Genomic DNA, 72089 nt, shown 5'->3' with positions numbered 1-72089 from the left:
GCTGTTACTTGTTTAGTAACGGGATCTCCCAAAGACGTTATAGCAGCAGTGTTCGCCTTTTTACCAAACTCAGTGTGACTTAATTTGGACTTATTAGCAATTGTTGTTTACCGTCTCCTTTTAGATGGTGGGGGCCCATGCATTTTATCTGGCAATGACCTCAAGCTTTTGCCTCTTACAACCTTGCCAGGTCTGATTGTAGGTGAAATCAAAATCTTGGAAGTGCTATCACGGGCATTTGTCACAGTTGGTGAATCTTGTTGGATTTGAGTGGGTGACATAGCTGGGGCTAAACATTCTTGAAGGAGCAGGGGTACACTGGCAGTTAGTGATGTATTATCTGCTGATGCGGTGATCAGGTCATCGTCCAAAATAACAGACATTATAGGTTCGGAGAATGTTCTGTTTTTGATACGTTCTATTGAGCGACGGCGATCTGCCCTCCTCTCTGCTAACAGCAGCTCCTTGTTACCCTCAGGAGCTGGTTTAAGAAAATAATCGTCCAGGGTTCGATTTAACGTGCCCCCATTTTTATCTAATCCCGCAATAGCAGGGCTGGTAGCTGCTGTAGCCATCATGCAATAAAAAGTAGAGGCGGACTGGGAAAAATAAGAATCTCAACTTACAGACGTCAGGGACCAGGATCTCTGGCCCAGCCCAGCCTCCTCTGGCCGATGAGGGCCGTAGAGGGCCCGCCCTTTGCCCGGGCTTCGCCCGGCGTCCCGCTCGCGTCCCGCGGGGCGGGGCAGACGCTGGTTTTAAGCGCCTCCTGGCGCAGCTTGATGCGTTGCAGCCCGCATGGGCTGATGGGTCTTGTGGTCTCCTGCCCCGCTCTCCACTCGGCCGCTACGCTTTACCAGCGAGCGGCGGGAGGTGGGCAGGGTGTACTGAGGCTGATTATTTCTTTTTCCCAAAAGGCGTCTATCAGGCAGCAAGGCTCTCCGTGGCTATGGCGATAATGTGAGATTTGATTTGTAAATTATTTTTAACAGTTTCCCAGTATGCCAAATGTGAGGGGCCCACTTCTACACACATGTTGCAACAGTTGCATCCGCTATTCACTTGTGACAGTGGTGCAGGTTGGAACACATTCTTGTCAATATGGGTTTGATCTGATTTATGTGTCTGTACACTGCATCGTGCACCCCTAATCATTCAAATTAAAAAAAAATTATTATCTAGTTTTAGAGGTGTAGAATGCATGCCACCCCACCTTGCTGTTGGCAATGCCACATAATTTTTATTGTGGCATGAGTAGGGCAATCATAGAGTTGAAATCAAGGTTGATGTGATATGACTATTTTAGGTGTCAAAATCATATTAACAAATTACATTCTCATTGATGTATGTTGATATGCAGGAATGGTTCAGCTTCTGGTTTATTGCCCCTTATTCATTTCACCCAGTCACCCGTGCACTTTTGTGCTTTTTCAATGGTGATATGTTGCAAGCTGGAGGACATATGGCTCTTAGTCAGGTTTATTAAACTTGTGCATTGTTGGACTGCAGATGTTTTTCTTGCATCATGAGGGGCATAGATACCATGAAGTGACAGAGTGAGACCTTTTCCTTTCCTGGATTGACTCCACACTCCTCCACTTCTGTGACATAGGCCTGCACCATAGTTACAAGTTTATGGGGCAACCATGCGTTTCATCCTGCACTGGCACTTAACTTCCCAGTGTGGTGCAAAGACAGGCACCGTAGTAAGATAGTGAAAGTGTGTCTGTGTTCAGGGTAAGAATGTTTATGTGCTGGGAGGGACTCCATCAGGCACATTATCAATGATTGACAATATGCTGTTTCTATGTGTGCTGCACAATACAGTACACATGGAAACTGCAAAAGCGTTGGCAAATGAAGATTTTCTATATATTTGCATGTTGGAAATCATGTTGTTTCTTGCCTAAATGTAATACTAGCCTCCTATTGACTTCACCCTTGTGAGTATAGAGCAGAGTGTTGTTCTATGGCTGTTGCAGAGGGGGCAGCAAACACAACACCCATTACCCTCACCTTTCATGCCATGTGAAGTGTGTAAGTGGGCCTTGAATAAATGGCAGCATTTAACACTGGCTTGTAAGTGGGGCTCACCTTCTGTCACCACCCCAACATCATATCAAGTGACATTGGAGTGGTGATGGGCACTTGTAAATATGCCACCACCAATGTCAGCACACATGCACCATTGTGTATGTGCAGTAAACCCCCCTTTCATGCACATGTACAATCTTCCACACATTTCAGACACCCTTGCACAATGGTGCATGTGTCCCGGCATTGATGGTGGCCTGCTCACTTTTGCCCCAGAGTGGGTGATTCACATGGCTGCATCATATGTTGTCAATGAGAAGCAGCCCTTTGTTGACAATTTGGCCGAGCGTGGTGTTGAGCCAAGGAGGTCAATGCAACAGTTTGCTACCTCTCCAGTCAATATGCTCCTGTGCTTGCTCATGTTGCCCTTATTTTGTAGACTAAGATATATTAACTTTACTCTATATGTGAATATTTATATGTGCTGAATTCAGTCAGTGACACCACTATTATGTGTCTTAATATGTATTTAACAGCTAAAGTGACGTGTCTATACCCACAGGTACCTTTTTTATCTGAAAATAGATCTTCAGACAGCGTGGGTATGCACTGAGGTATATTTACTTGCATATCAGAATCATTAGTCCCCAACCTCCAGTCCCTGGTTTTTTCTTAGCCTGTTGCTGATGTAGCTGGTCATTTTCAGCACTATCCCTGGACTCCAACCACTGACTCTTCACAGATGACCATAGACATCTGTACCTCCAAGGTATCTAGCTCCTCCTGTAGCGCTGGACTCACTCCTCCAGTCTGCAGTGCTGCCTGAAGATTGTTGGACAGTTTCTGCTAGGTCGTGAATTTATCATCATGCCAGCACATCTTGTAGTCGGTCACTGTCCTCTTGACCTCTGCTATAGCATTCACCTTGGCTACGATGGCCTGCCATATGGCATTTTTGGTTCCCAATGACACCGTGGAGCTGACAAAGAGCTGGTGTTGTTTCTCTGTCACCTCTGCAATCAGGATCTCATTTTCCTGCTGACTGAACCTGGTTTTCCGGTTGCTCTTCCCCTTGTTTTCTGGCTGGTCCTCCTGGCTGTTTGAGGGTTTAGGAGGTTGTACTCTCCTGCATTACTAGTTCCAGCTTGCTCCATGTTTCTTAAGGGCATTTTTATTAACTTTACAGGTTTTTTCTAGTTTATTTTTTCATGCAAAATGTGAAAAAAAGTGGTGTCACACTGATTTACATGCATTTTATGCCCGTTGGCCGTCCGTCATGTTTTTCATGTTAGCGGCACACTGGTCTTAATGATGACAATTTCCGTTGTGGTAAGAAACTATTGGCATGTAGCGATGTATTGTAAATACGTTGGTAACATGGTGATTGTATTCAGGGGTATGGTGCAGTAGGAAAATTACCGCTAACTAACATTACCGTTAGTTAGCAGCAATTCTTATAGTTATACCCCAATGTTTTTGTCCGCCCGGCCCAGGGGACACCAGGAGAAGTGCGAGAAATAATGACGCCAAATGAAGAGGTGAACCCTGGGGGGCGAGAGGAGCTGGCTATTGGGATCGCAGGCGTGTGGCAGAGTAACCTGTGAATGGAAGCTGGGGCAGGCAGGGAGGTCGATGGTCAGAGCCATGATGGAACATGACCAGAGTGTAGGTGCCAATAGATAATAATGGTCTTGGCGAGACATCGGGGAGGCAGAGTCTCCCCGGTGCACTCAGAGTACCAGAAAATTCATCCTAGGTATGGACCCGGAAAGGGGTTCAATGGTTAATTTTGCTCCATGGAATGTCCTTGTTTAGTTCACTAATATGGGTAGACAGGCGGAAGATCCAATTTTGTTCCTTTCTGAAAAAGGCACCTTTGCTCACACTTGAGTGTGCCTTTAAAACAGTCCACAGTATGTCATCAGCAGAATGTGTAAATGCAGTTTCTGGTATTGCAGTTTGTAAGTGTCTTTTATATCAAGGTAAAAGTGCTTGTCAATTTTACCTCTTTGGTTGTTGTAGTGAAGGCACAGACAGCGCATAACCCACACAGGAGGTGACCTCTCACAGGGGATGGATCCAACAGGGTTCATTTGTCTGCCCTGGAGGGCACATGTGGTCCTTTGTGTAACAGCATATCTTTTATGTTGGTGGTACATTTGAAGGCAAACCGAGGTTATGGATACCTGTTTGTAGGATTTCCTAATGCTTTTTGATGATTTGGCATGCTCTATTTGAGTCAGGTGTGTATGTAGTTGCACAAGTCAGAATGTCTGCTTGTTGCCTTGTGCTGTGTTCCAGAAGAGCATCCCTATTGTTTTTAGCATGTGGTTCTGACAGTGTGGAGGGTAGTCTCGTGCCATTAGATAATTGGATAGCCTTTGTGTTATAGGCATGTAAAGTACAGCAATTACAATGCAAGCATGAAAAATATCAATTACAGTGATTTGGATGATTGCTACTATAAAAAAGGCTTTTGCAGTCAGTTGGCTTTCTGTATGTAGTGATTGTTAATCTCCCCCCCACCCCATTAGATGGACCATAGGGTTTAAGTAGGGGAGCTTATCTTCAGAAAATGTGCAGGAGAAGTGTAGCTAAGGGTTCAGAGTGTTAATCCAGTGCAAAATGTACTGCATGTGGCCCTATCCCCTCTCTAACAAACGAGAATATCTTTGATATATCTACACCAGAGGGATATGTTGGTGTTGTAGGGACTGGATTCTTGAAAAATCATGTCTTTCTCAAAGGCTGCCATATAGAGGCAAGCTAGTTTCGAGGCAAACACACTGCCCATTGAAGTGCCCTGGGTCTGGTGGTGCAATTGCTTCCCAAATTGGATTATTTTTTTCCTCAGGGCCAGAGTGGCGCACTCCATAATGAATCTTACTGGGGTCGATGACGTCCATTCTTAGTAGGTCACACTCTAGCACTTCTAGTGTGGCTGCTGTGGGAATGCTAGTGTAGAGTGCCTCTATGTTGAATGTGACCAGTAAGTCAATATGGTGTGTGTTGTTGTGTCCTCAATCATATTGAGGACATCTCTAGTGTCCTGTGAGAATGAAGGTGTACTTTTTACCTAATTTGATCTGTTGAAACATTCAGATTTGTGATAACAGAAGTAACAGTACAAATCCAAATTTATCCGGCCACTCATAATTAGCACTGGGAGACATTTTAATTACGCCAGAATAATCAAATCCCGTGATTCCAAATTATCAAAAGTATGTGAATATGGCAGATTGAATCATTAAGAGTAATTTGGGGCACAAATCGTACTGCAGGAGCAGAGGAACAACAAACAAAGAGAGAGTGGCTGCTGGCTACTACTGATCATGTCCTGCTAAATGTATTCCTTCTTTCTTAGTACAAAATGTATTATCTGGCCCACTTTGGATGCCAGGGTGCATTTTCCACTAAGAAAACAGTGCTAAAAGCTGGATCACTGTTCTCACACAATTATACATAATTACAAGTAATTTTCAGGTAATAACTAGTATTTATGATAGAGAGAATTACATCAGTTACAGCCACCCCTACTCCTAATGAGTGTCTAAACTTGGTACACACATTAGTATTATTAACATTGTCAAATTTTGAAGAATGAAAGCCCGTTTTAAACAATGTGAATGGAACTACATATTCCAGGGATATAACTATATCAAATGGCTTATAAAAGAAAAACTGGAACTGGGCCGTCAGAAGTTAAACATAATTGGTGGTATGATATTTGTGATGCAAAATAGTATCAACATTATAGACCTGTCTGAAAACTCTAAAATCTGACCTGTGAATATTCACAATTGTGCCCTTGAAGATTGGGCTGGCTAGAGTAATGTTACTGGAGAATTTCCTCATGTTTGCCCCTATAACAAGCTGTCTGAGTCAAGTTCTCTAAATTACTTGCTTTTTTCTAAAATGATAAAGTGTTGTAGGAGAGGATAGCCATCCACAGGGCAATGAAGCATAGTCATAACCATGCACTTCTTGAAATAAATATCAGAGTGTGGCATTTTGTTTCAAACTATTATTGCCTTGCTGGGAAGGGCAACTCCTGAAGGACAGTGCAGTTTTGTATTTAAGTTTTTTTAAAAGTCTGTCAGGGGAGGGAGTCCCGAAGTAGATGTTGGAGTTGCGGATTCTTTTTCAAAATTCCTCTAGTAAAGGCATAGGATCCTGTATGACTTGCCTATCTCTTGTGCTGTGGTACTGTGTTGTTGCTGTAGTCCACAGTGGCGGATAAAGTCTCGCTCACGCATTCCCACAGACTTAATTATTCTACTAAGCATGCATTTTAACCAGGTAGAGTAAGCTATTAACAGAGTCTTTTTGCTAACTCTGAGGTGAAAGGCTGAGCTTGCACCCTGACTGGCCTTGCTATTTACCTGTAAACATCGAAGAAGGATTATTTTTAAATGCATAAGTGAGTTTGCAGGCATACCTGCAGATATGCTCTAGCATAATTAATAATTTGTATACAGTGTGAATCATAGTAAAATTGTTAATCTATGTTTGGAAATAACACCAAAGATGCCAGGTCTAGCAGGGTTATTGTTAGACCTGGAGTCTTTGGCGTGATTTCCCCTGTCTTTTTGCTTTTGACCTCCTATTTTGGACTGTGTGCTGCATTTTATTTTTTTTGGGTTTAGGACTCTGAACACTTTAATACTGCTGACTAGTGCTAAAGTGCAAGTGCCCCCTGTCTAAATTGTATTATTGATTGGTTTATCCATAGTTAGCATATTTAATTTGCTAGTAAGTACCTGGTAAAGTGCACCAGGTATGCCCAGGGCCTGTAAATCAAATGTTACTAGTGTACTGCCATTTCGACTTTGCAAGTGCGCCCACTGCCAGGCCCAACCCTTCCCTTTTATTACATGCGAGTCCCCCCTAAGGTGTGCTCAAACCAGACCCATGGACATAGTGTAGTGTATTTAGTAAAGGGAGGACATGCACTGGTGTGTTTTACATGTTCTAATAGGGAAATACTGATAATTTCGTTGTTCACTATTGCAAGGTCTATCTCTCCCATTGGGTAACATAGGAATTGCCTTGAGATATCTTTTAAGTGTAATTTACAATTGATAGTAATCGATCTTCAGTACGGCAGCATCTCCAGAGGAAATCAAAAAAGCGACCCCTTCTAAGCAAAATCAGGGGTTTTTGTACACTAGGGGCCAGATGTAGGTAGGCCAATACCAGTCGGTAACGGCCGAAATTCGGTATTTTCGGCCGTTACCGACCGATATTGAGCCTTTGGGATGTAGGAGTCCGAAAACCCTCAGAATCGGTAAATTTACCGAATCGGTAAAGTTACCGAATCGGTAAAATACCGAATCGGTATATTTACCGAATACGAATCGGTAAAGTTACCGAATCGGTAAAATACCGAATCGGAAAATAAGAAGTGGTAAAAATGAATATTGAGATGCAGGTAAGCACTGAAATGCCGAATTTGGCTCAAATTCGGTATTTAAGAGTCGGTATTTACCATGGATTGGAATCAGGTGGTAACCAGCTGCAACCCATAAAAATGGACCCAAAATGCAATTCTACTTGCACAATGGTGGCATTCTATGTCATTGCAAGACGGCTACGGCTACAGCAAGAAGGAGAGAGGGAATGGCAGAGAGAGGAGCATGTCTACAGAGAGAGGATCACCCTGTTCATGCTCACAGAGGCAGAGATCCTCCAGAGGTACAGGTTGGACTCAGACACCATCTTGGACCTCATCAGGGACCTCCAACCACTGTTGGAGCACACTACCCCAAGGGCACACACTATCCCACCACACGTGCAGGTGCTATGCAGCCTACACCTGCTTGCGTCTGGTAGCTACCAGAGTGTGGTTGCTTCGGTAGGTGGGGTGACCCAGAGCAGCCTGTCAAGGTTTTTCCACAAATTCCTTGACGCCATGTTACAGAGGATGGACCATTACATTTCTTTTCCTGCAACCCATGCATAACTGGTCCAAACAAAATCAGACTTCTACCAGATGGCACGATTCCCCAATATCATTGGCTGCATTGAGGGCACGCACATTCCCATTCGTCCCCCTGCTGCCGCCGAATACATATACCGGAATAGGAAGTCAACGCACACCATCAATGTGCAGGTGATTTGCAATGCAAAGTGCGCCATCACTGACCTTGTGGCAAAATTCCCTGGGAGTACCCATGACTCCTATATATTTCAAAACAGCGGCATCTATGCACGGCTGACTGCAGGGGAATTTGGTGAAGGATACCTCCTAGGTAAGACACGGGGTCTGACCCCCATAATACCTATTGCAGTAAGAAGTACATGTAAACATGTGAGTAATGTATTCAATTTTCCTTTAAGGAGACAGTGCATATGCCCTACGCTCATTTATACTCACCCCTACCTCAACCCCTCAACACCCATCCAAAGGAGGTATAAACGGGCCCACAAAAGCACACGAAATGTGGTCGAATGGACCTTTGGCATCTGGAAAAGCAGATTCAGATTCTTGCACAAGAGTGGAGGTGCAAGGCAGTATACCCCCATCACCTGCTGTAAGATTATTACTGCCTGTGCCATGTTGCACAACCTTGCGGTGAAGAAGGGTACTGAGGTGGAGTTGTCAGACTACGAGGATCATGACGACGACATTGCTGTGCCTGAAACACAACCTGCTGGAGTGTCAACACCAAGTGATGGCAGATACAGACGTGAGGAGATTACACACAACTATTTCTGAGTGAGTAATGAGATACAGACAGGTTGTGAATGAGAAGAACGTAATTTAATGTTGCCAAAACGTTCATGCACTGATGTGCAACAAAACAAACATAATAAACGTGGGGACTGTATGTCCCGGGTTTCCTCACCCACACTGGCAATGTCATTTGCGCCCGCGTTTCTCAGAGCCACTGGGATGTTGGTCGCTGCTTTCTGCATGGCCTGCAGGCTCAGCTGAGCGCCTGGTACTCCTACGTGGCTCAACTACAGCGCTTGCCAAGTTGCTGCGGCTACTGCTGTCGTCTGCCTCTGCCACATCCAGAGCAGGATTTATTGCAGTGTGTGATATTATCATAGCCTCTAGGGCACTAATGATCCTGGCCATGCCCCTGGTGACCTCTGCCGTGTTCTGTGTAAGGCTCTCCTGCATATTAATGCCTCTAAGGCATAGCTGGGATGTGGCAGTGGCCAGACGATTCATGGCCCTATTGTGAACCCGGGCATCCCTGCGCCTTGTGTGTTCAAGGCTGTCCAGTTTTGAGCAGAGCTGGGTGATGGAGTTGCTCATTTGCTGCATTCCTGCTGCAATGTCTGCATTTGTTTTTGCTACCTCCCTATTACTTTCTACAATGTCTCTGATGCCCGTCCACATGTCTCCGATTTGTTCATTTAGGACTTTAAATTGGCGGTGGTAGGCCTGTATGGATTTTCCCTGCATCCGCTGTATGCACACCATGCTCCCCTCCAGGCCACGGAACACAGTGCCATCTCCAGGTGCACCTGCACTGCTGGGTCTGCGTTGGCGTCTGCGCGAGGTGATTGAATCATTGGTGGACTGCTGTGCAGCAGGAGTCACATGTACAGTGGCTGGAGCCTCACCCTCTGCTGCCTCCATTACTGGCAGTGGGGCCACGATTCTCCTTCTGGCTGGGGAGGTTGCAGGTGCAGACAAGGACAGTGATGGGTAGTTCTCTGGTGGAAAAACCAATGGAGGGGATTGTGAAAGGTGTGGGGAGTGTGGAAACTCGAGGGACTGTACTGTATCATCCTCATTGGAGATGGCAGTCGTGACTTCTTCCTCCTGCGAGGCTTGTACATGGCTTGGCCCTGCCTCCTCTCTCTCCTCCCTCGCTGGTGCAGTCCCTTCAGTTGCTGTGGCTCGACTGCCTGATGTTGCCCCTAGGTATAAATAAGCGTATGTCAACTGAGTGCTACAGTGTCACAGTCACTACAATAAATGCTTTGCACATTTAACTTTCATTTATCTGATTTACTTTCATTGCCTTGCTGATGTCTGTGCACCTACACATGGTCCTACATTGGCTGACTACATTTCCCATAATGCATTGCTCCTGTATAGTGCTAGCAGTACTGGACTGGGGTTGGCCTGTACACAAAGGCTAAAGGAAAGCAGGTTGCTATGGGGTGTCATGCTGCGCATGCGTCTTACCTTTTCTTGTAGCTCTGGCTGAGCTGTCCACATCTCCAAGTCCCACAACACTGTCTGGCTCGATGGTTGAGGCCACCAACTCCTCCAGGTCAGTCAGGGGGGGGCGCTGGGTTCCTGCCTCCACCGGTGACACCAGCCTGTTTATGTATTTCTGCCATCTTCTTTTTTGTGAGGCTCCTGATATCATAAAAGCGTTTCTTCAGGTCTTCAATGTTCCTGCTTGTGACTCCCACTGCATTGACCTTTTCTCCTATTGCAAGCCACATTTTCCTTTTAGCAGTCTCAGGTACAGTGAAGGACTGCCTGCCAAATAGTTGCTTGTGGACTCTCACAACTTCCACCACCAGTACCTGCAGCTCCTTGCTGCTGAACTTTATTTTTCTTTTCCTCTCTGCCTTCTGGCTCTCAGTGCTGCTTGCTATTTTTCTTCTTGTAAACTCACAAAATACTCTCCCTGCTGCTCTGTGTCTCTGCTCAGCTCTGACTGCCTCTCCAGAACCTTGTAATGAGTTGCAGCTGCCTGGGTAGCCACTTCCTGGTAGGGAGGGGGAGGGTGGTAGCACCTGATTGGCTGTTTTCATTAGTTTCACTTTTGCTTGCTTTCCGATACGGAATTTACTGATTCGGTATTTACCGATTCGGTATTTCCAGTGCATTCCTATGGGCCTTTGGGCCCATAGGGATGAATGGGATTTACCGAATCGGTAATTACTGATTCGGTAAATACCGATTCAGTAAATTCCGAAAGTCCGATACCGAATTTTACCGATTCGGTAATTAATACCGATTTTTTCACTACATATCATTTACCGATTCTTGAATACCGAATCGGTAAAATTCGGTATTTAAGAATCGGTAAATGACTTTTACCTACATCTGGCCCTAAATCCCTAACTTAATCTATCTAAAAAGTAACTAACATCACCAATTTGAAACCTGATTGGACAAATTTGGGGTAGATGAGCGCTTCCTCATCATTACAGCATTGTTTTTCCCAATGAATCAGCAGAAAAATAAAGGTTCTTTGTTTGAGAAAGTTCGTGGCCTAGGCGCATTCTTCATTCGTAACATACATCAGCTTTCCCAGGCTTTGGGCATTACATTGTTCATGCTTGGCACCCATCCTAGGTTCCGGGGCAAGGTGGCCTTGAACTCCCCGTCAAGCACAGTCAGCTCACTCGCGCTAGCAGGCATCTTTAAGGCGCATGCGTAGACCAGTACTCGCTTGCAGTGGCTCAGAACAGCCATTTTCTTACTAGGCCGCACGGGCCACATTTGGAACTATCATAGAAACAAACACAAATTCATGTTAATTATAATAATGAAACCCTTCTGTTTACCTCCCACCATTCTAATATTTCCCTATTAGTTGTTACCTAGCAAATAAGCCACATAAATGCGGTTTATACTTACATAACCATCAACCTTTTAGCACAAAACGTTTACAATAAGCACATTTAAATTGCATTTTGTTTATAATTAAGCTGAGCATTAATTCATATCACAATGACAACATATATTGATTTTTTATTTCACTCCATGCAAGCAAGATTAGTACTTCCCATGTGTTTATGAATGCATATTACTCTAAGGTTGGTTATTTAAACACGTCACACCATTAGTAAATGTTAACATTATGGAACATTAACTTGACGAGGGGTACACAAACATTTGCGTTTACCACCTCGCTCCATCACTAACAAAATCAACACTGCATTATTCCCTGTATCTAAAGTCAGTTTTAGCGTATTCAAATATTACTAATAGTGCAGATTAGGTGGAGTGTTTTGGGCAAAAGCCTGACTGTAGAGGATGGAGTCTATTTCGTTTTCCATAAACATAATATTTGCACAATGACATATTTTTCAATCATCTTGCTCATTGCAGGCAGTAAACAGCAGTGCTTAGTCTCTGTTACCAAAATCTTTCAAATAAAAATTGAAATCCCTCAAGATTGTAAAGTTAGGGCAATGGATTCTAGTCTCTACAAAATTACTTAGCGCATCTAACAACTTACCTTGGGCCCAGGTGTCTATAGATTAATAAGCTATAAAATATATCCTGGTCCATTATTTGATATTTAAAGGAGAGAGACTCACAATCTGAAAGATTTGATTCTGAAATCACTTCAAGCAACTCAATTGCAATACTGCCACCGCGTTTGCCTTTTCGATCAATCTTACTGGTAGTATAGCCAACTGGAAGCGCTGTGGTGAAATCTGGATCAGAGGTTTCATCTGCCCATGTTTCTGTCAGATATACGATCTGAGGGGTGTGAGTCTCTGGAAAATCGTAAAATGCATACTTGTGTTTACTGAGGGAATGAAAGTTAATAAAAAAGCAGCTCATTGAGCTAGTTTTTAAATCAGAGCTACGTCATGGCCCTTCCTTCCACTGATAGAAAATCCATGCAAGGCAGCAGCAATAATGACATGGGGAGAGTAGAGATTACTGGACAAAAATGCCCCACCCACCTCTCCCAATTCGACCAATGTCCGCCCTCTAGTGAGAATTGTCCAACATAATTCAATCAATCAATCAGAACAATTTGTAAAGCGCGCTACTCACCCGGAAGGGTCTCAAGGCGCTGAGGGGGAAGGGTCTGTTACTGCTCGAGGTCTTGAGTTGCTTCCTGAAGGAGAGATGGTCCTGGGTCAGCCGCAGGTGGATGGGGAGGGAGTTCCATGTCTTGTTCGCCAGGTAGGAGAAGGATCTTCCTCCGGCGGTGGCTCTGCGGATGCCTGGTACGGTGGCGAGGGCGAGGCTGGTCGATCGCAGCTGGCGGGTGGGCGTGTAGAAAGTGAGGCGGTTGTTGAGGTACTTGTGGCTCAGGTCGTGGAGAGCTTTGTGTGCGTGGGTGAGGAGTCTGAACGTGATCCTCTTGCTGATGGGGAGCCAGTGCAGGTCTCTCAGGAGGGCGGAGATGTGGTTGTGGTGGGGGATGTCCAGGACGAGTCGTGCGGAGGCGTTCTGTATGCGTTGAAGTCTTTTCTGTAGTTTGGCAGTGGTTCCCGTGTAGAGGGTGTTCCCGTAGTCCATTCGGCTGGTGACGAGTGCCTGGGTGACCGTCTTCCTGGTTTCGGTGGGGATCCATCGGAAGATCTTTCGGAGCATGCACAGGGTGTTGAAACAGGATGACGAGACAGCGTTGACTTGTCTGGTCATTGAGAGGGTGGAGTCCAGGATGAAGCCCAGGTTTCATGCGTGGTCTGTTGGCTAGGGGTGGTGCCCAGGAAAGGGGGCCACCAGGAGTCATCCCAGGCAGAGGGAGATGATCCCAGGATGAGGACTTCCTTTTTGTCTGAGTTCAGCTTCAGGCGGCTGTTCTTCATCCATTTGGCGACGTCCTTCATTCCCTCGTGTAGGCTGGTTCTGGCGTTGGCCGGGTCATTGGTGAGGGAAAGGATCAGCCCGGTGTCGTCGGCGTATGAGATGATGTTAAGGTTGTGTTGACGTGCGATGGCTGCGAGGGGGCTCATGTAGACGTTGAAGAGGGTGGGGCTGAGCGAGGATCCTTGAGGTACGCCGCAGATGACTTCGGTGGCCGTGGATCGGAATGGGGGGAGGAGGACTCTCTGGGTTCTTCCGGCGAGGAACAAGGTGATCCACTCCAGTGCTTTCCCTTGGATTCCGATGTTGCTGAGGTGCTGTATTAGAGTGCGGTGGCAGACTGTGTCGAATGCTGCAGAGAGGTCCAGGAGGCTGAGGACAGCTGTTTCCCCGTTGTCAAGCAGGGATCTGATGTCGTCGGTGGCTGTGATGAGGGCGGTCTCGGTGCTGTGGTTGGCTCGGAAACCGGACTGTGAGGGGTCGAGGGATCCGTTCGTCTCGAGGAAGGCGGTGAGCTGTATATTGATGGTCTTCTCGATGACTTTGGCTGGAAAAGGGAGGAGCGAGATGGGGCGGAAGTTCTTGAGGTCGGTGGAGTCCGCTGTCGGTTTCTTCAGGAGGGCGCTGAGCTCGGCATGCTTCCAGCTCTCCGGGAAGGTGGCGGTGTTGAAGGAGATATTGATGATGTTCTGGAGTTGGAGTGCGATGATGGAGCCGGCCTTGTTGAAGACGCGGTGGGGGCAGGAGTCGGTATAACTTTGGCATGTATATGTCATTGGTGCTGTGTTAGGTGTATGAGGGGGTGCAACACTGTTATTAAGACCCTGATTAAAAATGAACTGCTGAATTTTGATTCCTGTGCCAACTAAAGTTAACACAAGGATCAGAATTTCGAGTTGTGTGATGATCATCACACTCTTGCTGTTTTCCCCTGATTTAAGCCTGTCTTTTGTCATATACAGTGTTCTGCTGCTTTTTGGATAGGTTTGCACTACACCAATACCATTATATGCATATGCAGGTCAAACGTGTTGAAATTTGTCGAGCGAAAAGGCCAAATGTGGAAGTTGGTCGGACAAATACTGATCCTGCATGTTGTGCCTCACTTTCCTTTTAAAGGTGAAACCACAGAATAGAAGGTATTTACCATATTTAGAAAATACCTCAGCTCGGAGTAAGGATGTCATGTGCGGTAAAAACCTCACCTCATTCTGCCCAGCATTTTATGCTGGCCTACCCATTGTTGGGTTAGTGTGAGGTGGATTCATGTGGTATTTGTTGTTGGTTAAGTGTGTGGAGTGCACTATACTAATTGGGAGTATTCAATTGTCAGCATGTTAGTTTTGGTGCTGCATTGAATGAGTAAAGGTGCTTCTATAGTGTACCTTTTGGGCTACGAGTCGTCTACCTGTTTGTAGCAAGGAAATGGATGAAGTCCAATAGGTAACTGCATTACTTTTGGAAGAGATTTGTTTATGAGAGTACTATGTCTTATGCTATATTTGTTTCACTACTGCATCATATGAGGTTCATTATATTGTTAAATGGCATTTACATTTATTAAATATGTTTATTTTCTTAAACTGCAGTAATTTACTGAGTTTAAGAGCTGCGTATATGAGGGTGCCAGAAGTTTAATTTTTTTGTCATGGTGTTGTAACTTATTATCGTATGAATAGTAGACTGTTCTTGTGGGGGAAATCACATTAGTAACTATAAGCCTCTCTTCTAATGTAAGTAACATTAAAGAGTGTCTAAGGAAAAAATCTGTAGGGTTGTGAGCCTTGTGTAGTTTTTTGACTGAGCACACAGGGGCATATTTATGAGCCACTTTGTGTAGCTCTTTCACCATGCAATGTGGTGCAGGAAAGACGCAACACAAAAATTAGATTTATTGAGTCATGCAAGGCAACCTTGCGTGGCCCTGAGTGGCTTCAGAAATCGTGAGTAATGCCACGCACCGTACATCGCTGTGTTTCATTATTCTGTGACAGAGAGGTATTTTCATGGGTGTTGCATGGGTGTCCCCATGCAACATCCATATTTTGATGCATTAAAATATTTACCAGAAGTGGTAGACCTGGGAAGGTGCCAAAAACCTACAGCTCCCTGGTGAGGCGCAATGAGGAGAAATTTGTTAATTTCTCCTTGTTTTTTCCTCTTTCAATGTGTTCTGCATTATACAGCACATATGGAAAGATGAAAGAGCCTCACAGCGTTGTTTTTTTATGCAGGAAGGTGCCCCTTCCTGCACAAAAACAATCCTCCATACAACACAAGCACTCTAGCACAATGGTGCAAAGGTGCCTGTGTTGGTGCTAGGCATCCAAAAGTGCTCGACTTAAATACAACACATTCCTGCCCTTTCCCTGCTGTCAGACAGTGCGGTGCAGCAAGGTGACTTGCTGCCCTGCACTGTGTGACTTGGCCATAAATATGGCCGATAGTGTTTATCTTACTAATAAATCTTATATGTTGTGCTGCAGTTAAGTTTTCTAGTGAAATTACCAAACATCTTAACCCCTTAACTGCTGCCGTCGGCCAACGGTCGTCACGTGCACTACCTCCCCAGTGCTGCGCACGACCGTTGGCCGACGGGTCAGCATTCGTTCTCCAAACGTTCAGCACTGGGCGCTGAACGTTCGGAGCTCTGATGAGGTTAAACCGATGGATTACATTGATATTTATTATTATTATTATTATTTATTATTTCAATTGCATGTTGGGGGAGTAGTTGATTTGGGTTTGAAATGTTGTTAGTCTCTTCTTTCCACTCTCTTGTGGTTGTATAGGACGCTAACAGCCCGATTCATGAAACAAAATTGCGCTCGCAAAGGGCCAGATTCTGAGAATCTGGCCCTTTGCGAGTGCGATTTTTGCATTTGGGATTCATCATCCCAAATGCAAAAATCGCTATTTGCGAAATCACATATTTGCGAAGAATTGGATTTAAGGAATCTCTAATAGAGATTCCTTAAATGCAATTCATCAACCAATTAGAAATTGCGAATTCGCAATATTTGGTCGCTATTTACCACGAAGTCTGACTTCGTGGTAAATTGCGAAAAAATAGAAAAAAGCACTTTAGTGCATTTTTCTCTTTTGCATGTTACACACACACATGTGTGTGCGCAACACCTGTGGAAATTTGCATTTCAGGGATGCTACAGGGTGTCCTTTGGACACCCCTGGCAACTTTCAAATCGCTATCTTATTTGCGATTAGCTAATTGCTAATCGCAAATAAGGAATACTCCCCATTCATTCCTATGGGCTATTAGGCCCATAGGAATGAATAGGGACCAATTTGCTAATCGCAAATAAGGAATGTGTAGGAATCGCATTTTATTTTGCGATTCCAACATGAATCCCGTTTTGCGAGTCTGTAATAGCGATTCCTTATGAATCGCTATTAAAGACTCGCAAAACGGGTCTTTGATGAATCTGGCTGTATGTCTTATTATTATTATTATTATTATATTTCTTATATAACGCCAGAATCCACCCCCTGAAGGGGTATCTCCGCGCTTGCCTTGGGAACCCGTCCTGGTTTTTCCCTGTGAGATAGCCCCTACAGGGCATCCCCAAGGTGAAAGCCAGGCATCCCGCCGCAGGGGGCCGTTGTGGAGATTAAGCAAGCTTAATGCCCAGAGTTGCAGAGTGTGAACCCATGATTACGTCAGGCACCGAAGCGAGAATTATCGAGTCCGTGGACATTTGAGCTCAACACCCTGCCGCGTCGGGAATCGAACCCTGGTCCCGGGTCTGACCTCTGCTTCAGGGTCTGCCTGCTCTAACCAGTGAGCCACACTTCTCCACTTCTTCTTAGGGCCTTATTGTAAGTATTGTAAGTACCACTAATGTGGGAAGCTTAAAGTACTGTATCATTCATAGCTTTCCAGGTTCTATGAGGCATAAAGTGCACAATCAGTGTTTACACTCCTATAAAAAGCATATCTTGCTTCTTTTGAGCAGTTCATCTCTTTCACACTGCACAATCTGTAAGAGAAATATTTCAGATATGCGGTAATTACCGCATAACTGGGAATACCAACTTGGACACAAACCGTTGTTTTTGCGCGAATAGGGATTTTGGGTCAGGCTTAACGAGTGTCTGAATCCATTTGAATATGGTTCCGTACTTTCAATTGATTTACTTCTTAATGAATTCTTTTTGAAAAGCTTCTACCCAACTAATTTTATTCTGTAGTTCCCTCCTTTGCAATGTCCTATAGTAAACATTGGTTGATTGTAGAGATACTCATTTGTAACGTATTTAAATCCAGATTTCAATAAATATTTAATTCATGTTTTACATTTGAAATGTCAAACTTGATCTGCTCACGATTCAAATAATACAGGGTTCGACAAATCGCGAGTGCAAATTGCGCACCTTCTATAACTGATACCCACGGTGCATTAATTGCGATTATGCATTTTTCACCTAATTTTGATTTCGAATTACGAGCAAATTCCTCATGAATTCATTCATTTTAGAGTACACAAAATTGCATTTTGCAGAATGTCCTCCGCGAGGGGCTCACAGCCGCAGTAATGTGCCCATTTTGTAAGCAAACTGGAGTTTTTGCCTGAAAAACAATTAACGTCATCACCTTGGGGCATATTACCAACAACTAGCGATAATTTTTGTCTCTAACTTGTTTAGAGACAAAAATTATCGCCGCACATCGGCGATTTTTATCGCAGATAAACCTTGCTATTAACAAGGTTTATCGCAAATGCGATAAAAAACGGCCGAAATGCATGAATATCGCTGGAAAGTCAGCGATATTCATGCATTATCGAGCAAATGCTCTTAGCCATGTTATCCACCTCCCATTGGATAACATGGCTAAGAACTGCTCAGGGCAGGTGTTAGCTTTTGGAGATATTCCCGCTTAGCGCGAATATCTCCAAAAGTTGGTAATAGGAGATAGCGATGTTAGCGACTGTTTTCAGTCTCTAACATCTTGGCACGCCCACTTTGCATCTTATTAGTGATAAATATCACTGGCATGCAAAGTGGGGCCCAAGATGGTCGCTATCTCCTACTAGCTGTCGCTAACTGGTGTTAGCGACAGCTTGGTAATAGGGAGATAATTTTATCTCCGCTTTCTTGGCTTTTAAAGCCAAAGAAGCGGAGATAAACCCCCTTGATAATATGCCCCGTGGTTCCTTAATTTAGAAAAGAAAGATGCGGACTGCGATGCCGTAATTACTAACTTGCTAGACGCAAAGGAGGTTATACTCAAGAGGTAGAATATGGTAGCTAAACCAAAATATTTTACTGGACTGCACTCTTCGGATTTATTCGGTTTTCAGAATCTGATTAAATGTTGGTGAAACCACTTACTCTGGCAGCGACGAACAAAGATTCCATCACTCCGTAATAGCTCGGCATCCTATGCATGGAAATCACACCAATAGAAACGGCATGGCAAAGGCCGTGTCTTCGATTATTTCCTGAAAACCCATGAATATTTGAGCAGAGAAGCCTGTGAACATAAAACAAACCTACACAGAAAAATTAATGACTTTTCAGAGAGCCACTGAGCTTAGGTCCCAAAACCTAAAAACTGCCTTACCACCGAAAAAGATTTTGTTTGATATTATCTATAGTTTGAAACGCCCTGTAGCGAAGAAATTTGAAATAAAATAAATATTTATACAGTGAAGGTTCTCAAATAAAGAATTAGTTTCGCTGACAGTGGCCAGTCAGAGAGAGTAATTTCCAAGAAATCCGGTGCAGTTCTTTACCATAGGGAAGCAAGATATCCATTTGCACGTTTGCTACATCCCCTACAGGTATGAATGTTGTACTCTCTTTTTGGACCAAAGCTGAGGCTTTGAAGGCAAATGTTTGCTAAAACCTTAGGGGCAGATTTATGATAACTGGCGCATCCCCAGGAATGCGTCAGTTATCTTGCGCCGCTGCTCCGCCACCCATGGTGCGCCGCATTTACAATGCGGCGCACCATGGGGCAAAAACGGCACAGATGCGTGACGCATCTGTGCCATAAAGGTGCCCCATTGCTGGAGTTGCGTCGCAAGCGCGACGCAGCTCCAGCAAGGCTCGGGGTGCCCCATCTTTACAATGCTGCATCAAGACCTACGCCTGCTTCAAGCAGGCGCAGGGTTTTGACGCAGCATTGGCCTGAAAGTGACTGAGTGAAATCTTATAGATTTCACTCAGTCACTTTTGCGAGGCGCACCTGCCCCGGAACGCCCACCCTGCGCCAGAACGCCCACAAGTGGGGCAGGGCTTTACAACGTGACGCATCTGCCTAGATGCGTCACGTTGTAAATGGGTCGTAGGGATGCGCCACGTTTACGCCGCAGTTGCGTGACGCAAACGTGGCGCATTCCCAACCTAAATCTGCCCCTTAAGGTTCACGAAAATGTATGTAAAAAATATGGACAGAGACTTTCTCCACACCATGATAATATTCGTATGTTTGTTTGCAAATCATTAACATTCTCGCTAGACGATCAGAAAACTCCACAAGCAACAGATTTTCCGGCATATTACAGGAAATGTCAGGTGACGTGCCTAACATAGTGCTAGTCATATTGCGCAGAGTTCTCCATAGCCAAGAAGTCTGCACTGAAGAAATGGAGCCCCATGTGGAAATGCAAAAAAAAATCTCCGCTGGGAAGACATTATTGCCAATAGAGAAAGTCCATCCTCTACACTGACCAGCTGGTTAGTTTTTCTTTCCATAAACAGGAGATACTTCAGCCCTAGGGTAGACTACATTTCTGACCATTTCCAGGGTCCAAGTAGGAACCACAATCCTAGTCAGGGTAAGTCACATACACATCCTAAATTAGCCTGTGCTTATCCCCTGGTAGCTTAGCACAGTGCAGTCAGACTTAACATAAGAGGCAATGTGTAAAGTATTTGTGCAAGGAGCGTGGCCAAGCCGCTGACCATGATGGCTGTGTAGGCTTGGTGCTCTTCCGACATCCCAGAGATCCTACCGTCCGGGCGCAAGCCCTGACAGCAGAGACGACAGCAGAGATGCGGGAACAGTGGCGGAATTTTACGGTGCCGTTTCCCCCGAAAATCCGCCGTTGGGGATTGATTCACGATCCAAAGGCAAAGTTGCAGTGGGGCCTTCTGGCTTGCACAAAGCCACAACCACAATGGGGTTAAAAACAGGGCACGGGACCCATACAGAAAGACTACAATGAGATTACAAACATGACATAACACACATTAAAGACATCTGACAGTATTTAGCCATACCGGTTGAAGTTTAAAAATACATTATATACAAATGCAATAAAAACGAGAAGGAAGAGCATGCAGTACAGCTCCTACAATGATGCCAAAGTGACATCCAATAGTGTTCCTACTCAATACAGGTGTTGACATCGGTAAAACATACAAGCCACAAATATTATTGGAGGGGCATATGAGGCATGCATCTGCTGTAAATTGTTCAGAGGACATGTACCCCTGGCTTACTAACCAAATCGTATTGCCTCAACACCAGGCAGCCTATAATGTAAATATGCTAATTGGATTGATCAGAGGGTTCTAAGTAATTACAAGTGCTTGGCAGGAAAGGTGTGGTGAGTAGTGCACATTTATAAGTCAGGACGTGAGAATGTGAAGGTATTGCAAGGGGCTACTAGATGCCACTAAGACTCCTAATCAAGATGTAGGCGGTGTGAAGCATCAGACCACCCTAGGGTAGTCCTGTAAATCTAGCTAGTGCATACCTTGAATGTTTATTCTGATAGTTTTCAATTGCTGAATTAGTCGTGCAGGAAGTTCTTTTCCAGTGTATTGCGCTGTTTCGTTTGAAATCTTTATTTCGACCAATAAGATCATAAAAGATATACATACATTGCAATCACAAAAAATTTATACAATAGATCAAAAGTCTAACTTTTAAAATTGATCTTTACGGTCTAAATTCGATTATCTAAAATCAGTTTTGCGCTGTAAGAACTCTGATTTTTACAGGCATAGCAAGGCCTGCATTTAGAGACCTAATAGGTGTAAAGAAACAGTGGGAAGTGTGAGTAATAACAAAGCAATGTAGCCACATTCCATAATTCAAACAGTTTCCCATGCTCACCTTCCCAATCATTACAGAGATGTCATGAGTGATGTCACTGGCCATGTCATGAGTGATGTAATATGTGACATCATCAGCAGTGCATTGCAGGCGCGCAAGTTATAGTGAGTCCAACTAACTATAACGTGGGAATTTCAATGGTTTATGTCAGTAAAATTTCTAGGTAACTATAACTTGTGTGAAACCTATGGTTTTTTCAGTGAATTTAATAGGTTTTTTAAATGCTAATTCCTAACTATAACTGGTGTGAAACCTATGTTTTTTCAGTGAATTGCATAGGTTTTTTAAATGCTAATTCCTAACTACATATAGGGCCTCAAACCTATGTCAGAAAGGATGTTTGACCTCTCAATACACCAGCTTATCCAGGGCATTATTGCTTTTATTGACTTTTTCTTAATCATTCAAATTGCTTCTTTCACACAACACAACCATACACCCTAACTTTCAGTTTTCAACTATCTGAATCCACCAATAATTGCTTGTGATTCAAGAGCAGGGAAACTCCACAATTATTTTTTTGTAAACTCCTACTGTTCCAACTGCCATTTCATTCCCACACTTCATCTGACTGCACCAGAACCTTCTCTCATCATGTATTCTGTGTGATTATTGGACATAGCTACATCCACTGGGCTCAAAGGTATGCAGCTAGCAGAAATTTTCACAATCTTGATTTATCAAATGTGGAAATCAAGTGGATTGGCCAGAGAGGATTGAGATGTCACCAATTGATACCATTGGTGAAAACCTTTTTGCATCTGCCAAACCCTGACCTCTTAATAGTGCACTGTGGTGGAAATGACTTGGGCACTATGACTGGGGTTGGTCTGGAAATGCTTTTAAAAGACACCTTTGATCAATTGATGACACTTTTTCCACAAACTGCCTTGGTATATTCCAATATATGCCAAAGACAGAAATGGAACTGGTCCAACCAATTTTGTCCACAATTTGAGAAAGCACGGAAACATGTGAATAAATCTGTGTCTGCTTACATGAGAGACTATAGAATGGGTTTAATATACAACAATAACTTGCGTTACAACATGCAAGACATCTACAGAGGAGATGGTGTGCACTTCTCAGATGAGGGGTGTTAGACCTGTCTGGCTTTTTGGCGTAGTCCCTCCTTTTTATTATTTATTTTGTCCCCTTTTTGCCCCTCATACCCTTGATAATTTTTGTCCACTGACTTTTGCTAGATGTTGGCCTAGGGGATAGGTGTTCTTTTCCCCCCTCATAATTTTTCACCTCAGGCCCAGAGGCCTGTTCTGACAGGAAAAGTTGGAACCACACAAAATGGTGGCTACCAACTGCCCTAACTGTCACACTCAGAACTTGGCCATAGCCTAGCATAGGGCGTTCTAGAACCTTCTGGTCCATTCTGGACCACTGAGGGTCAGCCTATATAAGACGGAATGCGGGGCAGCCATTTTGTCTACCTGAGAGAGTCAGCTGGAGGATAGGCTAACCTGGCAGGTGGGGGGAGACTAGTGTAAGGGTTGAACTCCTGGACTTGGAAGCAGCCTAATTATTCCACTTCTCTACCTCTCCTGTGGGTTTCTTGACTTGTTTCCGCTGTGGAAGATTAAGGGAGACCCTGGGCGCCTGACTAACCCCTAGCTTAGGAATAGCGGGGTGTCAAAGGAGAAGGAGACTGCAGTGCTGCAGTGCGCAGTCCTCTGCCCAGCAGAAAGAGACTCAGGAAGAATAGCCCTCATCCCTAGACCCCAACCTCCATCCAAACTTGAGTAGTAAAAGGACTTTGCAGAGTGGGAGAGTGGGAGCTGAGGTAAAGAATCGAACCAGCACTGTTTCCTACCTTCCTGGGTGCTGGGGAAGGCTTGTGCCCGGGTTTCCTGAGAGGCCCTGGTTGGTCGTGCAGTTGGCCGGTCCCTGGAGTTCTTGGTGAAGGGAGCCGGTTTCTTTGAGCCAGCGCCGTCCCTACTGTGAGCGGGACCCCTGGGGTACTGATTGCGTTCTGTGACAGCGCCTTCCCCGGGATCCACTGAGCCTGAGAAGCTTTGCGAGGCTTCTCTCTGTGAGCGGGACCCTGGGGGCGCCTTCCGCGCTTCTGGCGCATTGCCTGCAACGCTCTGTTTCACTTGAAAAGGGGAGGGCGAGACTCTGCTTGAAAGCGCCTTCGCGCATGCCCCAGTCGTGATCGCAATCCCCACAGGAGGGGCCTAGGACCGAGCAGGCCCGGACGAGTAGTGTCCTTCCTGAGAGCGGCCGCCGGGAGAGGCGGAACCAGAGCGAGCGCTTCTGCGCATGCCCGCCAAGTGAGTGTCTTCGCCGAGGAGAGGCGCCGGTGGGGCTTCTTCTGTTCGCCGAGTGATCCTGCCTTCTCCTCCTGCTCGAGCGCCACACTGAGGAGCTGGCCCGAGCAGGGAGGGGGAGTTAAGAGGCCCGGTAGGGGCCTGGGGGGCATCGTGGTTTCTGCCTCTATCGCCTAACGAGTGAGAGCCTCCCTAAAGAGTCGGCCTGAGCTGGGGAGCGCTGAGGAGTCTGCTGAGGCGAGGGAGCCTCTTCAGCCTCGGTTCCTTGGCCCCCTCCTCTTCCGTTTTACCCCTCCTTTTGGCGCAGGACGACTACAGCATCAGCTGAATTCAAGTAAGGAGGTGAACTGCAGGGGGAGAGTGGCGCTAGAGGTTATCAGGGAATAACCCATACCCTAGTAATTTCCACAGCTGAGTGACACACAGGAGGGAGTAACTTGAGGAAATCCTCAGTAACTGTGAACTAGGAAGTGAGGGTGGTTGGTGCTGTGGGAGACCAGTATTGTGCACCGTATAGTAACCATTTAAAGTTGATTCTGGAGTCTGAAGAAATGCACAATTGATGTTGGTCATTGATTTAAGATAGCAAATCTGAAGTGTTATTATTGATTTATTGACAAATGTAATGTATTATTGAAATAGGTTAACATCTCTGGAAGTGGATCTACTGTTTTGAAGACAACTAAATGTAATGTATTGAAGAAGCTAATTGATAATTTGCTTAGTAGTTTAAAAGGTATAATTGCTGATTCTAAAGTAACCTGAAATGTTCTAAGCGGTATATTTTGAAAACAAAGAGAATATTATTTTTATAAAGCAGTACCTATTTTTCCACATTTTGGTGTAGCGTTATCTTTTTGTGTGATATTGCGTGGTTTTACTGTTGGGTGGTCTGCAACCTTTACACTGTGCCTCTGAAATGTATGTCTTGCCCTAGGCCAGGTTACCCCAGGTTCTAACAGATTGGTGCCTAGCGGTGGGATACTGACTTGGTTGCAGCTACTCAATAGTAATTCAACGTAATACACTAAACCTACACCAGGAGTTTTCTCCTTGCGGCCCTCCTAATTTGTCTTTTTGATTTTTCCAAATTTGTTCCTGGTGGTGGGTGGAGGTAGCTTTAGGTTGCCCTTGCAACTCTACAATTTCTGGTGTGTTATCTAGGTTTGCCTGACTCAAAATGGAGTTCGCCTTGGAAAACCTAGAGGTCTATTCTGTGTCACAGCTGAAAGTGTTCTGCCAGCAAATGGGGGTATTTTTCAAGCATGGTGCCAGGAAGGGGGAGCTCCAGACTAGTCTTAGGGCTTGGGTGGAGGCACACCAAGAAAGGAAGGAGGAGGATGAAGGGGTAGACCAGGACACGGTGGGAGAGATAGACTGGTTATTCCACTCTGAGGGGGAAAACTTACTCCCAGGACCAGTGTCCTACTCCAGAAGGGGCAGTAGCGCCTCTGGGGGAAGCTTAACTGAAGCTGAGTTCACGGATAGGAGGGAGAAAAGACAGTTGAGATGGGAGTTGGCTAAGTTGGAGCAGGAGAAGGAGGAGAGGAGGATGGCCCATGAGATCAGGCTGAAGGAATTAGAACTCAAGAGCCTGCAACGGGGGTCCTCTCCTGAAATGAATGGAGGCAGCGAGACAAAAGAGACAGCCAGGGAGACTAGACCCTACTTGCCGAAAGACCTTACAGCTAGCTTCAGTCAGGGAGATGACATAGCTAAGTGGCTGGCTGCTTATGAGTTCTCCCTAAGAGCTCATGGGGTGCAGGAAAAGCACTGGGGGGTGGTTTGTATAAATACATGCCTCCTGCTGGTCGGGACACCCTGCTGGCCCTGGAACCAGAGGAACAAACCAACTACCCCACCATGAAGCTGGCGTTGTTAAGGAAGTTCGGGCTTACCCCAGAAAGGTACCGTCAGAAGTTCAGGGGGAGCCACAAATTAAGCACCCAGAACTGGGTGGACTTCCTTGACTACGCCAGAAAGGCCTTAGAGGTTTGGGTCAAGGGCAGTGAGGTGAAAGATTATGAGGGGCTGTACTATCTATTTTTGAGAGAACACCTCCTCGAGAAATGTTTTCCCGAGCTGCGCCAACACCTGGTGAACAGCAAGCTGACCAATCCCCGGAAGCTTGCAGAGGAGGCGGACATCTGGGCAAGTACCATGAATATTTGAGCAGAGCAGCCTGTGAACATAAAACAAACCTACACAGAAAAATTAATGACTTTTCAGAGAGCCACTGAGCTTAGGTCCCAAAACCTAAAAACTGCCTTACCACCGAAAAAGATTTTGTTTGATATTATCTATAGTTTGAAACGCCCTGTAGCGAAGACATTTGAAATAAAATAAATATTTATACAGTGAAGGTTCTCAAATAAAGAATTAGTTTTGCTGACAGTGGCCAGTCAGAGAGAGTAATTTCCAAGAAATCCGGTGCAGTTCTTTACCATAGGGAAGCAAGATATCCATTTGCACGTTTGCTTCATCCCCAACAGATATGAATGTTGTACTCTCTTTTTGGACCGAAGCTGAGGCTTTGAAGACAAATGTTTGCCAAAACCTTATGGTTCACGAAAATGTATGTAAAAAATATGGACAAAGACTTTCTCCACACCATGATAATATTCGTATATTTGTTTGCAAATCATTAACATTCTCGCTAGACGATCAGAAAACTCCACAAGCAACAGATTTTCCGGCGTATTACAGGAAATGTCAGGTGATGTGCCTAACATAGTCCTAGTCATATTGCACAGAGTTCTCCATAGCCAAGAAGTCTGCACTGAAGAAATGGAGCCCCATGTGGAAATGCAAAAAAAAATCTCCGCTGGGAAGACATTATTGCCAATAGAGAAAGTCCATCCTCTACACTGACCAGCTGGTTAGTTTTTCTTTCCATAAACAGGAGATACTTCAGCCCTAGGGTAGACTACATTTCTGACCATTTCCAGGGTCCAAGTAGGAACCACAATCCTAGTCAGGGTAAGTCACATACACATCCTAAATTAGCCTGTGCTTATCCCCTGGTAGCTTAGCACAGTGCAGTCAGACTTAACATAAGAGGCAATGTGTAAAGTATTTGTGCAAGGAGCGTGGCCAAGCCGCTGACCATGATGTCTGTGTAGGCTTGGTGCTCTTCCGACATCCCAGAGATCCTACCGTCCGGGCGCAAGCCCTGACAGCAGAGACGACAGCAGAGATGCGGGAACAGTGGCGGAATTTTACGGTGCCGTTTCCCCCGAAAATCCGCCGTTGGGGATGGATTTACGATCCAAAGGCAAAGTTGCAGTGGGGCCTTCTGGCTTGCACAAAGCCACAACCACAATGGGTGTTAAAAACAGGGCACAGGACCCATACAGAAAGACTACAATGAGATTACAAACATGACATAACACACATTAAAGACATCTGACAGTATTTAGCCATACCGGTTGAAGTTTAAAAATACATTATATACAAATGCAATAAAAACGAGAAGGAAGAGCATGCAGTACAGCTCCTACAATGATGCCAAAGTGACATCCAATAGTGTTCCTACTCAATACAGGTGTTGACATCGGTAAAACATATAAGCCACAAATATTATTTGAGGGGCATATGAGGCATGCATCTGCCGTAAATTGTTCAGAGGACATGTACCCCTGGCTTACTAACCAAATCGTATTGCCTCAACACCAGGCAGCCTATAATGTAAATATGCTAATTGGATTGATCAGAGGGTTCTAAGTAATTACAAGTGCTTGGCAGGAAAGGTGTGGTGAGTAGTGCACATTTATAAGTCAGGACGTGAGAATGTGAAGGTATTGCAAGGGGCTACTAGATGCCACTAAGACTCCTAATCAAGATGTAGGCGGTGTGAAGCATCAGACCACCCAAGGGTAGTCCTGTAAATCTAGCTAGTGCATACCTTGAATGTTTATTCTGATAGTTTTCAATTGCTGAATTAGTCGTGCAGGAAGTTCTTTTCCAGTGTATTGCGCTGTTTCGTTTGAAATCTTTATTTCGACCAATAAGATCATAAAAGATATACATACATTGCAATCACAAAAAATTTATACAATAGATCAAAAGTCTAACTTTTAAAATTGATCTTTACGGTCTAAATTCGATTATCTAAAATCAGTTTTGCGCTGTAAGAACTCTGATTTTTACAGGCATAGCAAGGCCTGCATTTAGAGACCTAATAGGTGTAAAGAAACAGTGGGAAGTGTGAGTAATAACAAAGCAATGTAGCCACATTCCATAATTCAAACAGTTTCCCATGCTCACCTGCCCAATCATTACAGAGATGTCATGAGTGATGTCACTGGCCATGTCATGAGTGATGTAATATGTGACATCATCAGCAGTGCATTGCAGGCGCGCAAGTTATAGTGAGTCCAACTAACTATAACGTGGGAATTTCAATGGTTTTATGTCAGTAAAATTTCTAGGTAACTATAACTTGTGTGAAACCTATGGTTTTTTCAGTGAATTTAATAGGTTTTTTAAATGCTAATTCCTAACTATAACTGGTGTGAAACCTATGTTTTTTCAGTGAATTTCATAGGTTTTTTAAATGCTAATTCCTAACTACATATAGGGCCTCAAACCTATGTCAGAAAGGATGTTTGACCTCTGAATACTCATAAACAACAAGAGAGATAGGGAGAGTCATGAACACTCTTAGTCCCCAAACTATATTATACATCAACAACAAAATGGACCATTCACGTTGTCACTTAATGTTAGTGGGAGTAGACCATTCAATTAGTTGGCCCTACTCACCATCACATTTTTTAACTTTGTCCTTGATGATCTTTGATTAAATTAATTTTTTGATACATACAAGGCAATTTTAAGTCACCACTTCACACTATTCACGTAATTTTTCACATAGCCCTCCCACCCTCACAAGACCAGCTCCGCAGTAATTCTGGCGTCGCAGCACACCGGGGTGGCATTCGGTCACACCCGGTGGGGCCCGATGATGAAGCAAGTCACCGACCAGGTCGGTGAGTGAGGGCTTTCCTAACAAACTAAATGGGCTTTGTTGGTTCCTTGTGCTCTGTTTTTTTTTCCACCTCAAACAGAATAGGAACACTCTTTTGTTGTTGATGTATGACCTCTCAATACACCAGCTTATCCAGGGCATTATTGCTTTTATTGACTTTTTCTTAATCATTCAAATTGCTTCTTTCACACAACACAACCATACACCCTAACTTTCAGTTTTCAACTATCTGAATCCACCAATAATTGCTTGTGATTCAAGAGCAGGGAAACTCCACAATTATTTTTTTGTAAACTCCTACTGTTCCAACTGCCATTTCATTCCCACACTTCATCTGACTGCACCAGAACCTTCTCTCATCATGTATTCTGTGTGATTATTGGACATAGCTACATCCACTGGGCTCAAAGGTATGCAGCTAGCAGAAATTTTCACAATCTTGATTTATCAAATGTGGAAATCAAGTGGATTGGCCAGAGAGGATTGAGATGTCACCAATTGATACCATTGGTGAAAACCTTTTTGCATCTGCCAAACCCTGACCTCTTAATAGTGCACTGTGGTGGAAATGACTTGGGCACTATGACTGGGGTTGGTCTGGAAATGCTTTTAAAAGACACCTTTGATCAATTGATGACACTTTTTCCACAAACTGCCTTGGTATATTCCAATATATACCTAAGACAGAAATGGAACTGGTCCAACCAATTTTGTCCACAATTTGAGAAAGCACGGAAACATGTGAATAAATCTGTGTCTGCTTACATGAGAGACTATAGAATGGGTTTAATATACAACAATAACTTGCGTTACAACATGCAAGACATCTACAGAGGAGATGGTGTGCACTTCTCAGATGAGGGGTGTTAGACCTGTCTGGCTTTTTGGCGTAGTCCCTCCTTTTTATTATTTATTTTGTCCCCTTTTTGCCCCTCATACCCTTGATAATTTTTGTCCACTGACTTTTGCTAGATGTTGGCCTAGGGGATAGGTGTTCTTTTCCCCCCTCATAATTTTTCACCTCAGGCCCAGAGGCCTGTTCTGACAGAAAAAGTTGGAACCACACAAAATGGTGGCTACCAACTGCCCTAACTGTCACACTCAGAACTTGGCCATAGCCTAGCATAGGGCGTTCTAGAACCTTCTGGTCCATTCTGGACCACTGAGGGTCAGCCTATATAAGACGGAATGCGGGGCAGCCATTTTGTCTACCTGAGAGGGTCAGCTGGAGGATAGGCTAACCTGGCAGGTGGGGGGAGACTAGTGTAAGGGTTGAACTCCTGGACTTGGAAGCAGCCTAATTATTCCACTTCTCTACCTCTCCTGTGGGTTTCTTGACTTGTTTCCGCTGTGGAAGATTAAGGGAGACCCTGGGCGCCTGACTAACCCCTAGCTTAGGAATAGCGGGGTGTCAAAGGAGAAGGAGACTGCAGTGCTGCAGTGCGCAGTCCTCTGCCCAGCAGAAAGAGACTCAGGAAGAATAGCCCTCATCCCTAGACCCCAACCTCCATCCAAACTTGAGTAGTAAAAGGACTTTGCAGAGTGGGAGAGTGGGAGCTGAGGTAAAGAATCGAACCAGCACTGTTTCCTACCTTCCTGGGTGCTGGGGAAGGCTTGTGCCCGGGTTTCCTGAGAGGCCCTGGTTGGTCGTGCAGTTGGCCGGTCCCTGGAGTTCTTGGTGAAGGGAGCCGGTTTCTTTGAGGCAGCGCCGTCCCTACTGTGAGTGGGACCCCTGGGGTAATGATTGCGTTCTGTGACAGCGCCTTCCCCGGGATCCACTGAGCCTGAGAAGCTTTGCGAGGCTTCTCTCTGTGAGCGGGACCCCGGGGGCGCCTTCCGCGCTTCTGGCGCATTGCCTGCAACGCTCTGTTTCACTTGAAAAGGGGAGGGTGAGACTCTGCTTGAAAGCGCCTTCGCGCATGCCCCAGTCGTGATCGCAATCCCCACAGGAGGGGCCTAGGAGCGAGCAGGCCCGGACGAGTAGTGTCCTTCCTGAGAGCGGCCGCCGGGAGAGGCGGAACCAGAGCGAGCGCTTCCGCGCATGCCCGCCAAGGGAGTGTCTTCGCCGAGGAGAGGCGCCGGTGGGGCTTCTTCTGTTCGCCGAGTGATCCTGCCTTCTCCTCCTGCTCGAGCGCCACACTGAGGAGCTGGCCCGAGCAGGGAGGGGGAGTTAAGAGGCCCGGTAGGGGCCTGGGGGGCATCGTGGTTTCTGCCTCTATCGCCTAACGAGTGAGAGCCTCCCTAAAGAGTCGGCCTGAGCTGGGGAGCGCTGAGGAGTCTGCTGAGGCGAGGGAGCCTCTTCAGCCTCGGTTCCTTGGCCCCCTCCTCTTCCGTTTTACCCCTCCTTTTGGCGCAGGACGACTACAGCATCAGCTGAATTCAAGTAAGGAGGTGAACTGCAGGGGGAGAGTGGCACTAGAGGTTATCAGGGAATAACCCATACCCTAGTAATTTCCACAGCTGAGTGACACACATGAGGGAGTAACTTGAGGAAATCCTCAGTAACTGTGAACTAGGAAGTGAGGGTGGTTGGTGCTGTGGGAGACCAGTATTGTGCACCGTATAGTAACCATTTAAAGTTGATTCTGGAGTCTGAAGAAATGCACAATTGATGTTGGTCATTGATTTAAGATAGCAAATCTGAAGTGTTATTATTGATTTATTGACAAATGTATTGTATTATTGAAATAGGTTAACATCTCTGGAAGTGGATCTACTGTTTTGAAGACAACTAAATGTAATGTATTGAAGAAGCTAATTGATAATTTGCTTAGTAGTTTAAAAGGTATAATTGCTGATTCTAAAGTAACCTGAAATGTTCTAAGCGGTATATTTTGAAAACAAAGAGAATATTATTTTTATAAAGCAGTACTTATTTTTCCACATTTTGGTGTAGCGTTATGTTTTTGTGTGATATTGCGTGGTTTTACTGTTGGGTGGTCTGCAACCTTTACACTGTGCCTCTGAAATGTATGTCTTGCCCTAGGCCAGGCTACCCCAGGTTCTAACAGATTGGTGCCTAGCGGTGGGATACTGACTTGGTTGCAGCTACTCAATAGTAATTCAACGTAATACACTAAACTTACACCAGGAGTTTTCTCCTTGCGGCCCTCCTAATTTGTCTTTTTGATTTTTCCAAATTTGTTCCTGGTGGTGGGTGGAGGTAGCTTTAGGTTGCCCTTGCAACTCTACAATTTCTGGTGTGTTATCTAGGTTTGCCTGACTCAAAATGGAGTTCGCCTTGGAAAACCTAGAGGTCTATTCTGTGTCACAGCTGAAAGTGTTCTGCCAGCAAATGGGGGTATTTTTCAAGCATGGTGCCAGGAAGGGGGAGCTCCAGACTAGTCTTAGGGCTTGGGTGGAGGCACACCAAGAAAGGAAGGAGGAGGATGAAGGGGTAGACCAGGACACGGTGGGAGAGATAGACTGGTTATTCCACTCTGAGGGGGAAAACTTACTCCCAGGACCAGTGTCCTACTCCAGAAGGGGCAGTAGCGCCTCTGGGGGAAGCTTAACTGAAGCCGAGCTCACGGATAGGAGGGAGAAAAGACAGTTGAGATGGGAGTTGGCTAAGTTGGAGCAGGCGAAGGAGGAGAGGAGGATGGCCCATGAGTTCAGGCTGAAGGAATTAGAACTCAAGAGCCTGCAACGGGGGTCCTCTCCTGAATTGAATGGTGGCAGCGAGACAAAAGAGACAGCCAGGGAGACTAGACCCTACTTGCCGAAAGACCTTACAGCTAGCTTCAGTCAGGGAGATGACATAGCTAACTGGCTGGCTGCTTATGAGGTCTCCCTAAGAGCTCATGGGGTGCAGGAAAAGCACTGGGGGGTGGTTTGTATAAATACATGCCTCCTGCTGGTCGGGACACCCTGCTGGCCCTGGAACCAGAGGAACAAACCAACTACCCCACCATGAAGCTGGCGTTGTTAAGGAAGTTCGGGCTTACCCCAGAAAGGTACCGTCAGAAGTTCAGGGGGAGCCACAAATTAAGCACCCAGAACTGGGTGGACTTCCTTGACTACGCCAGAAAGGCCTTAGAGGTTTGGGTCAAGGGCAGTGAGGTGAAAGATTATGAGGGGCTGTACGATCTATTTTTGAGAGAACACCTCCTCGAGAAATGTTTTCCCGAGCTGCGCCAACACCTGGTGAACAGCAAGCTGACCAATCCCCGGAAGCTTGCAGAGGAGGCGGACATCTGGGCAAGTACCCGGGTGGCCTCAAAGGGGACTGGAGGGGATTCTCAAAAAGCCGGACAGGGCGCCCCCCAGAAGAAGGAGGGGGGAGAGAAAAAGAAGGAGTTCTCTAAAGGTCCCCAAAATAACTTCCAAGGGAAGGGAGCAGGTTTCACCCCTAGGGCAAACCCGCCCAGAAACCCTAATCCTGGCCAAAGCCAGCAGCCAAGGGTTCTCCACTGTTTTGAATGTGGTGGTGTTGGACATTATAAGGGGGATGTCAGATGCCCAAAGAGACCACCCCCTCCCACCGGAGGAAAGTCACCGGGAGTAGCTAGTGTAGCTCTCGGGGAGGAGTTGCCCTTTGATAAGGGGGGTGAGTGGGCGGGTGTCACCTTAGTGTCCCTGGGAGAGCGGGAGATGGTTCCAAAGATCCAGGTGCCCCCAAATACTACAAAGTATGGGCAATGGGTTACCATCAATGGCCAGAGAGGGGAGGCTCTGAGAGATACAGGAGCCAGTATGACTATGGTGAGAAGTCAACTGGTGTCTCCAGAGCAGGTTGTTCCTAATGTACTCCACCCCGCCGCGATGGCTGACGGCAGAATGGGCCACTATCCAGTGGCTGAGGTTCCCTTTGAGTGGGAGGGGGTTGCAGGTTCACTTCGAGTTGCCGTAAGCCCTGCCGTGCCAGTCGATTGTCTGTTGGGGAATGACATGGAACACAACACTTGGAGAGAGGTGGAATACCGGACGCACTCTGCGATGCTGGGTACACCTGACTGGGCCTGTGCAAGCACACGGTCTGCGACTGCCCGGAGAGGGAGTTCGCCTAGGTTGGAGCCTGGAACAATGGCCCAACCCGCTGCTAAGAAGGGACAGACCCGGAGACAGGGAGAGCCTGCTCCGGCTTCCACACCCCATGTGACAGATCGGCCACCTGCGGTGGTGGACCAGGAGTCCGTGGAGGGGGAAGTAGACTCTCTGGTGGATTTACCCATCCCTGCTGAGTGGCATGTGGAGGGAGGTCCTACCAGAGAGAAATTCTGTAAGGGGCAGAGGGAGTGCCCCACCCTTGAGGGACTGAGGCGACAGGCTGAAGCCCAAGCAGCAGGTGATGTTACGGGACACTACCATATTTACTGGGAGGATGGACTCCTCTACAGTGAACCCAAGGTACCCTTGCCTGGTTCATCAAGGGCCTTTGTAGTCCCGCAACAGTACCAAGCCTTTCTTTTGGAATTGGCTCATGCCATACCCCTGGCAGGACACTTAGGCCAGGACAAGACCTTTGCACGGCTTGTCCTCCACTTTTACTGGCCTCAGATGAAAGTGGCGTCCAACACTTACTGTCGGACATGTGTAACCTGCCAGGCCAGTGGGAAAACAGGGGTGAAGCTAAAGGCTCCCCTGGAACCACTTCCAGTCGTTAGCACACCCTTTGAGAGGGTGGGCATCGACATTGTAGGGCCTTTGGATCCACCAACAACAGCTGGTCACAGGTTTATCCTGGTTCTGGTGGATCATGCCACACGGTACCCAGAGGCAATTCCTCTGAGGACAGTCACTGCACCTGTAGTGGCAAGAGCCCTAATGGGAATCTTTACCCGAGTGGGATTTCCCAAGGAAGTTGTGTCTGACAGGGGGACCAACTTCATGTCAGCTTACATGCGGGCCATGTGGAAGGAGTGTGGAGTGACCTACCGGTTCACCACTCCTTATCACCCCCAGTCGAATGGACTGGTTGAGAGGTTTAATAAGACCTTGAAGGGCATGATCAGAAGTCTGCCCGAAAGCCTGCGGAGGAAATGGGACGTCCTCCTACCCTGTTTGCTCTTTTCCTACAGGGAAGTGCCCCAGAAGGGAGTGGGCTTCAGCCCCTTTGAGCTTCTGTATGGGCACCCTGTACGCGGTCCTCTCAGCCTGGTGAAGGAAGGTTGGGAGAAATCTCCCAGGAAACCCCCCCAGGATGTGGTGAGCTACATGCTGGCCTTCAGGAGCCAAATGGCGAAGTTGTGGAAGCAAGCTTCTGACAACTTGGAGGCCAGCCAGGCAGTCATGAAGGAGTGGTATGACCACAATGCTCACCAGGTGGAATTGGAGCCTGGCCAGAAAGTGTGGGTGATGGAGCCTGGAGAGCTTAGTGCCCTCCAGGATCGCTGGACAGGCCCCTTTGAAGTGTTGGAGAAGAAGGGTAAGGCCACATACCTGGTGGACCTTAAGACCCCTCGACAGCCCCTACGGGTGCTGCATGCCAACCGTCTCAAGCCCCTCCATGAGAGGCCCAAAGTCATGTTGATGATGGTGACTGACGGGGAAGAGGAAGCAGAAAGTGAACCTCTCCCAGATCTATTTTCATCTCAAGAGAAGGATGGGTCAGTGGAGGGAGTCATTCTCTCTCCTACTCTAACTCCTGAGCAGCGGGAGGACTGCCGCCAGATCCTGGAGCAGTACTCTTCGTTGTTCTCCCTTGTCCCGGGAAGGACTCACCTGTGTACCCATGACGTGGACACAGCCCACCAGTGAAGTCGAAGACCTACCGGCTGTCTGACAAGGTGAAGGCTAGCATCCATGGAGAGGTTGCCAAGATGCTAGAGCTGGGAGTTATTGAACCTTCCAACAGCCCTTGGTCCAGTCCGGTGGTGCTCGTGCCAAAAGCCGCACCACCAGGCACCACACCTGAACTGAGGTTCTGTGTGGATTACCGAGGACTGAACTCAGTGACAAAGACTGATGCTCATCCGATCCCTAGGGCGGATGAATTGATTGACCGGCTAGGAGCTGCCCAATATCTGAGTACCTTTGACCTCACTTCAGGGTACTGGCAGATCTCCTTGACAGATGGAGCAAGGGAAAGGTCAGCCTTCTCCACGCCTGAGGGACACTTCCAGTTCTGTGTGATGCCCTTTGGGCTCAAGAACGCCCCTGCCACATTTCAGCGGCTGGTGAACCAGGTCCTCTCTGGAATGGAGAGTTTCTCTGCTGCTTACTTGGATGACATTGCTGTCTTCAGTAGCAGTTGGGAGGACCATCTGCAGCATTTGCAAGCAGTTCTCCAGGCCCTGAGACAAGCTGGATTGACAATCAAGGCCAGCAAATGCCAGATTGGGCAGGGGTCGGTTGTGTACCTTGGACACTTGGTGGGTAGGGGGACTGTGCAGCCCCTGCAGGCGAAGATTGAGGCAATCATGGCCTGGGAACCCCCCAAGACACAGACTGAGGTCCGAGCTTTCCTGGGCCTCCCAGGTTACTACCGTCGCTTTGTGAAGGGGTATGGCACTATTGTAGCGCCCCTCACAGAGCTCACCTCCAAGAAACAACCTCGACGGGTAGTTTGGACGGGAGCTTGTCAGCAAGCTTTCGAGAAATTGAAGCAGGCGATGTGTGAGGCACCGGTCCTGAAGGCCCCAGACTTCTCCAAGGAGTTCATTGTCCAAACAGATGCATCAGAACATGGCATTGGGGCAGTGTTATCGCAACTAAATGAAGAGGTCCTGGATCAGCCTGTAGTCTTCTTATCCAGGAGACTGCTTCCCCGGGAACCTTAGTGGAGTGCCATTGAGAGGGAAGCTTTTGCGGTGGTGTGGGCTCTGTAGAAGCTGCGGCCATACCTCTTTGGCTCGCACTTCCTGGTTCAGACTGACCACCGACCCCTTCATTGGCTGATGCAAATGAAGGGGGAAAATCCCAAGCTGTTGAGGTGGTCCATCTCCCTACAGGGAATGGACTTCCGGGTGGAACATCGGCCTGGAGTGGACCACGCCAATGCAGATGGTCTCTCCAGGTATTTCCGCCTTAGTGATGAGGATTCCCAAGGGGTTGGGTAGTTCTCCCCACTTTCAGCTGGGGGGACGCGTGTTAGACCTGTCTGGCTTTTTGGCGTAGTCCCTCCTATTTATTATTTAGTTTGTCCCCTTTTTGCCCCTCATACCCTTGATAATTTTTGTCCACTGACTTTTGCTAGATGTTGGCCCAGGGGATAGGTGTTCTTTTCCCCCTCATAATTTTTCACCTCAGGCCCAGAGGCCTGTTCTGACAGGAAAAGTTGGAACCACACAAAATGGTGGCTACCAACTGCCCTAACTGTCACACTCAGAACTTGGCCATAGCCTAGCATAGGGTGTTCTAGAACCTTCTGGTCCATTCTGGACCACTGAGGGTCAGCCTATATAAGGCGGAATGCGGGGCAGCCATTTTGTCTACCTGAGAGAGTCAGCTGAAGGATAGGCTAACCTGGCAGGTGGGGGGAGACTAGTGTAAGGGTTGAACTCCTGGACTGGGAAGCAGCCTAATTATTCCACTTCTCTACCTCTTCTGTGGGTTTCTTGACTTGTCCCCGCTGTGGAAGATTAAGGGAGACCCTGGGCGCCTGACTAACCCCTAGCTTAGGAATAGCGGGGTGTCAAAGGAGAAGGAGACTGCAGTGCTGCGGTGCGCAGTCCTCTGCCCAGCAGAAAGAGACTCAGGAAGAATAGCGCTCATCCCTAGACCCCAGCCTCCATCCAAACTTGAGTAGTAAAAGGACTTTGCAGAGTGGGAGAGTGGGAGCTGAGGTAAAGAATCGAACCAGCACTGTTTCCTACCTTCCTAGGTGCTGGGGAAGGCTTGTGCCCTGGTTTCCTGAGAGGCCCTGGTTGGCCGTGCAGTTGGCCGGTCCCTGAAGTTCTTGGTGAAGGGAGCCGGTTTCTTTGAGGCAGCGCCGTCCCTACTGTGAGCGGGACCCCTGGGGTACTGATTGCGTTCTGTGACAGCGCCTTCCCCGGGATCCACTGAGCCTGAGAAGCTTTGCGAGGCTTCTCTCTGTGAGCGGGACCCCGGGGGCGCCTTCCGCGCTTCTGGCGCATTGCCTGCAACGCTCTGTTTCACTTGAAAAGGGGAGGGCGAGACTCTGCTTGAAAGCGCCTTCGCGCATGCCCCAGTCGTGATCGCAATCCCCACAGGAGGGGCCTAGGAGCGAGCAGGCCCGGACGAGTAGTGTCCTTCCTGAGAGCGGCCGCCGGGAGAGGCGAAACCAGAGCGAGCGCTTCCGCGCATGCCCGCCAAGGGAGTGTCTTTGCCGAGGAGAGGCGCCGATGGGGCTTCTTCTGTTCGCCGAGTGATCCTGCCTTCTCCTCCTGCTCGAGCGCCACACTGAGGAGCTTGCCCGAGCAGGAAGGGGGAGTTAAGAGGCCCGGTAGGGGCCTGGAGGGCATCGTGGTTTCTGCCTCTATCGCCTAACGAGTGAGAGCCTCCCTAAAGAGTCGACCTGAGCTGGGGAGCGCTGAGGAGTCTGCTGAGGCGAGGGAGCCTCTTCAGCCTCGGTTCCTTGGCCCCCTCCTCTTCCGTTTTACCCCTCCTTTTGGCGCAGGACGACTACAACATCAGCTGAATTCAAGTAAGGAGGTGTGCTGCAGGGGGAGAGTGGCGCTAGAGGTTATCAGGGAATAACCCATACCCTAGTAATTTCCACAGCTGAGTGACACACAGGAGGGAGTAACTTGAGGAAATCCTCAGTAACTGTGAACTAGGAAGTGAGGGTGGTTGGTGCTGTGGGAGACCAGTATTGTGCACCGTATAGTAACCATTTAAAGTTGATTCTGGAGTCTGAAGAAATGCACAATTGATGTTGGTCATTGATTTAAGATAGCAAATCTGAAGTGTTATTATTGATTTATTGACAAATGTAATGTATTATTGAAATAGGTTAACATCTCTGGAAGTGGATCTACTGTTTTGAAGACAACTAAATGTAATGTATTGAAGAAGCTAATTGATAATTTGCTTAGTAGTTTAAAAGGTATAATTGCTGATTCTAAAGTAACCTGAAATGTTCTAAGCGGTATATTTTGAAAACAAAGAGAATATTATTTTTATAAAGCAGTACTTATTTTTCCACATTTTGGTGTAGCGTTATCTTTTTGTGTGATATTGCGTGGTTTTACTGTTGGGTGGTCTGCAACCTTTACACTGTGCCTCTGAAATGTATGTCTTGCCCTAGGCCAGGCTACCCCAGGTTCTAACAAGGGGAATAGAATATTCCTCCTGAATTTAAGACTGTGCATTGGAACCTACTTGTAGGTACTTAAATCAGCCACAGAACCCAAAAGCTTTTTTCAGGGCTACCCTACCTCTGATCACTCATAATGATTTTCTTTTTCTAACTTTTTTCACTATTTTTCACCAGAGTACGCTCCCCGGTCCGCTCCCCGGTGCCCGTACCGGGCGCTCACCCCGTGAAAAATGTTTTTTTGGGGGGGGGGGGACATAAATGGGCCTCCTAAACACCCCTCGGAAAACCTAGTGGGTCAGGAAGTGTCTATCGTGCCCCCTTCTACCCATTCACAACATTGTTTGTCCTCCATCTTGTGTCTCTATTCTACCGATACCCAAAATGGCAGACTCCCGTAACGCTCCCGGTGCGCGTACCGGGGTGCGCACCGGTAAGCGCTCCCCCAAAAAATGTGGGAAAATAATTTACATAAAAACCACTGGAGACACTTACACCAAATATAGAATAGGCCATACTACATAGCAGTCCCTACCATTTACCCAAATGTGGTGGTATTCCATTGAGCCATTTGTGCTGTAGCCCTGTCTAAATATCCTGAGGTAAACTACATGACAAAAACACATATGAAACTGTTTGAATTTTCAACCAATTAAAATGTTACTTACATTTTGTACTTTTATGTGCTGACATTTGATTGGTTAAGTACATGAATATATATGAAAAATGAGAGGGAAACACAGCCATTTTGACTAACACTACCTAAGGTACATTTGGAAAGAATTTTGACAGAAAACTTCAACTACTTTGAAATAGGTAAGTTGTTAATTTGAAAGGAGAACTATGTTATGCAATTTAAGTTAATTGGGGAAAACGTTTTCTGATAGTTATATAGTGTCCCTCTGTAAGAGTTACAGATTGAGATAGGCTTCTCTGTCATAATTATGGATTGAGTTAGGCTTCTCTGATGTAATTATGAATTTACTTAGGCTTCATCACAGGCACTTTTTAATAGTTCTACTTCCTGCCTGAAACCATACACTGCCCAAAGATAACTTCACAGTTAAAAACTCAAAAGTACCTGTCTGAACTTAAACCCAACAGTGCCCAATCTCTACTGATATATTTATTTATTATGCAATTTACAGCAAGAAAATGGAAGGAGAACAAAATAAAATTAATATTTCAATTGAAATTGATATGGAAAACAATCCTAAGGAAGACATTGATGAAATACACTTTTTGGATCACTCGCTGGACCAAGACTTACTTAATTGTGTAGAAGAAATTGAAGCATGGAATCCAAATGAGGACATACCTGACGAATTAATGTTGGAAATTCTTTTAGATTTTGAAAAATCACAGCAATAAATTTTTATTAAAAAATAAAAAATAGTTTGAGACATTATTCTTTTTTATATGTAAATTATGAAATAGTACCAAAAAAGATATAATATAAAGTGAGACTTAAAATATACTGTGCAACCTTTTTATGTTACATAGTAATTTTGGTCATAGTTACTTCCATTCTCCCACTATATTATCTCCAATGTGTATTTAACATCTCTTTATCATCTCCTGCCTCCATGTTGTTTCTGCTTTCATGACAGACTATGGTTTGAATTCCATATACCACAATAACTTCTGTAACAACATGCAAGATATCTACAAAGGAGACAGTGTATATTAAATTTTAGACTCTGCCTTGGTACCTACATGCTGGTACTTAATAAAAAAAAAACAACAAAAAGAACAAATAATAAACATACAATTTTTGAAAAGTCTGTCATTCTTTTCTCCCCATGGTACACTCCCTGGTGCGCTCACCAGTGCGCGTACCGGGCGCTCCCCCCGCGCAAAACAAAAAAAATATATATATTTTGCTCCGCTGGGCCCTATTATAGCCCCCACATCAAACCTAGGGGGTCAGGGGGGTCTACCCTGTCCCCTTATGGTCATTTCCCCCTTTTTTTTTTGCCACCTCTTGTGTCTCGATACTACCGAGACACAAGATGGCGGCCGCACCGGACTGTTTAGAATGTTTACAGACACCCGTGAGCCAATCAGCTTTCCGTGCGCAAGTCGCGTAGCGCGCCCGGTGCGCTCCCCGGTGCTCGTACCCGGGCGTGCCTATAGATATATATATTTTTTTGAACCTAAATTACTCAAAATCCACTGGAGCACATATCTTGAGACATAGCAAAGGCACATCGGGCTACCAGTCCCTACAATTTTGCCAAGTTTCGTGGAAATCCATTCAGCCGTTCGGGCTGAAAGTGAGTTCGACCGCCCAATGGAAATTAACATGGGGAAAACACATTTTGTGACCCCCCTTTTATCTTGGCCCCCGCTTGACGAATCTCCCCCCGAAACTTTCAAGGAAGAACCGGAGCTCCTCGAGGCAAATTTGAGGAAATATTTAGGCAGATTCGTCAACCGGCGCCAACGTTATTCCAAATAGAATTTTGAGATTTTGCATTGAAAAAAATCCTAACTATAACTACCTACTGGCGACCGCCAGTAGGTAATATAGGGTAAGGTAATTTTCCTTGTGCCTGAATAAACCCTTCTGCGCACTATTGGGGCTTCGACTCTGGTTCTTTCTTTGTAAGAATAGTTTCCAGGAGGCACAATCACGGCAAATTTCACATTTTAAGGTGCTTTATTTTCCCATCTGACAGACATGACGCGTTTCGTCCGGTAAGCCCGGACTTGATCACATGGCATGTCGTGACCACCACAGTGCATATATACTGTTTCCAATTAACAACAGCTCCTCCCTTCTTTTACAAAGGATATAGAAAACAGACTTTGACAATCATCTAAGTATAAATATAAATAGATACATGCAATTTACTAAGTATATAAATACAAAAGTCTATCACTCCATAAATATGAAAAAAAACGGAGCGAAAATTATGAGACATGTATACAATTGATGATGCACGGTGCTACAGATATAATGGGCAAGTGCTATTTCCGAATCTCAATCTCTTTTTTTTTAGCGAATTCTTAGTATTCCTTAATTGTGATTAGAAAATTGTGAATCGCAATTATGGAATACGTTCCCATTCATTCCTATGGGCCAGGAGGCCCATAGGAATGAATAGGAAGGTATTCTCAATTTTGCGATTCGCAATTTAAAAATCGCAAATTGAGAATAATTTCAAGGGTGCAGGGGTGTCCAAAGGACACCCTGTTGCACCCCTGAAATATGCATGGGTGCACATGTGGCGCACATACATACCCTAAAGGCATGTATGTGCATCACATGGCACTTTGAAAAATGCTGAAATGTGCATTTTTCCAAGAAATCGCAACTTACCGCCAACTAGAAGTTGGTGGTAATTTGCGATTCCTTAAAGGCATTTTTGAATTTTTTTTGGCTTCATACATTGCATTTAAGGAATCACAAATTTTTCAATTTCTTAAATGCAATTGCAAAATAAGTAATCGTACATTTTGCGATTCCTTAAATGCAATTGCAAAGTAAGGAATCGCAAATTTTGCGATTCCTTATTTTGGACCAGATTTTACTTCATACAGTTCATTTTGCTAATTCGCATTCGCAAAGACCGAAATTCGCAGAATTTCGGCCTTTGCGAATACGAATATGGCCGGGGTGCCCGTCACCCCCTCCCAACACAATCCCCAAGGATGGGAAGTCGGACGCAGGCTTGAACTTTTGGAAGGCGGGAGGGAGTCACCCTCCCGGCCGTATTTATTAAAATATGAAACAAAATTTAAAACATAAATAAAAGTTTCATAATCATGTACAATTTTACATTTATTACATTTCCATGAAGACATGTTCTTTGGCTAACCCTAACAAATCTCTAATACAAAGGTTTCCTAGCCGAGTCTAACATCCTGCAAAAGCATACATTCTAAATTAAAATTGTACATCCTAGCATTAAGGGCCAACGGCAAGGTCTTAACCGGTGTCAGATCCCTACTACCAAAACTCTCGCCCTCACGGTGTGAGTGGCGCATGCTCAGCGGACTGTACCCTCATTGCCAACTGTAATTTCCCTTGTCATGGTGGGGGCCCCCTTTCCACTCGACGCCATCTTAAAGGTCGTCCGAGTTCCCGTGTGAGGTATCTGTAGGAAGGACAGCGTGGACTCCCCCCCCATCCCCACACTCTCTATCCGCCGTCGCGGATATCCGGCCCCTGGGAAATTAGTAGGAGGGGCATATAGCCGCCTCCTCCCCTGGGAGGGGCTAATGGCCGTCTCCCCTTAGGCGACCCATCCTTAATGGGTGCCGCCTCCCCGTGGGAGGGGCCAATGGCCGCCTCCCCCCGGGCGCTCCCATCCATTCTGGGTGGCGCCCCCTCTAGGGACCTTGAAATTACTGCTCACCGATCATGACCTTACCGCCCGACCAAAAAATAAATACGACAGTTGTTTACCTACTAAGGAAGGAAGAAATTCATCATACCTAATTGCATCAAGACTGTTTATTCCTAAAAAGAAAAAACAGTATCCTACAGACAGAAGTCACACCCTCAACTAAAACATTCCTTTACTTTTCTACAAAGGAAAAAAGGGCCTAACTCAGCAAAACTTTATTACAAAACAAACATTGCCATAAGGGGCTGGTGGGTAGGCCAAAATTGCTGCTTGTTCCGTCGAGGGCTCACGAGCAACGAGTGGGTGCAGCCTTCAGAGCACAGGAACAAGAGGACGCTTCTTCGGATTTCCGCTCTATTTATTCTTCTGCGGTAGGGCGTGTACCCTCCTCCGGAACGCCTACTGGGCGTGGTCATCGGTGTAGGTATCTAGGACAACCCCTCTTGGGCGGGAAATGGCGCGCCCCGGCTACGCCGCTTCGGGCATATCAGCCGAGGCATGCCCCCCCGCCCAAAATGGTTTCCCGGGAGGATGGGGGCACCCAACCATACGTTCGGGGGTACCGAGTGGTCGCCCCTTTCCATATGGCCGGGATACCCGTCACCCCCTCCCAACACAATCCCCAAGGATGGGAAGTCGGACGCAGGCTTGAACTTTTGGAAGGCGGGAGGGAGTCACCCTCCCGGCCGTATTTATTAAAATATGAAACAAAATTTAAAACATAAATAAAAGTTTCATAATCATGTACAATTTTACATTTATTACATTTCAATGAAGACATGTTCTTTGGCTAACCTTAACAGATCTCTAATACAAAGGTTTCCTAGCTCAGTCTAGCATCCTGCAAAAGCATACATTCTAAATTAAAATTTTACATCCTAGCATTAAGGGCCAACGGCAAGGTCTTAACCGGTGTCAGATCCCTACTACCAAAACTCTCGCCCTCACGGTGTGAGTGGCGCATGCGCAGAGGACTGTACCCTCATTGCCAACTGTAATTTCCCTTGTCGTGGTGGGGGCCCCCTTTCCACTCGACACCATCTTAAAGGTCGTCCGAGTTCCCGTGTGAGGTATCTGTAGGAAGGACAGCGTGGACTCCCCCCCCATCCCCACACTCTCTATCCGCTGTCGCGGATATCTGGCCCCCGGGAAATTAGTAGGAGGGGCATTTAGCCACCTCCTCCCCTGGGAGGGGCCTATGGCCGTCTCCCCTTAGGCGACCCATCCTTAATGGGTGCTGCCTCCCCGTGGGAGGGGACAATGGCCGCCTCCCCCCCGGGCGCTCCCATCCATTCTGGGTGGCGCCCCCCTCTAAGGACCTTGAAATTACTGCTCACCGATCATGACCTTACCGCCACAGGCCGGATAGTTGACTGACTATCCGCCCCCCCCCCAACTCCTCCTAAAGGTCATGCTTCCTCAAACCCCTTAGCATTGCTATGAAGTCTCCTATGAGTAAAACATTCCCCTCCCGGGACAGGTGAACCCCATCATTCAGATACATGTGATCACCCCGAATACACCCATGAGGAATGCTATGCAACTGCGCAGAGCGAAAAATCTACCAATTTTATTGTTTACCTTCTTCACCTAATGGTTCAGTGCAGACACCGAAAGGCCCCCCCGCCATACTTTCCTGGGAATCATGTGGGACCAAGCAATTGTGCACCCTGGGATTCTTTTTGCCAACCAGCTAACAGCAGACAAAACTTGTTCAAACAACACTCGTCTACCCAGTGTCACCACGTCATTGCCCCCGAGGTGTACTATGACTACAGATGGCGGTGACCTTTGCCGCCCTAAGAGACCCTCAACAAATGACTCGAATTGGTCAAAACAGAGCCCGCCCAGCTGCGCGAGTCGCGTCACCTGCTTTGAATACGTCCCCGGCGCGCCTCACGTATAAGTGGCCCACGACCCATACCACTCTCTCTCTAGACGGTGATCCATGACCGCTGGTCTCCTGGTACTGGGTCGACTGCAAATTCCGCCCCGCGTGACAGGCTCGCGAAACTGTAATTCAAACAAAAGACAAGAAGCGTGAGTGCATGTCAATTGACTTTACAACATGTGCAATCGCACATACCTTCTGAAGCAATTCGAGGACCATCGTCCCAACTGTTTCACTTCATCCGCACTCTGACCCCTGGCTGTAGCCTCAGTAGCAGCCCCTATCCTAAAGGAGTGGGTCCCGAAATCGCCCGGGTCCATGCCCGCAGCAGCGATTGTCAGTGCTAGCACCCTCTGGAACTGAAACCTCGTCAGTGGGGTGCCATCATTGTGCCTCAGCAAACTCCCCCCCCATGTATCCGCCCTTAGTGCCAAGTATTCCTCTGTACACATTATCGGGCACGTGGGGGACCCTCGCACGCGCTGCACAACAACACTATTTCCCATAGCCCCCTGGTCGGTCTTGGACCTGGCTATCGTGACTACCATCGAATCACCCCTAATTAGGATGTGATCCCTGCACAAGCCTTCCTCAACGTCTTTATTATTCCTTGCGACCAGTTCGCTCACCCGCATAGCCCCATGGAACGCTAATGCGAAAGCTGCCCGGAACAGAACTGCTTCGTACTGGGAAGAGCATGTCTCGACTAGTTTCGCCATGAGTATGGACAACCTTTCCAAGCCAATCGGGCGCCTCTCATCTTGCTTGCGACCCTCGAGGCGCTGCCAGCCGTGAAGGGCTTTTTTCACCAAAAAGGAACCTGTTGGGTCTTTTATGCCATGCACCTGCGCCATGAATGAAATGGCCGCCCTATGCCTACTGGCCGTTGCAGCTGATCGGCCTTCTCTGTGTAGTGCTACCAAGAACCCCAGGAAGGATTCCTCCTGACCCCAGTTCTGATTCCCTGTCGGACCCAAAATTGTGCAATAGGAACGAAACGCTCCTTTGTATGCTTTCCTCGTCCTGGGGGCTAAGCTTGCTGCCACGAGGTCTTGTAATCCGGGGCACCGATTAGCCAAAGTGCTTCGGGGAATGGTGCCGCCACTAGGTCCGCTGTAGGTAGATAACCCCTGAACGCCTGCATATGTGAACGAGAGAGTGCATCAGCTGCATGATTCAGTACGCCCGGCACATGTTTCGCCCTGAACTGTACATTCGATCTCATGCAACGCAGCACAACTTCTTTCAACAATCTCAAGATCCATTTGCAGCGTGCTGCCTGTTGGGTAATGCATTCGACAACAGACATATTATCAGACCAAAATACCACAGAGCGGTCTCTGAACTCGTCTGGCCATGCCATCAGAGCAACAAAAATAGGGAATAGCTCCAGGAACCCAATGTTACTTGTGAGACCGCTGGAGTGCCACCACGCCGGCCATGTTTGCGCCGACCATCGGTTACCAAAAATGGCGCCAAATCCCACGCTCCCCGCCGAGTCAGTCCACAAACCTAGCTCGTCTGAAGACGCTGGCGGCTTGCTCCATACTACTCGACCGTTGAAGTCCGCCAGGAATGCCAACCAAATGCGCATATCCTGGCGAACCTCTGCAGACAGTCTCGTACGGTGGTGTCCTTCTTTGAGACCAACCATAGCCTGTGCAATAGAGCGTGAGAAGGGGCGCGCCATTGGTATAACTCTCAAGGCAAAGTTAAGCTGACCCACTGTTTGCTGTAACTGGTGCAGGGTCACTTTTTCCTTACTAAGGCATAGCTTCAGGGAAGCCCTAAATTTGGCTACCTTTCCCACTGGCAAACGGAAACATCCCTCCACAGAATCGAGCTCAATCCCCAGAAACTCCAGTGAAGTAGATGTTCCAACCTTCTTACCTGGTGCCAATGGGACTCCAAACTCCCTCATGAGGATGCAAAAGTCATGTAGCGCCTGCGCACATTTTGTGTCGCCGGCCGCTCCTAAGAACAGGAAGTCATCTAGATAATGCATAACATGCCTATGCCCTGTGGCCTCGGTGAATGCCCACTATAGAAAACAGCTGAACTTTTCAAAATAGGCACAAGAAATGGAGCAACCCATCGGCATGCATTTATCCATGTAATAACTCCCTTGGAATGCAAAACCTAGCAAGCGCTGATCCTGTGGGTGTACCGGGAGCAACCGGAACGCCGATTCGATATCCGATTTCGCCATCAGCGTCCCGGGGCCCAGGCGATTTAACATGGCAACGGCATCATCGAATGATGCGTACCGCACCGAACAGACTTCTGGGTCAATGGCCTCGTTCACCGAGGAACCCCTTGGAGCGGACAGGTTATGCATAAGCCTACACTCCCCCGGGTCTTTCTTCGGGACCACCCCTAACGGGGAACAGATGAAATCCGCCACCGGTGGGCGATGAAAAGGCCCTGCCACTCGCCCCGAGGTGACTTCTTTCGCAATTTTTCTCTCTACCACACTTGGATTATGTTGCGCCGATAACTGTTTTTTACAAAAGGAGTCCCCTCGAAAATCCCCCACCGGGATGTGGAAGCCGTGCAAGAATCCCTTCCTCAACACCCCAGCGGAGAAATAGTCAGGGTATTTGTTCAACCAAGGAGTCATAGCCATGAGATCAACGGGTGTAGGCAATTGGTCACAACGATCTACCTCACTCCTGCTTGGACCCTCCCTTTCCTCCTGCCCCGTTATTTTTCGATCTACATGAACTCTCTGGGTGTGAGGAATTCCCAAAGCCCGCACACACATGCTTGAACCTACATGTTCCTTGCGGTCTGTTACAGTTGCCTCGATTGAAGCCCCAACAGACCCCCCGCTTTCCACCATTTCCGCCGGTTTTCGGCTGGTGATCGCCACCGGCGCCTGCTCGAAAGGGCACCGCGGGCTTTTGGCGGGAAACCCCGACCCACTCCCGCCCGGCGAGGATGTACCTGCCGCCCCCGGCAGTAGCTGCTTATGCCATGAGACCGAGTCGAGGCAGTCCCATGTCAGAGAGGCATCATATTCTTTTGCTTTTCGGAATTTCATGTCGTAACCTTTCCATTCCTCTCACTCATACATTGCATAGAAATCCATAATACGAGTTTGATAGCAAGACAGTTCAGTTAATACTTCGGGTTTACGTTCCCCCATAACTGCAGTAAATATTGCAAAGGCCTTCGCCCAATTCGTTATCGTTTCATCCACCCTGAACTCCGCCATCTTGGCGCGCCACACGCTGGTGTGCCACAAATCTTTCTGGGTTTTGGCATATTCCCTTTCGCGATGGTCAGTTAATAACGAAAACATATTGACATACTTGTCTCCCCATATCAACTCTTTTGTGACCATAGGGATGTGCTGTGCCACCCTCTCCCCGGTGGGAGAGGGTGGCAGAGCACCCTCCCCGCCATTGGCAAAGCGAGCTTACCCGGTTCGGTCGTTGTTCCCGCCGTTTTCTCGAGACCAACTGCCAGTCCTACCGGTGTCACCTGTGGGGAAACAAGAGGAAGATTCACCTTCGCGGCATCTCGCGACTGCCGCAACTGCTGTATTAGTAACTTTGCCTCTTCGGCCGTGTCTCCGGGCGCCGTGGCACCCCCTGCTTTCTTATTGAGCCATGCCGCCAACTGGGTGGCCAATTCAGGAGGCATTTCTTCATCGTTAGCGGGGGTATTTACAACCGGGATCGGTTGGCCCGCGTCTGGGATTGGTACCGGGCCATCAGCTGGTGTGACCGGGGACACCTCAGGGACCGGGACCTCCCCTGAAACCGCCCTCTTTTTGACCCGCCTTCTTCCACCCTCGGGGACGATTCCCGGCAAGGCCGGGCCTATTACCTTCTTAGGGTTAACAGGATTGCTCAGTGCAGCCAGTTGCTTTTTTGACGTCCGCCAGGCCTCGACCGATCGACGGGACTTGTCCGAGTTTCCGCTCCATGCCAGCCATTCGGTTCATCAACAGGCGTAGCACCTTATCCGTCTCGGAACCCTTTCCTGCTTTCTTGCCAGCCATGGTTTCGATTATCGGCTCCTTAGACGAGCAACGAGGTCCTGGACTCTTCGTCTTCGAATAACTGAAAGAAAAACAACAAGATTACAAGTTCTCAAAATTGCTGCTTGTTCCGTCGAGGGCTCACGAGCAACGAGTGGGTGCAGCCTTCAGAGCACAGGAAAAAGAGGACGCTTCTTCGGATTTCCGCTCTATTTATTATTCTGCGGGAGGGCGTGTACCCTCCTCCGGAATGCCTACTGGGCGTGGTCATCGGTGTAGGTATCTAGGACAACCCCTCTTGGGCGGGAAAAGGCGCGCCCCGGCTACGCCGCTTCGGGCATACCAGCCGAGACACGCCCCCCGCCCAAAATGGTTTCCCGGGAGGATCGGGGCACCCAACCATACGTTCGGGGGGACCGAGTGGTCGCCCCTTTCCATTTGCTTCATACATATGGCCCTTAGTCATCCAGTGAGGTCCACAAAAATGAAAATATAAATTAATAGTGTACTTTGTAGCACTTTTGTGAAAGGAACCAAACTGATTTGTCTTTCTTAAAACTTGCTTAAGTAGATTGATAATTACACATACTGCTTCCCACAGTTTGGATTGGTGATCACATATTCACTTACAAGAACTGCCTAGAATCACGGGATGAGGCAAAGGCTGCAGGCAAAACTTAGACTCACCCTGAGAGATGACACTACATCTGCAGAAGCCCTCCGACAGGGTACAAATAGCACTGTTACCTGAACCCAGCAAACTTTACTAAATGTTTACATAATCAGTCAATTCAACCCTGATTGTAATAGAGGGAGCATGATTTTGAGAACACTTGCAATTGTGAGTGCACACTGGGAGGGATTATACATGTGGTTGATCCGTATACGAGTCATGCGTGAGTGTAGCATTTGAAAAAAAAAGAGCCAGGTCACATATTTTACATTTATAATAATTACAAGTGAAATTCGTTTGCTAGTTAGTTGTAACAAATGAAAATTGACAAGAGACAAATATACTGATGGTGTGTCTGTTTACATGAGCTCTGAAGACAAATTATTGAAAAGGAATGTCAAGGGACCATTCGGAAAGTCTCTATCTCAGAGTACCTAAAGCTGTAAAATGTTTCTAGAATTTCCTACTTTTCAGTTGGAAAAGCATTTCATTTTCCAAAGCACTTCTTCTTCAAATCTTCTCACCATAGTTTTTCATTCAGTAAATGATCAAATTAGCTTTCTTTAACAACTTACAGGCTAGAACAGGGGAGGAATCTGCCCCGGCTTACCTGATCATACTCAGAATGCTCAGTGACTGAGAGGCTGACTAGACTTGAACAGATTTTTACCAGCATGCATTCACGCACGCCCAATGCTATACTGCGGCAAATCAGGAGAGGAGGCAGCAGTGTCTAATCCCACACTTACTAAAAATCGATTGACAAGTAGGCTCGGGAAGTATAGGGCTGACACGCCCGGTGCTGCTTGAAAATATGACGCTCCTCCGTGTTATGAGTGGGTGGTCTCTTGAGACCCCCGAAAATTGCAGGTCAGGGCTGGCACTAGGTCTGCCTTTGCTTACTTACATTTAAATAATGTGCATGTTTCATTCCAGATAGTGCTTGGCTGCCTGACGTTTGTGTCAGTTAGGACGAAACGCATTGAGGCAGCACTCGGCACAGGCCTTAACCGTAAACCTTGGAATTCTTTTTATATTAGGAGGTTTTATGTGGATGGGGATTTCTCTTAGGGATTACCATCTAAATAACATAGAAAGCTAGGAGGCCGGAGCCACAACGCCTTGTACGAGCAGCCGTCCCTGGTTTTTGGATTATTTTTACTGACTTTAGAACTCTCTGCACATTACCCCAGCTAACAAGGAGACAGGTCATTGTGCTCCCTTTTTAAGTGTGGTTAAATTGGCTTAATCCTTACTGGCACATTTATCTTGCCTGTAAGTCCCACATATATGGTATATGTTGGACTTGGCTCATTTTGCAACGTTATCCTCAAACCTTTTGGTTCTTCATCCTATGTTTCCTCACCTGTTTCTGTTGGCTTTAGGACTCTGGGCACTTTACCACTGCTAATCAGTGCTAAGGTATGTATGCTCTCAGCGTAAATTGTGTTTATGGATTGGTGTTTTCATGATTGGCATATTTGATTTACTGGTAAGTCCCTGTTAAAGTGCACTGAGTGTGCCAGGGTTTGTAAATCAAATGCTACCGGTGTGCCTGGTGCACTGATTGGGCCACCCACATGAGTAGCCCTGAAAAGGTATTCCAGACATGCCACTGCAGTGTCTGTGTGCAGTTATAAACTGCCATGTCGTCCTGGCAAGTGCACCCACTTGCCAGCCCTTAACCTTCCCTTTTCTTGCATGTAAGATACCCCTGTGGTAGGCCCAAGGTACCCCCTTGGGCGCGGTGTAGTGTATGTGAAAGTTAGGGCATGTACTGCTGTGTGTGATATGCCCTGATAGGCAAATACTGCCAATTTAGTTTTTCACTAATGAAAGGCTATTTTCCCCATTGGATGGAATGGGAAATACTTTGTAGCATCTTTCAAGTATAACTTCCCATTGGGACAAGATGGCGAACTAAAGTTTACACTCACTTTAGCAAAGATGGATTTTAAATTATCTGTTTGAAAACGCCTCTTTTACAATGTAGGAGTTGCTCAGTTTGTGAATTTACAATTGAGATCACCTAGTTTCTACATAACAATCTTAAATGGATTCATAAACACTTTTCAATTTGTAAAACAAACAATGCAGTGTATGCCAGCATATGCCCATGCCAAAAAATACACATTGTGAATACAAATCAAGAAGTAAAACAATGCATAGTTCAGCATTGCTCGAGAATCAAAACAAAGGTGGTACTGCTCTGATGGTCAGCCATTTAGTGAAAAAGAAACACAGTGAGAAAGATCTCAAACGGACTACACTATGCTTAATCAAACTGAACAAAATGGGAGGAGATACAGATGCAACGTTGCTACAAAAAGAAGCATATGTAATCTTGAAATTTAATAGCGCTGTGAGTAGCCTCAAAGAGATGTCCGAAGTATGCAGAGCGTAATTGCTCAGGTATAGTATCAAAGATTTTTCTTAATACTATATCGAAACTCCACGAGAAGGAGGTATAGTGTTATGGCCAAGTAACCTGAAGAGGTGCAAGGGACCCAGCATCTTTGTTTTATCACTTGATCAAGGTTTAAACCAATGAATCAGAGTTTATTCACTACAACTCCCAAAATGCAAGATCAGTAGCATCGAGACCGGAGGAGTATAAATGACCAAAAAACGGAAGTAAACTTAATTGAATCTGCCGGAGGGAATGAGTTTACAACGTTGACTGCTGTACCGCTGACAAGTAAGTTCCCTGTAAATGCCCTATTGGGCTGAATCTCCATTTTCAAAATGGCAATTAACAATGTCCGCATTGCTCTGCTTGTTGTAGAATCGAAATGGAACAGTGGGTGACGTTACCCGGACATTGATCAATTTTTACTCAAATCCGTATTCATTTAACAAGATGAGAGGCTTTGAACTAAGTTGGCTTTGGACGACTGGAAAGTATGACACTTTTATGATTGTTTTGATAGAATGCTTGTTCAATTGCCTGAGTTAATGAGGTTGAACGCTAAAGATGATCATCAAATTTTTATATTTCGGACCAGATGGTCACATGGACACGTGTAATACTTTAAAGGAATGAATAAGCGTATCCTGTTCACAACTTCAAGTAAACACAACATCGAAAGACTCAGTAAGAACCATTAATCAGTTCATGAACATAAATTGAAAAAGATGTAAGTAGAAGAGATAAGAAATTATTCACAAAATTTGTTTTATTATTTTTTACTTTTAGATTATATCCAGTCATGGCCCTGAGGAGAACCCCAAGACTAATATTAGGGGTTGAAACCCGTCAGCATCATTTACTATTTGTGAAACCTACACATAAGAGTAGGATCTGCAGGAATGGATTGTTTGAATTCCCGAACTTTAGTTGCTTGAAAGTGTGTTCCTAGTGGGAAGCCTCCTTCTAAAGGACTTTATAAAGTGGAAAAAACAAACTATGATTAGTGTTGCTGCATTTGAGAAATCAATGACTGGTTCAAGATTGTAGATATATTTTTCCACCAATTCACTTTGTTTTGTTTGTCACGTTTTTCGTGTATGATTGTTTTTCAAGAGTTTGATTGTAACTTTATTTGTTGAAACAAACAGTGTTTTCCCTGTTTCTGATACTGAAAATTAACACATTTTAATGAAAATTACTGAATGATGGTTAAATAAATAACCAGAACCAATTACATTTGTCGGTCCTAATATGTTTAAGTAGGTAACAGCAATATAGGTGACAGCTAGATACAAAGTTCTTCTATTTTGTACAGGCCCTATCTAGCTGTCAGTATTTGGGTCTACCCCCATTTGACATACTTTATCTTTTGGAAAGCAGGCATTTTCTTGTTTCAAAATTCTGTGTGACTGTTGGTGGATTGACTGTTTGGTTTTGGAGTTACTGGGGCTGGGGATGTGCATTTACTGTAGACAGCCACTGTGGGCTGTGAGGTGTGCCTTGCCCTTCCTGGATGACTCAGAACAGAGCTGAATAGGGATTGGCTGCATTTAGAGTAGTGGGAGGAGATTTCCTTGCACCTGAAAAGGGCCTGCCTACTCTGCACAATACTGTCTCCTCCCACTGTGGTCATACTGCACCAGTGAGGACAGATATGGTTTAGACTGGGCTCAAATACCCTTAGACAAAGAGAAGAAAGACAAAATGGGGTATAAGTAGTAGACCTTAGCCCCAGAACTTTAGATCATTTGTGGACTCAAGAGAAACCTTTATCAAGAAGAAGAGCTGAAGAGCTGTGAGGAGGAGACTAAAACCTTGCTGTGAACCTGATTTAATAAGATCTCCAAGGGTGTGTGTATGCTGGCCTCCTGTTCATAAGTCTAAGAGACACAAAGACTTCACCCTCAGCTCCCTTGAACTCTGCTACCGAGGATTCGGACCTGCCAGAAGGTGCCTATTTTAGTTGTGGGCCTCTAGAGGTTGTTCCTGTTGTTGGGTGCTGGAGGAAACCTGAAAAACTGAAGAAATCGATGCATCGCTCTTCTTGCGGCTGTTTTTTTCCAACGCAGCACCGCCGTAATAGAAGAATCTCCATGCATTGTCATGCTGCTGCCGAACTGACGCATCGAGGAACCACAGCTGAAGAAACTGACGCAGCATCGCTTTGCGTCGCCTTGATTGCCAACGCATTCCAATTTCCATGCATTGCACTTGTGCAGCAGGTTTCCCAACACATCACCCGCACATCAGAACCATCTTGGATTTGACACATCAATTCCCCCTACAGACCGTATTTGACACATCACTTCTCCTACATGCAGCAGAACTGTCGCATCTCCTCCCCAAGGTATCAGGAACTGACACATCAGTGTTTCTTGACACTTCCCATCTCTGCCTCTGTCTGAACTTGTGAATTTTGATGCATCTACAGATACCTTGTGTAGAATCACGCATCCAAAGTTTTCTATGGCGCCAGTTACTGGACACCATGAAAACTCATATTCTTATTACATGTATGTTGGATTTTTTTCACTTTGGTCTTGTTGAGTTTAGATAAAGATACTTTATTTTTCTAAACTGGTGTGGTGTCCTTTTGTGGTGTTATCCCTGTATTACTGTGTGTTTTACCTACAAATACTTTACACATTACCTTTGGGATATGTCTGTCTGCTTGTGCCAAGCTATCCAGGAGGTGAGCAGGGGTTATCTAAAGTGTGTATCCCCTTATCTTGACTTGAAACAAAGGCCCGTATTTGGACAAAGGTACCTAACTCTGCCAAATAGAGACCCCCATTTCTAACAGTGTAGAAAATGAAAGGCACCCTGGGGCAAATTGTTAAATGCCACCTGTGGACTCATTGCACCATCAGGATTCAAGCAAGCCGGGCCGAAGACGGCTGAACTGCCAGAAACCGGTCCCCGGAAGCTTGTTTCCTTCCCAGTATAAGAATTGGCTTGGTAGTTTGGTCTGCCCTGTTCCCATCATGCACTGGGACAGGAACAGACTAATTTGCATGTAGCCAGGTTCTGAGCTGGGATAGTGCAGTGAGCTAAAAAATGGTGATGGATCAAGCCCTGATCTTTGGACTGGGTAAGAGTGGTCTGCTTAATTCAGACACTCTGTTCATCACCACCCCTTTTTCTGAATCACCTGTGGACTTCAGAACTTATTGTGAAATCCACTATAGTGGCAGTGCGAACATGACTTCAAACTACTCCTGCTGCAATGTAAGCCCTGTAGTGCAACCTATCAGAATAACCTTTTTAACCAGTAAAGACTTCCCATTTCAAAAGTAGTAAGTCACCACTATATACGCCTTGTAGCCCACAAGGCTGGGTAACTGATATTTAAACATGTGGCATGCAGAAAATAAATATTACCATGTCCCTACAGTGAAAATGTGCAACAAGCTATTTCACAGTGGCAGGCCTAGGTATACTATGTAGTAAAACAGAGTACAGATAAAAAAAATGTGGCAGCTTACGAATAAATAAATATTAAGGCAAAAAACCTTTTAGAAAGATACCTTTGCCTTGCCTTTACCTCCTCTGAGGTAATTTACTTCAACATTACGGCCCAGCCTCTTCTTGGCCTGAGTGAGGTGTGAATCATTTGTACGATTTCTCTCCGAAGCTACACAACAGCCCACTTTAATTGACAGGTTGACCTGAATGGGTAAGGAGAACTTCTCTCAGCTTAGCAGCAATTTCAGGGGAGGGGCTGTGGACATTGTCAAATGTGGCCTGCTAGGTCTGTTTCTAGGTCATGTAAAACGTTTGCACTCTAAAGAGATCAATGAGGATAAGAGAACAAGTATTGTGTGTTTACTATATATGTAATGAGAGACCTTGACACACCCAGAACTCAGAGCCAAGTTTAGATTGGCTGAAGAGGTTTACCATTTTGAAAATGCCCTAGCACATGACATTTTGGGTCTGTTTCCAGTAAGGCAAACAGGAATTGATGAAAATGTGGGTAGGGCAGTTCCTGTGATCTTTTATCTTATTGGTAGGTAAAACCTACCTGCTGTGTGCCATAGATACTCTTGGGGGTGAGCTCAAGTTAATTTGGTGACTTTGAGGGTTCCCCCTGACAAGAGATGTGAATATTCCTTGTGGTAGGCCAGTGACAACGCTAACTAAAAATCAATGTCTTACAATGACATTTTGATATCTGAGACTACACATTGGAGGCACTTCTTCATTTACCCATTCTGTACATCTGAACAGGAAAGGGTGAAATGCCTGTATTGTAGCCATCTTGGTGCTATTATTAACTATATCATACTTAAGCTTCTTGCCGCATTAATGCATTACAGGAGTGTAGTTGGAAGTAGTACTTCGAATGTTGACAGCAGTTGGCTTCACAGCAGGTGTTACTGAGGGCATTCTGACTATTTTTGCAATTAACAGGTGCGTGTGCATCTATTAATTAATTAACATGTGTGAAGTGTCTGGTTGTACTCACCAGATGAGCTGTAATTGAAGAATGAGAGTATAAAATTGTGAATCCCATAAAAAGATATACATGCCACGGACTGTGCCTGATCACTGCATTGTGGATTCTGAAACATTAAAACAAATGATAGTCTATTGAAATCTAAATTGGGTAAATGTCCTTCAGCCCCCAGCATTTTAGCACACCGAGGCAGGGAATGGTTAAATGCAAGTAATGGAACATGTGACTGCACAACGTTGGAATCATGCCACAGTTTTGTAAAGTCTGTCAAGAAATTAATTGATTTCTGGAATGTCCAGATGACACTTTCACAAACGCAGCATATTATCATGCAGATGATTAGCTATGATCATGCAGCATATTCCAAGTGAATAATCCAGGTGGTGCAACAAAAGAGAAACAAGGTAATGATACGATCAATATCTTGAAATTCAGTCATTAGGAGAGTTTTTATATATGCATTTAGAAATCACACAATAGGCATCTGTATACCAGTATGTATGGTAAAAGACATAGTAGGCCATATCTCATAAAGAGAGCACTGGTGGCGGCCACAATTTTGAGCTAACTGGTATATTAAGTAGCTTGAACGGTAGAGCAGTTCCATATTACCAATCTCAGACAGTGTTTGTTTGTCACAGAACTTTGAAGGCATGTGCCTCTCTTGGCTGGAAATATTGCAGAATGTGTTGACATATCAAAGTAGACAGCCAAACATAACGCAATAACATACACAAAGCTACAAAAAAATCACAGTTAAAACATAGCATGGTACATGAAAGAAATTGGAGTCTTAGTTGAGAAGGTGAGAGCCCACCTAAAAAGTATTCTCAATCTTATTCAGGGTCAGATACTAAAATCACTAAGTAAACCTGTGCTTAAACCTTTGGTAGTTTGGTGCAGTCAGGCTGCACTTTGAAGCAATGAGTAAAGTATTTATGCAGCACTCAAACAACACTAAAATGAAAACAAAACACAAGAAAAATCCCAAACCAATTTAGAAAAACATAGAATATGTGAATATAATTACACCAAAACAACACAAATCCAAGAAGTAGAGCAAGATACTTGAATTTGCAAAGTTTTAATTAAAAATAAGACCAAAAAGCACAAAGCACCTTCTGTGGTTATCTGGTCTGCATCAAATTCACAAGTTAAACCTGACCATGATGAAGCGTGGGTTAGATACAGGGACAAGGTTCATCTTGGTGGAACATTTACCTTCAGTTTAGAAACTTTCATGGAGAAACAGTGGTAGTTAACTAGTTGTCGGTGGCGTAACCTGCAAGCTGAATCCAAAGAGGGACCAGATAATGGCAGTTTGCTGAAGAGTAGGATCCTGTTGAGGTCATCAACAAAGGTGAGAAAGCTCCAAGTTGACCTCAATGATGGGCAATTGCTAAAGACTGGGTTCCCATTGTGTTTGCCGATGAAGATAGGAAAGCTCAGAGACAAAGTTCAAAATCTGTGTTCAGGAAGGCCTTGACGCCAACGGGATGGAGCTCAGTGTTGATCCCGATGATGTTCTTTCCGTTCAGACTTAGAAAGTTCTCTGGAACTTTGTTCTGGGCCCAACAGCATAAAGCTATTGAGACAGAGGTCATTCTGGGATGCTCTCGCCCTAAAGGCAGAGAAGAAGTGGGCTACTTTCCCTACTCCCAGCATCCCAATAGTACAGGTATCTTCACAAGAGTAGTTGCAGGTCACGCCATCTGTTCCAACCATGATCTCATTGGTATTTTTCCCCGCAATAGCGATGTACCTGAACTGCAAAATGTTGACCTTGATTCCCAGGCATTCTCCAGTGTGAAAATACAACAGTTCTCATTATTTGATTTTGCTACCAATGTATCCCCCTTCTCTCATTGACTGACTAATAAAACATTGACATTATTCTAACTAACAAGTACGCTTCTTCTTCCTGCAAAACAAATGTGAGAAAGACCACAGCACACAAGAATTTATAATTGCTAATTCTAGAGTGATGCGTCCAGGGAAATGCATTTCAGGTCTACAAGATTCAGATAACATATGAGAAATGCCATTTGAGTTTTACGAAATTGCATAGGAAATAAGGCATGTTTAGTTAATATTGCTATCACATGAAAAATGTAATGTAAGATCCATTTGTAGAGCGCAGCTACCACTCCAGGAAACATCTTGGCGTTTGAGACCGAAACCAGATTGGAAAAGGCCGGCTTACTGATAGAGTGGCGGAGAGACCTACACATTTTATACTAGGGCTTTACAAGCGATGTTGGTGAGGGAAAACACCCAGGTCTTCAGGGCCTTCCTAAAGTGACTTTCTGTCAGGATTTTCCAGAGCTGCTGCGGTAGCTTGTTCCATTCCCTGAAGCCAAGGACTACAAGAGATTTCCCACCTTTGGTGGCGAGCCTGAAATTAGGGAGCACTAAAAGATTTTGATTGGAAGATCTAAGGCTCCGTGACGGCTGGTAGCATCTAAACCGGCTTGACAAATACTTAGGCCCTTGTGAGTGGAAAGCCCTAAACGTGATGACCAGGATTTTAAATAGGACATGCTTATGTATGGGCAACCAATGAAGGGCGTTCAGTGCGGCTGAAGCAGATGACCTCCTAGGCCAGCCAAGGACCAGGCGAGCGGTTGCATGCTGGACCATCTGCAGCCTGTGGAGCACGGACTTGTTGGCTTCCGCATACAGGCTATTGCAGTAGACCAGTCTAGATGTAATAAGTGCAACCGCTACTGTTTTCCTTGCTGCCAGTGAGAGGAGGTCAAAAAATTTCCTAAGGCTTCTGATGATGTGGAAGCAAGTGCCTGCCACAGTCACTGCCTGTTGCTTGAATGACAACGCATCATCAAACTTGATGCCCAAATTACGTGCAGACCAGATGGTATTTGGGGGGGCTTCAGCGTCTTCGGGCCACCACTGTTTGGGGGAAAACAAATGTTGCTGGCCGAACAGCAAGATTTTGGTTTTCCCCGAATTACATTTGAGATGGTTGCACCTCATCCACTCAAAAGTCGCAGTAAGGCCATTTTTAAGATTTTCTTCAGCTCCGGGCAGCTCTCAGTCTAATACCAGGATGAGCTGTGTGTCATCAGCGTATGAGATCGTACTGATCTGATAGGAGACGATGAGTTCAATCAGGGGTACCATATATAGGTTGAAAAGTACAGGGCTCAGACTAGAGCCCTGAGGCACCCCTGTACTGATGACTTTTTCTTCGGAAGAGAAATCTCCCAATACAGTGACTTGTCACCTGTGGCTAAGGAAGTTTTTGAGCCATGTCAGCACCACTCCCCCAATCCCTGATGACATGCGATGGTCAATCAGGATGGTGTGTGAGACCGTATCGAAGGCCGCCGACAAGTCAAGTAAAATCAAGACGGCCTTCTTCCCTTGATCCATAGCGCTACGTAAAGTCTCTACTGTAAACAGGAGGGCAGATTCTGTTGAATGTTTGGCCCTAAAACCTGACTGGTTGGTGTGAAGGATGTTGTTCTCTTCTAGAAATTTTGTGAGTTGTTTATTAACACAGGTTTCAGTCAGTTTAAATAACAATGGAAGCAGCGAGATGCGGCGCAGATTAGAAAGGGTTGTCGGATCAGGTAGGGGTTTTTTCTGAAGGGGTTTGACGGCTGCAAGTTTCCATTCAATGGGAATCTCAGCAATGGACAGTGAAGAAATAATAATACTGTTAATGATGGGGTTCACCTCCTCAGCCAGGGCTTGTAGGAAGGACGGAGGACAGGGGTCGAAAGGAGATCCTGATTTGCTCGATAAAATAGCTTGATGTGACTCCTCTAATGTGATAAGGTCAAATCTACTGAGACAGGCCCTTTCGGGGTGATTCCCGTTTGGCCCCTGTATTTCAGGTGCTGGAGGGGTCAATGCTGGTAGAGGAAAGTTCTTGACAATGTCCAGGATTTTCCTTTCAAAATAGTTGGCGATGGATTTGCACAAAGATAGGGAGGGAGGGATTTCCTGTGACAATGCTTTGGGATTAGTGAAGCTATTTACAATCTGAAAGATCTCTTTCTGTCCATTTACCGAGGAGGATATCGCCTCCAAATAGTAAGCTTTTTTGGCCAGTTTGATCGATGCGTGGTATTGTCTTCGCGCAACTTTGTAAATGTGTAAATCCTGGGCCTTGTAATTTCTGCGCCACCTCCGTTCGAGCGTTCTGACTTCGCCTAGTTCAACTTTTAGAGTGGGCGAGAACCAAGGGGCACTCTTTTTTTTATGGGTGCTACATAGTTTTTTTTTACTTGTAGGGGCTGTGGGCTCACTGAGTTTCCTGATCCACTCACAGAACTGCTGATTGTCAGTCGAGGTGTGGCTGGTTAATATGGGCTTACTCCCATTTATTAATCCTAAGAGGTCTGGCTTAGTAAGTACTTTTTTCCAATCTGGTTTACTGCTCTTAGCCGTTAAACTGGTGCCTTTTCCTGGAACCTGCCCTTTTACTGTAAGGTCAAAAGGAATACATTTGTGGTCAGACCAGATTTGGGTACAAGGGGATTTGACCATTACAGTGTCCGAGTTCGAGCAGATACAATCCAGCGTATGGCCCGCTGTGTGTGTGGGTTCCTGCGTCAACAGCGTTAGACCGAGGACACTAATTAAGTCCATAAAACAAGCTACCCCTGGGTCGCTCGGGGAATCTAGATGGAGATTAAGATCCCCTAACAGCATGAAATGGGCAGATCTGACGGTAAGGTCGCCGAGTACATCGTCTATACTCTCTAAGAAGTCTTTGGGGTAGCCTGGGGGACGGTAAATGAAGGCGCCTGAAAACGTAAAGGAGTCATGGATATTTAAGCTGAAAGCCGTGCCCTCTGCTCCCTTGATATCTGGCAGCTCATATGACGTACATTTCAGGGTGTTCCGGTGAACAATGGCAACCCCCCACCCTTTGCCCCTGCCTGTCTAGCCGCTGGATTAAAAAGCCTTGCGGCAGAGCCACTGCTATATCCGGATTGCACCAGGCCAATCTAAGTCCCCCTCCGTGATCAGGTCATGGATGTGTTGTGCATTCTTGCACATTGACCTGGCATTTATCAGCCCCCCTCTCAGGACAATAGGTAGTGACTTTCCATTGATAGTTTGCTTAGGAACCAACGTCGCCCTACACTATCAGCAACAAACCCATGTGTCAGGTATCACGGCTTCATGACACTGGGTGGGATGATTGTTAAGGGAGAGCAGCAGGTTCCTAGACAAACCTTGCTCAGTAGGAAAATGGGCAGCCTGCTTAGTCCTTGGTACGGCCGCGGCACGGACGGGCACAGACGGGCTTACCTTAGGCGCACCTTCAGCGCGGCCTCAGTGCCCCCGCTGCGCTCGTCCGCTGCGCTCCCTGATAGGTGATACCATTTTATAACAACAAGGTCAGGAGGGGCTGAGCACTAGTCTGCTCGCCTGCTCCTCACCCAAGATGGTGGCCGCAAAAATCGGACCCCAGGCAGCGCCTAATCGGCTGCAGTAGGGGCTGGGAAGGCGAAGACCACTAAAAAGAGGCAAGCCTAAGTTTGCATTTTTAAGTGTGGCAGAATGTAGCAGTTTTGACGATTTTTACCATTTTTACGATATTTCACAATTTAAAAATTGGAGCAGTGCAAAATAAAAGATAACACGTGCAAGATTTAAAACATCACAATCCAAGTACAGAACACGCACACAGGTCCCGGCATCCGCCTCAAGACCGAATACACAGGCACTCTATCAATCTGTGTCCGAGCCTAGGAAGGTGTTTTATAACAAGAAGGGTGGGAGGGGCCGAGCACTAGTCTGCTCGCCTGCTCCTCACACAAGATGGTGGCCGCAAAAATGGGACCCCAGGCAGCGCCTAATCGGCTGCAGTAGGGGCTGGGAAGGCGAAGACCACTAAAAAGAGGCAAGCCTAAGTTTGCGTTTTTAAGTGTGGCAGAATGTAGCAGTTTTTACGATTTTTACAATTTTTACGATATTTCACAATTTAAAAATTGGAGCAGTGCAAAATAAAAGATAACACGTGCAAGATTTAAAACATCACAATCCAAGTACAGAATACGCACACAGGTCCCGGCATCCGCCTCAAGACCGAATACACAGGCACTCTATCAATCTGTGTCCGAGCCTAGGAAGGTGTTTTATAACAACAAGGTCGGGAGGGGCCGAGCAAGAGTCTGCTCGCCTGCTCCTCACCCAAGATGGTGGCCGCAAAAATCGGACCCCAGGCCGCGTTTAATTGGCTGCAGTAGGGGCTGGGAAGGCGAAGACCACTAAAAAGAGACACGCCTAAGTTTGCATTTTTAAGTGTGTCAGAATATAGCAGTTTTGACGATTTTTACAATTTTTACGATATTTCACAATTTAAAAATTGGAGCAGTGCAAAATAAAAGATAACACGTGCAAGATTTAAAACATCACAATCCAAGTACAGAACACGCACACAGGTCCCGGCATCCGCCTCAAGACCGAATACACAGGCACTCTATCAATCTGTGTCCGAGCCTAGGAAGGTGTTTTATAACAAGAAGGGTGGGAGGGGCCGAGCACTAGTCTGCTCGCCTGCTCCTCACCCAAGATGGTGGCCGCAAAAATGGGACCCCAGGCAGCCCCTAATCGGCTGCAGTAGGGGCATTGGAAGGCGAAGACCACTAAAAAGAGGCAAGCCTAAGTTTGCGTTTTTAAGTGTGGCAGAATGTAGCAGTTTTTACGATTTTTACAATTTTTACGATATTTCACAATTTAAAAATTGGAGCAGTGCAAAATAAAAGATAACACGTGCAAGATTTAAAACATCACAATCCAAGTACAGAATACGCACACAGGTCCCGGCATCCGCCTCAAGACCGAATACACAGGCACTCTATCAATCTGTGTCCGAGCCTAGGAAGGTGTTTTATAACAACAAGGTCGGGAGGGGCCGAGCAAGAGTCTGCTCGCCTGCTCCTCACCCAAGATGGTGGCCGCAAAAATTGGACCCCAGGCCACGTTTAATTGGCTGCAGTAGGGGCTGGGAAGGCGAAGACCACTAAAAAGAGACACGCCTAAGTTTGCATTTTTAAGTGTGGCAGAATATAGCAGTTTTGACGATTTTTACAATGTTTACGATATTTCACAATTTAAAAATTGGAGCAGTGCAAAATAAAAGATAACACGTGCAAGATTTAAAACATCACAATCCAAGTACAGAACACGCACACAGGTCCCGGCATCCGCCTCAAGATACACAGGCACTCAAAATGACACGATTAAAAAACACAATTAATATTGAGCGATAATGAACGATTGTCAGTTGCGCATTACAAGTTCATCACATTCGTGTTTTCTTCTAGTTACATTTACTTTCCACAGTAACTCTTCACGTTTTCCTTTCAATAAACTGAATACAGCACACTTTACGTTACTACATTTAAATATTCTAACACTTATTTTAACACAACAAAGGATTATATGTGGGTACACTCTACATGTGTGAATATAATCCACCCCTATAAATTAAATTACATTTCTGCAACAATTTCTGCTACATCAAGGTTATGTCCTCCACCACCCTGATGATCGCAGTACCATTTGTCAAACCCTAAATCATGAGAGCAAAACAGACCTTCTAGGTGTAGTTTGTACAATCAAATTGAAGTAGATGAAGGTCTTTACTAAAACACCCATTTAGTAAATTTGGTTATCACACCACGGGTGAGGGATAGAGTCAGGTCCACATCACAAGATAGCGTTCATTCCGAATGTGGTTTTAACAGATGCCCCAAATGCCAAAATTGTGGTTCCTCAGCTTCATTTAGATATGAGACCACAGCAGGGTTTTCAGTAACAAGATCTCAGCTACCTCTGTTGATGAAATTCTTGACCTGGTGGCCCGTTCTAAACCAATTACTAGAGGCACCCTAAGTGAGTTAAGAATTTGCTGAAGCATGCTTATTTATTAACCAGACTTGAATTCTATAGAACAAATTGCTCAGTTTGATGCATGTAATTGTCTTTCTTGTATTGTTAAAGAAAGTAGTAAGGTATTTTCTATACTTGAAGAAATATTGGAATAGTAGAACATTTGGGTGTATTCATCAGCTCAGTTTAGTGCTAGTCTCATTTTTTGATGATGACTGATGACAATAACGGTTTCTCTTTTGTTTATTATCCCTTTATACTTTTCTTATTTCATTTAGCCATGTTCTTACTTCTGGGTTGCATGTGCTTCATGAGCAGGCAAGGCCTGTGCAGGTTAGATCGGTGAGGCCGGATTGGGGCGATTTCGACAGACGACGAGGGAAACTATATATTCTGCATACAAGTTTTCTTCATTTTTATGAGCGACACTCTACATTTTACCGTCGCCGCCTCAGGAGCCGGATCTGCCTAAGCAGCCCTGTACTACGGGCGGAATACAAGATACAATTCGGCCGCCACCACCGGTCCTTTGTTCCCAGCCCCTCGCGATGCGCTCGAACACCGCCCAACATCAACATAGCCTGGCATTGTACACCAAGCATTGCCGGCACGCTCCCCCTCGGCCCCCTAGACCATTCAACCACCGCTCTGCAACGGGGACAACAAACGCAGGCCCCGATCACCAGCACTCACCGCACCAGACGAGGCAGGTAACCCGACGCAAGACCTGCGAGGCAGGCAGGCGCAGGACGGCCAGACAGAGGCCGGGACAGGAACAGCGCTTGAAAACACCGCCGCAGAACAGCGCAGAGCAGCCCAGGAAACGTGGCAGAAAAGACCGAGCAAAGCTTGCTCTGCTGATTATAAGTCCCGTGAGTCCGCCCCCCGCTCGGGTAAGTAATAAGTAGTCCCTGGCATAAATCACATTAATTAAGTGGCTGCCATATCCATGCCAGATATTGGCTGTCTTACATTAAGGGAGTCACGGTGTGCTGTGCCATTGCGGGTTGCCACCGGCAGCACCTTAGGGTATGCTTTAAGAGCCATATTCGTCTCCCAGCGAGGGCAGCAGGGACGAAGGAGTGGGTAATGGGCAGATGGCTGGAACCAATTAATTAAATAAAAGCACTTATCTTGCAATCACCACAAGGCTTGGGCACGAGGTTAAATGCAAGCATAAATCCAAATGTGTCTAAACTCACACATGTAATCCTAAAAGGCACTGCAGTATTAGGCAGTAACCCACAACACTTCAGGTGTACACTCCGGACGTTTTTGACATATTAATGCAATATCATTCAACTAAACGGGCAGCAGTCTGAAATAGCACTCCTCCTTAAATTATATTTTGCCCTTATTTTAGTCCGGGTCCAATGCCACTGAAAGCATTACTGCATCCACCAGGTAACCATTATGACGCAAAGGTGTCTTCAGGTTTTAAATCAAAGTGTATACGACATTTCAGGCTAGCTTATGTGTCTTCCTTACTGACTACGTCACACACCTGCTGTAGTTTTAAATTTAAACAGTTCCATCGTTAGGTCAGAGCGAGTTTATGTATACATTGAGAATGCATCCATTGTAGGAGCGAGCTCTGGTGGTACATACATGGCAGAGTGTGCGGTAGGTGACATCGAGGCACAGTGATTGATACGTTATGTAACAGATTATTAGCTAATATATCTGGTTGTACTAGCAGTGCACAGACAGGCTCAGGCAAAGTTGTAATTATGGCATATTAAAACTGTCATTAAGGGCGCCAGTCGAAACCGCCCATGAACTTGTTTCATCAAGGAAGCAATACATTTCCGACAAGGCTGATGACCAACTGCAATGGCTCACTATCGCCACCTTCTGGCTACCAGCCCCTTACGGAGAAGGAATTGGTTTTATGCACATATATTCAAAGATGATAGTAAAGATTCTGAACACCAAGTGCTCTAGCAGGCGGCACAGCCCTCTTTCCTGGCTCCCAAGATAAAAATCATTATGCAATGCATGGTTGACAAGCACGTCTTCCTGAATGAGGCAGTCCTTCATTGCTCGAGGTCAACTTTTGCTATTTAAGTCAGTTATGCGTTTTATGTAGCACGGACGTTACCCGAAGGCGGAGCTCTTCGCAATAAGTACAAAAAAATGACAGGGAATAATCGTACAAAAGCAGACGTTAAGTCACATGAGGTAAAGTGACAAGTGTGCAGCAAACGAAATACATGAGGTAGCAAACAGTGCATTGCAGAGGGACAAGTGATAAGTGTGCGGGCTGCAAGAGAGGCTAAGTACAATTGGAGGTAAAATACTTGTGCAAGCAGCAAAGGCAAACAACGGTTACAAGGGATATACAGTATAATTAGAGGGAAACACTGCAATACAACAGAGAACTGGGAATGACATTTGACGGCTACGGGCATCTGCTAGTGCGGGCTCTAACCAACCTCAAATAACAACCTTGCAGTGAGTTGCCAGGACATTCACGGTCATGATTATTGCAGCACAGGACAGGTCTTTCACAAGCCCTACTTTGCTGGGACAAATATCGGACAAAACAACTGACCGCCAAGGAATCTCTTTAAGAGGTGTGGTTTTTGTAACTAAGGGTGTGGCCTAAGAACCGTATCTAAGCAATCCCCATCAGAGGTGCGGCTTATGTAACTAGGGGCGTGTCCTAAGAACCGTACAAGAAATCTCCATAGCGGTGTGGTGAAGGGTACTATGATAGAGGTGTACCCAAAGGCTTAGTAAGGAGGAGAGACTAAATCAATCACCCAAATGCAATGGTCACTATCAGGCTTAAGCATCTGAATAAGGGGCTAAATTAAGGGTTGCAATGGCAATGGTGGGTTCAGGGTGAAGGGTGCCTCTGGAATAGATCCTGAATGTGATGTGCGGGGATAAGTAACGCCACTAGGTGAACAAATACATGAGGTAGCTAACAGTGCATTCAGAAGGGAAAAGTGACAAGGGGCAGGCTACAAGAGAAACAAAGTACAATTGGAGGCGAAATACCGTGGCAAAGGTTCCACAGGGAATTAAGAGAGGCTTTCCCGATGGCGTCCTGGTTACACGGCCCCACCATCTGCGGGCTATACAATTGTTGCCTTGTAAGAATGCTCTTAGGTTGGGTACACTTGTCGGGACTGGGGTGAACATATCCCTCCCGGAAGTACAAGTGGAGCGAAAGAGCGAGATGAAGTAGCTAGGTGGGTGGGGGGGCTCTGTCATCGACGGGGGCCTCCTCCAGAGCTGTGGCGGAGTACAGGGTGATCTGGAAGCAGATGGACAGTAAGGGTACCTCTGCGGCAGAAGGATACAGTCAATACCTCTGCCTGGCACAGTAGGGGTGCCTGAGCCAAGAACCTGGAGCCGAGGGGGCCCAGGAAACAGCGTTGGCGCCCCGTTAGTCCTTCGGGCGGTCGGGGGGCCTGAACCGACCGGGGGTGTGCCTCATCGCTCCGCCCTGACAGGGGGGGCGGGAGTAAACCGAAATAAAGTATTAATGTATTGCACCGTCAAGAGCATCGACTTACCGTGCAAGATGGCTAATTAGGCATGCGGGTCAGCGAGGGGCTGCCGCATTGGATCGCCTGTAAGATGACCCACCTTATCTGCTACTTGTTATGCAAAATAAACCTGCACCACCGTTTTCCACATTTATGTCTCATGAGTCTCCTTGGTATGGAAGTTGCATGGGGGCGCAAGGTGGAGGGAGCGCTGGCGGTGTGGGCACTATGCCGCTGGCCGCGCGACGCGAAGGGGAGATAACGCGAGACAGCGTCTTAGTGCCACATGCCGCGCGAGCACAACTAGCGCACCGGCCCGGGAGCCGCCCCCTTTTGAAACGGCCAATCGGTGGCGAGACTGTGCAAGCGGGGGGTGGACTCACGGGACTTATAATCAGCAGAGCAAGCTTTGCTCGGTCTTTTCTGCCGCGTTTCCTGGGCTGCTCTGCGCTGTTCCCACCCTGGCCCCGACCCAGCAGCAGAGTGGCAGGCGAATTGTGAACAATTAATGGTCTGTTTTGTGTTGCAGGCGGAGTCACAGGGCGATCTGGAAGCAGATGGACAGTAAGGGTACCTCTGCGGCAGAAGGATACAGTCAATACCTCTGCCTGGCACAGTAGGGGTGCCTGAGCCAAGAACCTGGAGCCGAGGGGGCCCAGGAAACAGCGTCGGCGCCCCGTTAGTCCTTCGGGCGGTCGGGGGGCCTAAACCGACCGGGGTGTGCCTCATCGCTCCGCCCTGACAGGGGGGGCGGGAGTAAACAGAAATAAAGTATTAACGTATTGCACCGTCAAGAGCATCAACTTACCGTGCAAGATGGCTAATTAGGCATGCGGGTCAGCGAGGGGCTGCCGCATTGGATCGCCTGTAAGATGACCCACCTTATCTGCTACTTGTTATGCAAAATAAACCTGCACCACCGTTTTCCACATTTATGTCTCATGAGTCTCCTTGGTATGGAAGTTGCATGGGGGCGCAAGGTGGAGGGAGCGCTGGCGGTGTGGGCACTATGAGAAAATCACTGGGCAACAAGTTGGTCAATTAAACTAATAGACCATTACTAGCAGTTAGTGATGCTAAACCCAAAGTACCAAAATTGAAATTCAAAAAACATTTTATTCATACAATATCTAAAAATGAAGGCTCAAATTTTATCACAAGATCAAAAAGCATATACATTAAATGACCGAGCAATATATTATAGTGTGAACTTTTTTTTTTTTTAAAGAACTGTTTTACAGTGAGGTGAATGTAACTGTGAATACTTCAATATTTCACATGGTAAAGTCTAAAAGTTCCCGAAATATGGATGTAGCTGCAAACTATACAGAAAACTATGCAAAAAACAATACAAATGATTATACATAAAATTAGCCAATAAAGATGATACAACACAAGAAAAACAGTGAGTTATTAAAATATTCCAATTTTGGTTCTTCAGAAAATCAACGCGTGTTTTGGTGAACAAGGCGTCTTCATCAGGAAACCGACATTGAAGGAAATAACCTAGAAGTTAAAGGTACATTGTGTGACGATATCTCTATAGTGTAAAATAATAAAAGACGTTCCCATCACACCATCCGTGAACACACACTTCACATGCAATGGTGTGTATAACAGGAAGAGAGATAAAGGGAGAGACAAGGGGGCATATTACCCAGCAATAGCGATAATTATCGCTATTGCTTGGTTAGAGACAAAATTTTACCGCTGAGCTGCGGCGATTTTTACCGCAAATAAACCTTGGTATTACCAAGGTTTATCGCAAATGCGATAAAAATCGCCGCAATGCATGAATATCGCTGAAAAGTCAGCGATATTCATGCATTACCGAGCTAATTCTCTTAGCCATGTTATCCACCTCCTATTGGATAACAAGGCTAAGAACTGGTCAGGGCAGGTGTTAGCTTTTGGAGATATTCGCGCTTAGCACGAATATCTCCAAAAGTTGGTAATAGGAGATAGCGATGTTAGCGACAGTTTTCAGTCGCTAACATCTTGGCACGCCCACTTTGCATGTCATTAGTGATAAATATCACTGACATGCAAAGTGGGGCCCAAGATGGTCGCTATCTCCTACTAGCTGTCGCTAACTGGTGTTAGCGACAGCTAGGTAATAGGGAGATAATTTTATCTCCGCTTTCTTGGCTTTTAAAGCCAAAAAAGCTGAGATAAACCCCCTTGATAATATGCCCCATGGTGCTCAAATGCGCAACTTAGTGAGATAGAATTCCAGGAATAAGGAATCAATATCCAGATGAAAGATATATTTTACATAGCTTGTACCGGGTAAGCAATAGTGGCCCGTGGTGGGAGTGCTGAGGGGCGCGGACGTGGGGAAGTGGAGGGGCAGGGTGGGGTTTAGTAACCTAGGGATTACGACTAATTAGAGGTAAGTAAACATATGAAGAAATAAAACAAATTTTGTTGTGCGCGCTGCATCACCAAAATTAGTTTTATTTCTTTATTCATATGTTTACTTACCTCTTATCGTCTGTAATCTGTAGTTTACTACCCCCACCCTGCTCCTCCCTCACCCCACGTCAGCGCCCGGCAGCACTCCCAGCGCGGGCCGCGACTGCTAGTAAGGTAGCTATAGAATAATACATGTTAAAAGGGAATTTATTGATTTGAAAAAAGGGGAAGGAAAAGGGAGAGAATAGAAGAGACTGAAAGTAAGAAATAAAAAGCTGAATTTGAAAAGTTTATTATGCTCAATAGAGCTACGTTTAATCAGATATCTTTACATATATGAATCATTCGGAAAAGGGCCACAAAAGGGCTTCAGGTAAATCGAGATGAATCTTAAAATGAAAGGAAATATATAGCGTTTTTAGAAGAATGCATAAACTAAAATATTCCTAATGGCAAAAAGTTGAAAAAAGGTAGGTCTACCTTGTGAAATGATGATAGATCTTTAAAATGGGTCTACTCCATTATTCTTTTTTAAAAGACAGTTGTACGCAACATTCTTCAGTGGACCAGAAGTAGAGTTAAGGTTAACGGTAAGCATTTTATTACAACCATCAAGGTAGTATACTGCCAGTATTTATGTTATTCTGAATTCCAGGGTTGGATTGTCTGTATTTTTTTAGTCTCAAAAAAGAAGTGGTATTAGTCTGCCTGATTAAATAGTGTGTGAATATTAGATATTCTTTTCGGTTGACTAATCTGCCACAAAAAATGGAAAATATGTATTTTTTGTTACCCAGTCTATTACTTTTTAAGTTCAAGAAAATTTTATTTGATATCAAAAAGAGAAAAGCAAGGTGTCAATACAAAGTACAATGGAAATGTAAAACATTTGAGAATTATAATAAATAAAACAAGCATACAATTGTAAATAGTATCAGAGGGAAAATCCGGGCAGTAAGATGAAAAAAGGAAAAGCGTTTAAACAATAATCATAGGAGGAAGAAAATACCTAAAAGAAAAAAAAATAAATAAATAAATAAATAAATAATGCAATGAGGAAAAGAGAAATGGAATGCAATGAGCATTTAAGGGGGTTTAGGGACCTCTTGTTGTGAAGGCAGTGGTTGAAACGAACGTTTAGCACTTGTGTCCAGGTAAAGCGTGATAGGGAGCCATAGGTCTAAACGCTTTGCAGCCATGTGAGTCGGGAAAACAAAAGCTGTATCAAGTCTGAGATTATGGCAGACATTAAACCACCACGCCTTAAAGGAGATATTGGTGAAGTCCTTCCAATTTACCGTTATCTGCTGGAATGCAGCTGCTAGTAGCAAGTCAATAATCTGAGGCTTTAAATCAACATTGTCCCAACAGGGGGATAGACTACCTAAGAAATTGTTTGTATGAGAAAAAGGGATACTGGTGTGGAAGATCAAGTTAATTTGAGCCCAGACCTGCAGCCAAAAAGCATGAACAGATGTACACAAAAACAG

This window comes from Lissotriton vulgaris, chromosome 3_1, assembly GCF_964263255.1.
Source record: "Lissotriton vulgaris chromosome 3_1, aLisVul1.2, whole genome shotgun sequence".
NCBI classification, from domain to species: Eukaryota; Metazoa; Chordata; class Amphibia; order Caudata; family Salamandridae; genus Lissotriton; species Lissotriton vulgaris.
Note: the sequence above shows the minus strand (reverse complement) of the source record.